Source organism: Opisthocomus hoazin, chromosome 5 (assembly GCF_030867145.1).
Source record: "Opisthocomus hoazin isolate bOpiHoa1 chromosome 5, bOpiHoa1.hap1, whole genome shotgun sequence".
In the NCBI taxonomy this organism is placed as follows: Eukaryota; Metazoa; Chordata; class Aves; order Opisthocomiformes; family Opisthocomidae; genus Opisthocomus; species Opisthocomus hoazin.
Window position 1 is genome coordinate 77,893,640 of NC_134418.1, and position 72,089 is coordinate 77,965,728.

Here is a 72,089-nt window from a genome sequence, read left to right on the forward strand (position 1 = left end):
AGCGAGAGGTTCATGAGAGAGCCTACGCACCCTCCAAGGCCACGGGTCTTCTAATATTTCACGCTGCAGGGGAGAGGAGGCGGTGAGAACAGAGGTTCTTAATAAAACTTAGCTCTTTTGAAACATCACTCTTTGAAGCACTCGTAATATTGTACAAAAGAAGCCAAGCTTTATTCCCATTTTACAGAGAGATGGTAAGAGTTGCAGGCAACAGCAGGCCAGGAGCAGAGTCAAGAAACAGACCCCGGATCTCCCAGTTTCTACAAGTCTAATGGTGGGAATAGGGAATCTTCTCATAATGTCGATTTCTCAAGCAAGGCACTGACATTTTAGCACTAATTTTAAAAACATTCCCACCAACAGCGGTGGAGGACTTAAGTGCTGATGTAATTCTCATGGAAATGAGATTTGAAACAGGATCCACGGTTCCCTGTAAGCTTCTCAAATGTTAGCTTGTATTACAGCTGCTTTTCAAAGAGCATTCAAGCCAGTTGCCAAACATCACTTTAGAAGCTTTTCATATTCAGGCATGTCTTAAGCCATTCGGCAGATGCTCTTAGGATGTTTTGCACTTGTGTGAGATCCTCTAGAGAAAAAGGAGATCTTCAAAGGGATAACAGTATCTACTTCTGATTAAAAGCCTAGCTTGGTATGCTGCCTGAACACCACCACGTGCATCCTGCATCGCACATTCTGATCAGCAACGCATTGAACATTCAGAGGAAATATTTTTCTTGTCCTGTTAGTTTATATGAAGTTTAAGATTTTAAATGGTTCTTGACTGAAACACATGTACCCTGCAGTCAGCAGAGACAGCCCTGGATGGACTGTGTCCTGCTCTACACCTCCTGCCCCAAGGGTACAAGGAGTCGCAGCGAAGTTCCTCTGGTTTCCCACTGGCGCTGGCTGTTGGAGTGGCCAGGCGGTGGTTAGCTATCAGCAGCTCCCACAGCTTAGAGCAAGCACTTGGGGAAGCCCAAGTCAAATTTTATTGTTGGTGTTGAATGCACCGCTGCATTTACAAGTCTCCCGTTCTGTGCTGCACCGAATGATGTGCCGCTACAGCAGGAGCCTATGAACAGTGAGCTGAAAATCAACTCAGACCACATTGTAAAAGAAGTGACCTGTGCTTCTGTATTTTAAGCATCAGGTGTGATTTCCTCATGAACTACCACCGAAGTCTTCCCATCCTCTAAGTAACCTGAAGACTAGTCCTCTCTAGTTCTTCCGTAAAAAGAAGCTACGCTGCAATACCCCTTGTGTCATGCCTCCGTCTGCCCCGAGGTTATCAGGAGTCCAGCCAGATCCCCATATCCCCCAGCAAGGCCGTCTGAGTGATTTGGGGGCCTGTTAGCAGCCTGCCTATACATTCATGTAATAGTCTGTTAGGAGAGAAAACCTCAACTGAAGCATAGATGGGTTTTTATTAGCACAGGTTTTTCTACCGCTTCTCTGGGGAGAAAAGAAGGAAGTTTCTTCCCCGTAAATGTGACTATTCAGACTAAGTAGTAAGAGAGCATAAAAGCTGCTGCCACTGCTTAAACAAGAACAATGATGGTATGAACATGAGAAGCCAGGAGAGACATTTTGTATGCAGTGAAACTCATATAGGCTACAGAGCCTGACACCTAATGGAGGAAGGGCCAGTGAAGGTCAGAAAAATTACACTGGGAATCTCTGCACTACTTTTAAACTAGAAGTGTTGCCTGCTGCCAGTGGCCTTTGGTGTAGTTTTCACTGTGTTCACATGGTAGCTATTCATTGTTGCATAATTATCCTGTTTTATTTTTCTCTGTATTTATTGAATAAATCAAACTAATAAAAATCCAGCCCATGATTGCCATGGGAACACTCCAACAAGGACAGATGCAGTGTATAGCTGCGAGGAAAGAAAGCAGGCTTCAACTTTATTAAATTATACACAAGGCAATCAATACAACTTAACACAAACAGCCCTTGCAGGCTCTGCACTAACCATCCAGAAGGCTCAACCAGGAACTTTCGAGGCTTTTGCTACACCAAACCCTAACAACCACCACGGCAAGTTTTTGTAAGGGCAGATGCTCCAGAATGTAGTATTTCTTGCCCTTCCCTGGCATCCTTCTAAAAGGAATCCCAGAAATCTTACAGTCTTCTTTTCCACCCCATAGACATGCCAGGTATACTTTTACCTTCCCTAAATCCAGTAGATCTGTGCTGAATTCTCACTCTGGCAACCCCAGAATTTGCATTGAAGATTTTGTCCTAGTTAAAATCATGCTTTTAGACAATTTCGAACAGTTTCTGAAAGCAGAAATCAAATCAGCTGCAAACAAATGTGAACTGTTGTTCAGCTTAACTTGGTCACTATCTCTGCGAAGATGGATGACAAGAGACAGGAAAACAGAAAGCAGAGGAGAGCAGATTAAAGCGATAAAGGGCCTACAAAGCTCATAGCAATTTTTCTCCTTAATTTCCTCATATTCAAGGCAATGCCACTGAGAGAAAGCCAACAAAAAGAATCACGTGCGCTGCCCAGACTGAATTTGTAAAAGGCAGCCTCATCGCTCCCGATCCTTTGTATCGCTGGCAGCGAGGGTTGTCTTTCCGGACGCTGCGGGGAGAGAAGGTGCCAGGCATTTGATTAGGCCAGATCACAGTCTCCTTAAGTCCCCCAGCTGGGAGCCATCTGGCAGTAACTCACTCTGTGCAGGTCATCCTTTCTCTTGCAATGCCTTTCCACCTGCCAGCGGGCTGTGATTATCCTCCCCGCTCACATCCTCCGAAACTTGTCCCAGCAGTGCTGACAAGACCCCCCTCACCTCTTGCTGCAGAGCAAGGAACAGGCCCCATCTCCTTTCTGCGCTGGGCGTCCTGGGGCAATCCTGAGGTCTCTCTTCTTTAGTTCTAGTCCTGATGACAGTTATCAGGAATCAGCTCTGTGATTAAACAATACCTATACTGAGAAGTTTGCAGAATAAAAGATAAAGTTCATTTGCTTTGCTCCCTCTACCCGTACTCTGCCTGCTTCGGGGATTGTTCACTGTTTCATTTCCAGTACCAGACAGCACTGCCTCCAGTCCCTAGCCAGAAAGGTGTACTGGCTCTGCCTGGCAGAACTGCAGCACTCGGTGTGAAACTTCAAACCAGGCAGACACCGATCTTCCCTATTCAAGTTATTTTAGTGGGTGATGCCTGCTGTGACACTGGCCACCCAGGACAGCCATCCAGCTTCCATCCACACTCTCTTGCAGCATCTCCAGGACAGAGCTTGGCTCTGTCCTGAGTATCTTTGCCTTATCTACTCTGCCTATAAGAAATCCTACGTGGTGTCATTCCTTCCCTCTGCCATTCCTCCACGCATGTGGATATGCATAGATGCATTTAGATGAGCTTTCTGCAACAACAGGCACTGTGCCTTCTTTTATTAAATGCAAATGATCTGCTGTCTGCATTGCATTATTCCTATCACATTACTCAGCACTTTGTGTTCTCAGTCACCATTACGCTGGACACCACAGTGACTGTCCGGCGAATTATGCCACTGCTGCAATGGAAGGAAGGCTTGGGATTGGAATGCATTGAAACAATCTTTAAATTAACAAACAAACGCAGCTCCAACTTGGAAGGGGTTGCGTCCACTTCCATGATTTCTGCTTTGAGGTTTCTGTATGGAAGTGGGTGCGGAGTGAGGCACTCAGAGTTATAACTGTTGCTTCCTATTCCAACCGACTTAGGATGTTACTTGTCTCTCATTTTCTCCTCCATGAAGTGTTTAAGCAAAGACTTAAGAGTAATATCGTTATTGCTAAAGAGATCATGTTTATTCTCCATTGCAATGCACAAGCATACAGTTACAGATAAATTGAATGCTGCCTGATTTACCTTTCTCATACTATAAAGTTATTGCAGTATCAATTCTCATCTCTTCTGGTCAAATAGTTTCAGTTAATTTAAAGTAGTAAGTCAATTGTTTCCTTTCTGCTTAACCCTCTAAAGTGTATTTTTCATCGTTGAGGCTGAGTTACCAATGAGTGGCACTTGTTAGCAAAATGGAATTTTCCAGAGTTTTGGTTAACTTTTCTTTTTGTTGAACCCTATTATGGCCAGCCAGCTGTCATAAATGAGACAACATAGTTCAGTAAGTGAAAGATGTTTCTCATTTAAGCATAGGGCTGTGACAAACATTTCCATATAAAATTGTTGTTTTCTAATTAGCATGTCAAGGTTGGTATCATCTAGATTGCTAAAGTCTGTCTTTAAAATAAAATATGAATATGTATTTTGTCACAAAATCAAGGTAATAAAATGTTCTGTAGCAGCAACTTGATGATTATGTGGCAAGGCGTATGTTTTTAACACCAGTTTAGCTAAAAACAGTGACTGACTCCTGAGGAAGGCAGCTGCGCAGGCTCCCTCGGGAAGGTGCTTACTTTCCTCACTGCAGTATTTGGTTCCAGTGAGGACTGTCCAGTAGATCAGGGTGCTTGCAAAGAGGCAATTCCTAGCAGAGCAGAGAAAAAAATAAATAGTACTGTTAAAGCGTTGTCGAATCTGAGGAAGGGCTGATCTGGACCCTAACTTTACAGTGACGCCTAGCCGCAGCCTGGAACCAAAACCCACGCTCCGAAAAGCCTTGAACTCTGCAAGTTCACATCTGGGTCCAGTCAGACAGCTCAAGCTCATTCCCAAGCAGAGGCAATCTGAAAGGCATGTGGTATGCTGGGGAGACAAACCGCAGATGTTTATTGTGCTCTTGCGCCCTGAGCAATTGTTTTAATGGGTTGGAGCTCCTGGGAGACCGTTTGACTTTTGCTCATGTCTATACTGGTCTCGTATAATGCTGACTGTGCAGAAGCCTGGAGCTGTCAACAATCTGCTTCCACCGTTATCTCAAGGAAAGAAAAGAGAAGTGACATCCGATCTGCTGGGGGGGGGGGGGGGGGTATGTTTAAAATATAAGGCAACAACAAAAATCTGTATGGAATCAATATTACAATCGATACGCTCTGCCCCTTTGGAAAGCACAGCTCAGTCTGAAACACAGGTTTCCTCTTCCTTGTTGTAACAACTATCCATTAGAAAGACCAGTACTTACTTTGCCAAGACCACATTGTCAGTAAGTGTTCTGAAGCTCTGCAATAATGATTATTGTGCAGTATTGCATTTTAATAATTCAAATAAACCATGGAACATTATGATCTCTACGGCTAAGTAAATACTTTGTTGCAACTCCAGCCTTGGAAAGCATCCTCCATTTCAGTAGAATTGTCTCTTTGCACGAAGTTGCTTTTTGAAACCACTGCTTGCCTTCAGAAAGAGCAGCCCTGGCTGCTGCTGGTCTCCTCCGGTCTCTGCAGAGGGAAGAATCTGTGTTTGTGAAGATCATCATCACGCGAGAACTGTAGTTAAGGGAGCTTTTGCTGTCTGTTATAGCATAAGACCTGTGCAAGCAATCAGATCCATCCATGTGTGTTGGACATTTAGCCCCTTTCCTTTATTCTTCAGTCATTAAAATAAAATTGGAAACTGGAATCTCAAGAATGCCAACAAGAAAATCCTGCCTGTTCAGACAGGAGTGACACCACGGCATTTCATTTTTCAAATGGCCCTGCAGGAGCCTGGTTTGAACACAGAGAATGTGAACTGCAGAAGTTACTGAGGTGGGGTATGAGCACTAGCCATGAGCTTCCCTAGTTCTTCTTACATCCAGGAGCCAAACTGCGGCAGAGGAGGCAAGGACCACCCTTCCTCTCTGAGGTGAAGCACAGATGGTAAGGGAGAGAAGCTTTGTAAAGGGTGCTAGTGAAGGATGAGTGAATCAGGAAGAGAAGAAAGACTCAAGGACAGTGGAGGTGAAGGAATGCTACAATTTTTCAGGAATGACTAGAGCCCTCCAAGAAAGAGAACTAGACAAAATTAGAAGAGAAAATAGAGCGCAGAATTAAAAAAAAGAAGTGTGATTACTCAAGGGCATTGGTTTTGAGGGGAGAAGAGTTGGAAAATGTATTGCTTAGGCTAGAAAGTGCACGAGGGAAGTCTATCAAACATGGATGTCAGCTATGTAAAAATATACTGTTAGTGTTGTTCAGCTGGGCTAACATACGGCACACAAATTCCTGGATCTCCCTAGTCTCTGGGAATTTTACAGACTACTTAAAAGACATGAGGATTTCACTTACTGTTTTGCCCTAAACACAACCTTTTGAGACTACTGAGGTTTAGATAGCAACAAAAGTGAAAATTCTTGAAAAGTGAATGAAAAGGTTTTCTCTTGCTGAGGATACAAAGCATTTTATTTTTTTTTTTCAGTTCTTATATGAATATGACAACACAGAGGCTCATTTCTCTATTCCCTGCCTTAAAAGTTTGTAGACTTGTGTTGGACAATTCCAGTACTAAAAGTTTGGTGCTGTCTGCTCTATTTAGAGGGGAACAGTAAACGCAAAGGACGTTTCCTAATCTGCTAAATCACGTCGTCCAAGGATCTCTCCACTGTTATGCACAGGGTTTTCTACAACCCTCAAAAGATAAGATTAGATTAGATGGAATATTATCAGAACTAGAATCACTAATGTATCACTAGAAAATGAAAGAAGAGGTTGCTCTCTATTAAAGTTCAACAAAACTACTAAACGGGAAATGGGTGACTGGCTACAATAAATCAAAGCTTAATAAGGCTTTCAATCTGTGTGGGTTTTTATTTATAGCAGAGAAATGAATAGCCTAATATTTCTCATTCAAATTTACATAAACATGTTCTTTACTGTCTGCTAGGTCAAACAGAGCCCTGGTAGGTGCAGACGCAATTCCCCTGGCTTCTCGGAAGTCAAAGTAACCATGCTTTTGAGGAATGTGTTGCTCTGACAAACAGCAGAGTCAAAAGTACTCTATGACAGGTAGAAAATTTGCATTTCCATTAGTGAGGCCTTTGTTAAATGAAATCCCTAAAGGCAATGAAGAATGTGTGTGGAAGGAAAATGCAGCGATTTAATTTACCACCACTCCCCCCCCAGAATTCACTGTATAGTTCAATGAAATGTAAGTTAAGATAAAAGGCAAAAGGAAAAGATTTACATTCCAGGGGGTCATACAATAAAGGGATAGTGATTTATGCATGCTTTTGCCCTGGGATAGCCCAGAAAAGAAATGCTTTTAGATAGCTTGGCTCGCTGGTCATTTATCAAGGGCTCAATTCTTCTATCCTGTTCAAAATTAGCAGCTGCTCGAGTAATGCCATTAAGACATACTGAGTTAGGGCACAGGAATCAAACTGAATCTGCGTCTAAGCCACTTTGCTCCTCTGAAACACCTGGCCTAGATGCTCAACTACTTGCAAAAGTGAGCCCAGTTTTTCCCTTTTTTTAAAGTTTATCATAATATGGATACACTTCAAAGGATAGTGTTTCATCTTTTTGGCTGATGTCTTTTAGAAATTAATGAAAAATTATTTATTTTAATGAGATTCCTATTCTTTTATGCCCTGTGACCCCTGTTTTTCATGAATGAAATTCTTACTAGGAAACAGTACATCATCAGTGGAATTACAGATAAAACAAGATACTATTTAATGTGAATAAAAATGTCAGAAACTGTTCCTAAGTTTAATTTGGCCAGCCTTTAGAACACGTTAATATTATCACAACTAACCCTGATCGTTTTAGGATGTCTATATCCTGCATCAGTTCTTCATTTATATTCCAGATTTTTATCATCAAGTGTCACTTTATCTTGAGACAGGTGGAATTAAATTCACAGATCTGGCATCAGGAATGCCCAAAGAAACACAATAATTTATTAGTTGATACTGGTTTCCCCAGATGTGTTTGAGCATTTCAGAAGAATATGCATCATAAAGACAAAGGTAAGACCATACAGAATTAATGTTTTCAAACCTTCTGAGTTTATCAGTGTGTTCTTGTCTGCCACAGCCCATCCCACTGAGGGCTGGCCCTTTCCTCAGTATTACCTTCCCTTCTGACACCCCTTCCTTCATTCTGGTGCGCACGGCTGTCCAGCATGTTAGCTGAACTGGTTGGAGTCCTTACCCAAAGTTTACTTTAGCTTTTCATCTGCATTGTTGTACCTGTGCAACACCAACACTTTGCCTGGACTTCTGCATTCAGATGTGGAAACAGGATCCCAGGTCTGAGGCGTTCAGGGAGAATGCTTTTGCACCTGTGTGGACTGTCCATAGCTTTAGGAGTATGTGCATTCTCTTTACCAAGGCAGCTAATGAAAGTACATTTCTTTCACCAAGAAGTCTCTTCAGGAACAGCTCAAATATTTGCATGCTTCTTTTAATGCAAAACTCCCAGAGGTTGACTCTATTGATCACAGCTCAGACAAGACAACTGCCAAGTAAAATTATAGTAATTCTTGGACAGGTATTCTTCTAGTTTATTCCTCCTCCTTTACACAGTCACGTTGTACTGGCACATGCCCCTGTGTGATGTGTGGTGCTTGTAAACTATTCCGTCAAAAGAAAATCCAAAAGCTTGACCCCAACCAAAACAGTCATACTGGGACAAAGGTTTTGAGTTAACTGGGTTCAGAAGGACAAGTCCTCATAATCTCTTCCCCTTCAATGGGATTTCTGCTCTAAAGTCATCTTCGAGCTTTTAAAAAGTCCTTCCAGGAATAAATGAATAGGTTGTGTGACCGTCACACCCCTCCAAAGAAAAAATCACAACCCTACCAGAGTGCGAGTTCTGAGCTGCAAACAACACGTCCACAATGAAGCTGTTTTTTTGCAAGCATTAAGAAGTACCTCGCCAGATGAATTAAAGAACTGAGAGACCATGCACGCTGGGTAGCATCCTATTTTCTATTTGTTCAGAAACAGGTGTAAATTGCTTTCATTATGCTTTTATAAAACAGTGGGTTTTCTACAGGCTCTACTATTACTTTCTGGTTTGGGCTTTTTCTGCCTCTGTACTTATTTATTCCTGCCTCACTAACTTTATTGCTAGCAAAGTTTTTCAGCATTTCTGTCTTTTTTTCTCTCCCCTTTTCATACAGCAATAAATATTATTCAATTCAACAAATGCATAGAAATGGTTTCCATTAGAATTTTAATCTACTCTCAAAATGAAAGAAAAGCTTTGTATAAATCTTTTTAAATTACCAGAACACAAATTCAGACAGGGACATCTCCACCTAGGCTCAGCTAGGGAGTTCACAGCCTGCTGTCCTCGTCCATAAATTAATTGAGGTCTCTAGCTGCTGTAAATGAACAGTGCATCCTGCAAAAGATCGTATCTATCAAGATTGCAGATTGCTTTCTATCAGAGTTTGCAAAAGTCAGAGCTCACAATGCTTTCATTATGTCTATGAGTATGGCTTCCCAACTGGAAAGAAATGTGTGTTTTGTTCTGTTGGGCCAAGATTTACAGAAAGCAATTTTCCTCCATGCTCCAGCTATGACAAACCTACTGAAAAATGTCATTTCATGACTTCTTTCATTCAGTCACCTTTTTGCTGACAAATATATATTCTTTCTGCTCCGTGTGTACGCACCAGCTGTGACATTTAATGGCCAAGGAAGGTTAATCACAGGTGAGTGCATATCCCTCTTGGATATTGCAAGCTATACTGCATTCACTGCCACTTCTCCATTATAAAGCAAGCATGGCTTTAGCTGGCTCGCACAACTACCTGTTTTATATTACAAATTCATAACTTTTTTAAAAGGCTCCCCAAGAGTCTGAGCACCAGCCAGCGTATCCGTGAATACTTCTCAGGTGTCTTAAATTACATTAAGGTTGTGACAGAGCGTGAAGAGAGCCAGAGGCAAGGTGGATATTACTGACTCCTCCGTATCATTTTGTTTCCTTCCCCTTGACTTTGCACTGTGAATCTGCAGGCACATGAGGGGTGGAGTCGAGAAAAGACAAAGCATCTGATCCCAGAGCTTGGGAAGTGGAGGTGGTTTTGCTTTGGGGTGTTTTTAATCAGTGCCATTTGACAATGGTGGCAGGGACCCTAGACACATACACATCTGTTTGTAAGAGTTTGGAAATTAAAAGGAGAGTAGGGCTGACCAAAATAGCTCTTTACACGAGTGAGTAGAATTGGTACTATTTCAATTTACAGGTAAGGGACTAATACTCAAACACAGCACACGCACACATTTCCTTCCTTGCCTGTGTCGGCTGTGCTGGCCCTTCCTCTGCATGGCTGAAGCTGTAGAGGAGGCATCCCCAAATCACCTTAATGCCAACCTTTCACTCCGACCACTCTTCTTTAAGAGAGGAAAAATCTCCCTTTTGGGGTGCGCTGGGTATTTCCCAACAGCTGAGTGTGGTTGTTCTCTGGAAGCAGCAGCAAGCCATCACACCGGCTCTTAAAAACGATGGGGAGATTCGCCACAACGACAAACACCGGTCGCAGAGAGGTCTTGGTGATCTCTGTACACAAAAGACTAGCGAGGCAGGGCTAGAAGGGCATAATACGGCAGTTTGTTCTGTAAATACACACACAGCCTTTTAAAGAATGCCAATTATTTACATGCTAAAAGTTAATGTGCCTGTTAATCTCTATTTAAGGGCTTCTGCCCTAGCCTAATAGTGCCAACCAGTTACGGACCGTGAAACAAAGGTGGCTGCCAGCCACAAGAGCCAAATATGTACTGGAAATTAATTATTTACTTGGCAGGCTCAGCAGTCACTTTATTATCAAAGCAATTGGGGCAATTTAGCTCTTTTATTAAATATTCAGTAGTTCTGACCTGTATCACACAGGTGACGTTTGGCATCCCTGTGTCATGGTGCTGCCTCTTCTCACCATGCATCAGGAGCACCATGCTGTCAAACTCTTCTCCAGGAAAAATACTTGCAGGTGCAAACATCAGCAGTGGTCCTGGTAGTCTAGTTTAGAAAGCATTTAAAATAAGTGTTTTAAATGTACAACTGCTCTGCGCTGGGCTCGCACAACAGGAGGGGAATTTCAGACTGGAAGTTCTTATTGCAACAAATTACGGACCCTTGAAGATGTGGATTGCAGCGGAAACCCTGATAACACGTTCACCGTAGCAGGGACGAGTCAATGTGGTAAGAAACAAAATCCCTCCTAAGGAAATACTCATGCCAACATTTTCTGTTATATCAGCCTACGCCTGATACATACTGGTGTATAGGTATGTACATCACTCCACTGAACAGCTGCAGAAAAAAGACGAGGAAAAGAGAGAGGGGAAAAATAAAAGAAAAATCCCGCAAGTATCTGTTAGTTTGGATCACAAATCAAACTACAGAGATTTTTGTTCAACAACTGTTTGGACCCCAAAGCTGCGTTGTTGCCGTTACAGTTTGCAGTGATGCTATCAGAAGACAAGTCCTCCAAATATTTAAATTTCTCCCTTCCTTTATTTTAACATACCAGCCCTGGTTACAGTCTTTTGAACCGAGGAGTCCCTCCCTCTAACTTCAAATGTTTGGAAGCACCTCAGTGCCATTTTAGGCATCGTTTAAAGAGGTTACCCATTTCAAGTTTTCCCCTCATCCCCAGGTTCCTAATTGTTGTTACGCCCTCTCTGTATTATTCAAAGCAGAAACGGCCCTGGCCAGGACCCTAGCACCTAACAGTGTGCCGAACGCCCAGCAGAACTGTCCCGTGAGGAAGGATAACTTCTCTCTTCTCCATGACAGACACAGTCCAAAAGTCACGCTTGTTCTTTGAGCTACTGTATCCCATTGCAAACTTATCTGTTGCGTACTACTGACTAGCTCTTGCACTACTTAGTGTCTTTTTCCAAAATTTCTCCCTCTCAGGGACTTTCAGATGATTTTTCCCCAGATGCAGTAATTTTCTTTTCTCTCTTGTAGCCAGGTGGAGAATGGCAGAAGAGAGGTTAAGGAGTCTTGCAATGGACCCAACTGAGAGCAATTACCTGCGTGAGCCTGGAGCAAGACCCCATCAGCCCAGCTAACTCCTCATTCCTGCTGGGAAGTCTAACACATTGATACCTACGTGATACCTTCCTCAGACACAGCTGATGAGAGAAACTATCACACTTTAGACACATTAATCTCATGTACCACCTTGGTTAGTAAATGTTTGACCTTCATTTGTCCACAGTCTAAGACAGGAAGGAAAAAAGTCAGTGAGACTTAAGAACCCTCTTTCCCTCCCTGTCCCCTTTTCCTACTAAGGATCAGCTGTGAGTACCTACCCCAGTATTTACCCTCAGGTGACTAAGGTACATCCTAAATAGACCGCACCAAACCGTAATCTAGAGACAACCAACTGTGATGCCAGACATAAACCAAACGGTTGCTGCCTGAGCTTACAGCAAGACAATCCTCATAATATCTGTTACATATTTGTCCATCAAACTGGGGGCTTGTTTAGGCATTTGATTTGAAGTATACAATGCTGATCCCCATTAGAGTATCTGGCTAAATGGACCGTATTAGTGTTTGATTAAATTGCAGACAGTTCTGATGGGCCAGACAACTCCCCTAATGAAGGTCTTGCCTACCAAATGGATCAAAACCCCATCAGCTCTAATGAGTGGCATCAATCCCTCCCAACCTTTGTTTTCAGGAACAGTGTCATAGTGCTTTCCATATTAGTAACTGGGGATCTGATGACCACAATACAGAGGTGATCACGGAGTTATGTACAAGGCAACAGTATTGTTCTATAAATTATTTTGATTTTTTTATTCAGAGATGGTTAATGTATGCGACTATCACAACACTTTTATTAAGGTCTTGCTTGAGAGACCTAAGAGACGTAAGAAGAGAGCTAGCTCGCGCAACTGGTGCATGTGTTTCTGTCCTATAAGCATTCTTAGAAAGCAGCAGAGGGAGAGATTTGAGGATCTTGATTACCAAAACAGAGAATAATTAAGGAAAGTTGCTCTATGTGTGTGTCCAAAGAGTATTAGAGGGATTCTTTGTCAAGAAACTGCATTTCTTTATGGCAAGTTTCCCACTATTGCTATCTGTCTGAGGTGTTATAATAACCTCTTCTTCACTGAAGCTTCCATTCGTAGTTTTGAACAGAAAAAGGAGTCAGAAAGCCCAATTTAGGAAATTAATCTACACGTCTGCCTGCGCAGAGACACAGACTGGAGCACCATCCCACTCCAGGAGCTTGCATTAAAATGTGCTGGCAGGAGAACAGAAAGCAAGTGTTCATATCAGTGCAGGTAAATTCTAAAATTTGTAATGAAAGTACTACAGAAAGAGCAGTCTTTTGAACACTATACTGCTCTCATTTAAAAGCAGAGAGAAAGGGTTTTAGCGCCTTATTGAGGGGGCACGGAGAGACAGCTTGTGTGTGACATGGAAGGCTACGCTAACCACCAATGTCCAGCCCCCAGCAAGCAATTCATCTCTCCGCTAATCTGGCTTTTGAAAGAAAGGTGCCTGCTCTGTCTGAAGTTATTGGATTGTATTCTGACAATAAAGTTAAATTACACAAGGAGTACCCAGACTATTTCATCACAAAATCAGTGTGCATTGTTTTAAATTTTGCTTTCTTCCTCATAACTTGCATACACACACACACATCTCGGAAAGTTTGTGTTCAGTATGAACACAATTTCAGAAAGCTACTGCTGCCTCAAGGAAAATACTGAAATATATTCTAAGACAGAAATGATTCTATTTATCAACCATTTTTCTTCCTCACCTCTTTGCTTTTTAGAATATTTGCATGAAAATGGGATCTTTATTTCCCAAGAGTTCATCAGCTGCTCCTGCTATGATATAATTTCCATGGATACCAATTGTATGTGATGTTGCAAGCATATGACTAAAGGAGAAGGAATAAGGAAGAGAGAAATCAACTGCTTTATTCTTTGGCTATGCTTTTGAGTAACTCCATAAACAAAACCTAAAGCTTTATCTGATCAATTCATCACCCACACAAATAACCCACTCAGTCCCTCTCCCTTCCAAGCCCTCTTGGCAAAAAAGTCCACACTTATTTAAATGTGTTCGGTCTTTCAAATATTATCTGCTATTCAATGAGAACAGGACTCGGGACTTCTAAAGTAAAGGTGACAGAGAAAAAAGCCATTTTAATTTGCAATTTATAAGCTAAACTTTAAAACTTGCTAATTCAGAAATTTAAGTGGTAGAGTTCTCCACTAAAAAAAAAAAAAAAGACTTTACTTTCAATAGAATTACTAGCAAGAAAGAATTATAGATATAATAAAAATCTATCTAGTAAGGAGAGAAGAAATAACAAAGAAAACACCAGGTTTCAAAATGTATTTGTTTCATCGCTAGGTGCAGCAATTTAATGCAATGTGCCTGCACAACTACACGAGACTGAGTCACTTCACAGTCTGATGTGGATCTTGATACCTGTGTCTTGTTAAAAATCATTTGAAGAACACGTTATCTTTGGTTTAAAGCCATTTCTAATAACAGGTTTTGGATGAACAAGTTTTCTCATTTTGTAACTATACAAAAAATATTTTTCAGATAAGCTTGATCAGACTATGACCCAGGGATTTCAATTTATCTCAGAAAAGAAATGTCCAGAAGCAAACAGCAGAGGAGGCAGAGAGAACTGCGGTCTCCATTCGCCCAGGGAACCCTGATGTGCCTTGCAGGCAAGAGCTTGCAGTATTTTGATGTAATGATAACGTGCGTGACCTAGAGAGATGCAGGAGGACAGTCATAACTATAAAGCCCTCACCATTATCTCTGATTCCTCCTTCCAATATCTCAAAGGCAAGGAAGTATTTCACAGGGAAGGAAACACACACACCCACAACGAGATCAAGAAACTTGGTCACAGGCAGGGCTGGGAGCAGAGCTACAGAGAGAGGTCCCACCGGGAGCACTGGCCACCGAGGCACAGTCCTGGTCCCCAGGTCCCACCAGGAGCACTGGCCAGCGAGGCACAGAGCATGGCAGCCAGGAGCGCCAGGAGTGTCTCACGCACTGTGTTTCTCCAAGCCATGATAGCATCTCCCCCAGCGTCCCTCAAGTCGCTCCTTAGTTACACTTTGCAAGCAAAATCAAAGTTCTCTGCCGGCAGCTGAAAGGCACGGGGCCCCTTGGAGCCCCCGCCACCTTTGTTTTTATTTACCCCAGGCTGAGGCAGTCCACCGAGGGGCAACCCTGGAGCTTGCAGGCTCCTGCCCATTCGCCAGCTGGGAAGAAATGGATGCTAACCCTCAGCGCAGCCAGAGGGAGAGCGTTTGGAAGTTTTCACACCTTCCCTTCTGGTACAGGAGGTTCAGTGCAAATACGGGGCTGGGGTGATTCCCAGCCCCCCGCGGCAGGCAGCGTCCTGCAATTTTGTAGTCTCCTCCCAGAAACCGAAATCCGAGGTGTGCATACCCTCCAACACACAGGGGCAAGGCTCCAAGTACGTATTTGCTGTTCGTTCTCTACTTCTCAGCAGCCTTCACATTATCTCTGGGCTAGATACAAATTTTTTTTTTTTTAAAAAAAAACTTTGCTCATCTGTCAAGTCTCATTGCCTGACATCAAGGAGATCAACGTGCCTTCCTTAAACACAACTCCTGGCTCTTCCCTTTTTACATGTTGGTCTCCTCAGCTCCTCTCCACAGCCTGTCTCCCCCGCTGCATCCTTCAACAGACTTTTTCCAATCGGAACAGACAGCCCATACAGGTTGACATGCTTTTTGCAGCACTGGCTGCTCACATCGGAGCGTTACTCACTAGTCTGCCCGCGTTCCCGGGCAGCACCGTGGAGGAGAGCGGGGCCAAGAGGTGTCTGCTACATGTGTACAGGCATCCACCTCGGGAAGGACTCGCTTTCCGTAGTCAGTAAAAATGACACGGGTGAGGAAACTCATAAACATTACTGCCAGATAGTTTTAAGCACCAAGACCAGAAGATTTCTACGGAGAAAAAATAAAAGGAAACCAAGAAAAGGCAAAAAAAAATCCCCCAGATGTTCTCAGGATCTGCCTTCTCTTTTGGAGATTTTTTCCTTAGAAAGAAAACTCATTTGGGGGTGTTTGCACGTGCCCTGCTCTCTCTCGAACGCCAGATTCTCAGAAGCATCATTCATCTTACCAGATATTCCTTCTCTGCCTGTGGTGAACTCAGTCAGTCCTGCGTCTGCCCGGTGCTGGTAGTTACCCCTTAACCTTTAAAAAGTAAAACAAATCTGGTGAAGCTCCAGTACCAGGCAGTTACTTTGACTTTCATAGGGAGTTATCCAACAGAAGTGGGGTCACCCAAGTGACCTGAGAACACCTCAGTTACATCAGTCTGAGCTAAAAGCGCGTTTAAAATCAATCCGGGTAATGCGTAGCCCACGCTGGAGGGCAGAATCTCAAATCGGAATGTTTGTTACCGAGCTGCAAAGCTGTGTTTCCGCAGATGGTGTCAGGAAGGCGTTCTTCGGACGCCAATAGGGACGCCAGGCTCCATCTCTTGATAGACCTCAGGTCAGGAAAGGGCGTGAGCACACCGTCAGCTTTAGCCCCGCTGACTTAAAGGATAGTTAGGCACATATTTTACATTCTGCCATGAACAAGAAATGTGTAGTACTGTACTCACCTCAGCTGCAAGGGGAATACACACACACTTACCTACGCAGACTTACTAGCTCACTGTGAAGGACGTTCACGGCTTTTCTTGCGCTCAGAGCTATGATCAACAGCAAAGGAACTGGCCAGAAGTGAACAACGAGATCAGGCCACTAAGGTTTTTACTCAAACCAAATGTACAAAGGTACCATTTTATCATGCCTCCACGGCAAGAACCATCCCGGACATCAGTGACTTTTCTGCAGGCTGAAGTCAGTCCTAGGGGGTCTGGGATCCCAAGGGCCCAACCCTGAGGACACGCATCCTGCCAGGCACTGGCCTGGCCCACCTGCGCTCGTGGGAGATAAGCCAGCACGAGCAATGAGGAAAAGCGCAGCAGGGACGTCCCATTCCCAGAGCCATCCTACCTGAACCACGCCATGGTGTCACCCCAGGAGAGGACAAGTGTCCCTCAGACAGAGGTGATCACCATGGCTCCCACTCTGCTCCACACAACATGACCTTGGGGAGGCAGCTATAGTGCTGCAAGACCCCACGTGTCGGGGAAGGGGAGTGGAAGGAGCAGAGACCCACAGAAGACATGATGGGGGCTGCAGGAAGAGACAGCAAGAGGGTGCAAGAGAGCGAGGAGGGGAAGAGGAGGCAGCAGTCAAAACATACACCTGGGCATCACCAGGAGCCACTGCGCTGCGAAAGCAGCGAGCGTTCTGTTCTCAGAGCAGAGACGCTGACGCTCGGTGGGTGCAGGCACCCTCCCTCGCAGTGTCCCAGGCTGCCGGCTCTCCCTGGGACTCCCTGAAGCGGAGGCTGTAGCCCAGCGGCATCGAGCCTACACAGGAGTTTGGGCGCACGCCCAGCAGCTCACCGCGTCGGGGCTTTGCAGGGACCTCTCCGGGGCCAGGCTCATGAGAAGCACGCACGAAGCCTACCAGTTTCAAAAGACAATGACTACAGTTAGCACAAGAGAAACACGGATTTCCAGCATATGTCTTCCCTCACCGCTTTGAAAAGCTCCTTCAGTTTAGAACAGGGTCAAGGGAGAGGATTCTGCCCCTCTGCTCCGCTCTGGTGAGACCTCCCCAGGAGTCCTGCGTCCAGCTCTGGAGCGCCCAGCACAGGGCAGACATGGACCTGTTGGAGTGGGACCAGAGGAGGCCACAGTAATGATCAGAGGGCTGGAATCCCTCTGCTGTGAGGAAAGGTTGAGAGAGTTGGGGCTGTTCAGCCTGGAGAAGAGAGGGCTCCAGGGAGACCTTACAGCGGCCTTCCAGTACTTAAAGGGGACTTATAAGAAAGATGGAGACAAATATTTTAGCAGGACCTCTTGCAAAAGGAGAAGGAGCAATGGCTTTAAACTGAAAGAGGGCAGATTTAGACTTGATATAAGCAAGAAATTTTTTACCATGAGGGTGGTGAAACCCTGGCCCAGGTTGCCCAGAGAGGTGGTCGATGCCCCATCCCTGGAAACATTCCAGGCCAGGTTGGACGGGGCTCTGAGCACCCTGGCCTGGTTGAAGCTGTCCCTGCTCACTGCAGGGGGGTTGGGCTAGATGACCTCTAAAGCTCCCTTCCAACCCAAAGCATGCTACAATTCTATGATTCTATGACATGCTCGGGCTCTCCACCCTGCTACTTACTCCAGTTTTTTCTCCAAATCGCAGGGAGGTGCTTTCCCTCCCTGTTCCCAGAAAGCTTCCTTTGGCCTTGAAGGGCCTGACAGGTAACAGACCTCTGCTGCAAACATGCGCTTCCTTTTCTCTCTTCCTCTCGTCCCCTGACTTCAACATCCCATCAACAATTTGTTTTGCTGTCAAGGACATTCTACTCTCCCCTGTCCCTTTCCTCAGGGCAAGTCTCCAAGCACCAGCCAACACTCTTTCAAGGTGTTTCCACACCTAAGTAGCTTCTGGTTTTTCTCCTCTGGAAGACAGATAAGCAACATTAACAGCACCGAGGAGATTTGTATAGACTAAGGCATTCATGGTATGGCTGTTCCTTACAGCGTCATGTCCCCAGTTGTCACAGAAACATTTCTTCCCCGTGAGATTTAAAACCATAAAGAATAAAAAGGGTACCCATATCCAATATAACTAAGGACAGACCCCCTTGAAAAGAGAACACAAAACCCTGGCAGCTGAACGTGAAGCTGTCTAGCAAAACTTGTCAGTGCTTCAAGAAATAAATGTGAAAACTGTACCACAAAACACTAGATGCATTATTATTAGTATCTTTAATAACAGTACAAATATTAAAGTGCCATATTGTTTACAACACAAAATTAAAATTTTAATTTTAATCAGTCCTGTTTACCCAGCAACATTCTGATTAGCAGAGAGAGTTGATTGAACAGCGGAGAAAAAAACCCAGCTCACATCAAGATCTGCCACATAAAAGACTTCAGCAGGAGTCAACGAGCAGCAACAGCAGAGTTCTACAGCCAGCTAAAGAACGTACCCAAGGCTCTGGAAAACCAAGATACCACTACGCCTCTGAAGCGGCGATCTGAATAGATTTCGTTTCCCCTCCCTCGGTGCAGGCAGCCCTTCTGAATATCTGCATGGCAGGACTGAAATACCCATCGGCCTGGAACAACGCAGGAACGGGGAGGTAGAGAGCACGGGGTAAGAAATCCCAGGAAACCGCAGGCAATTGCTTCTTTATTATGCATATTTTGCTGCCGGAGCACATTATTCTCATTCTCCTTAGGGCACCGTTTGTTAAGAGCACAGTAAATAATGTCAACAGCTAAAAATCCAGCAGATCAAGCTTGATTTTTTTTTTTTTTGGCCTCGTATTTGGATGAGAGGGAGTGCCCTAACAGAGGCCAGATTTTCCAGCACAAACCTTGCAGCATACAAGAGAGAAGCACCATTTTCCCCTTCCGACCCCTGCTCCTTAATTCCTCCTAAAATAAAAAAAAAGACAAATATCAGGTGGAGACACAAACCAGACCGCTACAATTCCCGTACCCTGACACATCTACCTCCGCGTTAAGCGTCGCCCTTCTGCCGCGCGGTCCGCAGGAGGACGGTGCCCGTCCTCTTCGCTGCACGGAGCTGCCCGAGGAGCCTTCCTCCCACCATCCTCCACAGCCGGGAAGGGGCCCAGAGCCCGGCCGCGTCAGCGCCTTTGAAGCAGTCGGACCATGGAAATCTGCTGCTGCTGAAGGTGAGCAGCGTTAGGAAGCAAGCTGATGCGATTAAGCTCCTACTCCAGGAAAAAAAAAAAAATCAGATGCTGCACTCTTCCGTGGCCTGATTAACCACGTGCTTCATTAAAGCTTTTGCTGCTGTTTAACAGAGCTGTAAATGCCGGGAAGCCATCGGGCTTTTTGAATGAGGCGCAGACAGTTCACAAATCCTCTTTTCCCCCCCCCCCCCCCCCTCCTTTTTTCCCCTCATTTCCTTCAAGCCAGAGAAAGTAAACAGGTGAGTTAAGTTTAAAAGCAAAGGAACGTGGATTTAAAGGCTTCATGCAAGGTTTCTTAGACAGTCTGCTCTGTTTAATGCTTTTCCCCCGTGCGCCTGTCAGTAGTTCCCGAGGCTGAGAACATGGAGCAGATGCAGACTATGCACTTGAAAGGAGTTTTACCCCTCTGTTCTCAAATCAGAGAGTTTTACATTAGATAAACCTGGATTTTAAAGGGGAGAGAGAAATCCACTAAAAGAGGCTTCAGTGGTGCAAACCCTTTTGAGCCATCGCCACTGAAGAGAGAAAAGAGTTGGTACCTCACACTTTCAGCCCAGTATTACAGAAATCCTTTTCTTACCTACAACCGAGAAGAAACAGCTGCAAATAAATGGCCTTTCAGCTGTGGTCACTTCCATACTTGGTTCCTCAGCGCTCCCAGCACAGCAGCGACCCAAGCCAACCTCACTGGGTTACTAATGAGCACTGCTGGGTGCTCCTTCGCCAGTCTCGCCCCGCTCGACAGCAGCTCCCTCGCTGCCCACAGACCCGGCCGCCCCTCGGAAACCCACCCCAGGCCCCCTCTCACCGCTGCTGCAGGGCGATCAGGTGAGGGCCCTGCGCTTCCTCCCACCCCACTTGCATTGAGACCCCCCTCACCCAGCTTCAGAGAGAAAAGCCAAGAGTGGCGAGTCAGAATTTTTGCTTACATTTCGCTCATTCTCAGCAGCTTAAAATCCCTGCAAGATTCATTTTGGCAGCTGATGAGCGACTGCAGCCTCTGCAGCTACGTACGTGGAGCTTTCAGGCCGAGTGATGCCCCCCAAGAGCTTTAATTGCCCATGTTATCATGGGCTATTTTGGACATCAGAACAATTGTACTGGTCAGAGCATACTTTTTGTTGTCTTTGTGAAAATGTTCCTCATACACAAAGCGATAAAATGCAGAGTCAGTGATCAAAGCTCCAACGATGGTGATTATGCTCTCATTCAGTACGCCAGCCTGTGAAACCACCCTTTCCTAAATGAAATCTATGTAAATAAGCTTGCCAGATCCTTGGGTTCTCCGACAGGGGAATGGAATAGCATTCAGAAGGAAGAATCTAGATGATGGCAGGATTTAGATTTAAGACAGAGTTATATTGAACTGGATAGGATCTCAGCATTTTATTCAAATGCGATTTCTTCCCCCAATTAATGCTCCTGAAGTAACTACCAAGGAGCTCTGCAGAGTCTCCTTTCAACTTCCCTGCACTGGGTGTTTCAAGCAGCCCCTACGGAAGGCTCAGCCCGCAGCCACCTCCCCTTCCCCCAGCAGGCTGGAGGGGTGCTTCCCCACGGGAGCAGTGCTGGTGGCCGTGATGGGACCTGGGAAGTTTCTTGCTGGTGAGCCATCAGGCTCAAAGAGCAGTGGTCAGCGGTTCAAAGCCCAGCTGTACCAACAGCCGATTACTAACGGCTGGGGGAATGGGCTGATGGAAACACAGAATCACAGAATGTTCGGGGTTGGAAGGGACCTCTGTGGGTCACCCAGTCCAACCCGCCTGCCGAAGCAGGGTCACCTACAGCAGGCTGCACAGGACCGCGTCCAGGCAGGTCTTGAATATCTCCAGAGAAGGAGACTCCACAACCTCCCTGGGCAGCCTGTTTCAGGGCTCTGTCACCCTCAGAGGGAAGAAGTCCTTCCTCATGTTCAGACAGAACTTCCTCTGCTTCAGTTTGTGCCCGCTGCCCCTTGTCCTGTCGCTGGGCACCACTGAAAAGAGTCTGGCCCCATCCTCCTGACACCCACCCTTCAGATATTTAGAAGCATTTATAAGGTCCCCTCGCAGCCTTCTCTTCTTCAGGCTGAACAAGCCCAGCTCCCTCAGCCTCTCCTCATAGGAGAGATGCTCCAGTCCCCTCACCATCCTTGTAGCCCTCTGCTGGCCTCTCTCCAGTAGCTCCTCATCTTTCTTGAACTGGGGAGCCCAGAACTGGACAGAGTACTCCAGATGGGGCCTCACTAGGGCAGTGTAGAGGGGAAGGAGAACCTCCCTCAACCTGCTGGCCACACTCCTCTTGATGCACCCCAGGATCCCATTGGCCTTCTTGGCAGCCAGGGCACACTGCTGGCTCATGGTCAACCTGTCATCCACCAGCATATCCAGGTCCCTTTCCGCAAAGCTGCTCTCCAGCAGGTCCGCCCCAGCCTGTACTGGTGCCTGGGGTTGTTCCTCCCCAGGTGCAGGACCCTGCACTTGCCCTTGTTGAACTTCATCAGGTTCCTCTCTGCCGAACTCTCCAGCCTGTCCAGGTCAAGTCCTGCACCAGAAACAGAACCACCCCATGCTAGCTGGATGCCCGCTGGACAGGAGGCACAGTGGAAGAAAAGGACCCAGGAATGCAGGTGGAGAAGATGAAGTGCCCTTGCAGCAGAGGTGGCTGTCCACACACTGGGCTCTACCAGAAGGCGTGTAGCCAGCAGGTAAACACAAGTGATTACTCGTGCTCCTCTACTCAGCTTGTGTAAGGCCACATCTGGAGCGGTGTCATCTTTGGGCTGCCCAGCATCAGACAGCCAGCCAGGGGACACTGAGATGGGGAGAGCACAGAGCACTCGACGCATGAGAAAGGATGAGAGCATGACATTTGTTCAGCCTGGAGAAGAAAAGGTTAAAGGTGGGGAGAGCCTGACTGCTGACATCAGCTCCCTACGGGCTGGTTAAAGAGAAGGCAGGCTCTCTTCAGGCAGGTACAACGAGAGGCAACAGACATAAGCTGCAGCAATGGAAATTCTGACTGAAGGAAAAAGGAAGAGACGCAGTAAGGGTGCCTCAAGTATTGGAACGGATGACCGGGAAGGCTGCAGGATCGGTGGTTTTGGAGATACGCAACTGGATCTGACTTCTAAGTCAACAGTAAGGGGTAAGACTAAACGCCCTTCCAGCCCAAAGGGTTCTATTCACCTTGAACTTGATCTTCAGGAGCAGAAACATAGTTTATTATATTTACGTTTTCATTGTTTCCTCTAGTAATTATTCCTTATTCGGAAGTCAAAGCACCACCTCCTGAACCATTAAAACCAAAAAAGCCAGACGCATACAGACGTCTCGGCACGCACACAAAGCAAGGGTCAAGACTAAAACACTCACCTCAAACTAAGCAGGCGCTGTCGCGAGAGTCGTGCGTGTGCAAGAATTCTTCCCTTCCCGCAAAGCTGCCCTGGAAATCTGAGCGCCCACTTAGCCTGAGTCAGCCGACAGTTGCTCTGGAAGGTGGTATATCAGGCTCTGTCAGATCAAAAAATTGATCAGAGGAGGTCTTAAACCCTATCACATCCTCCAGTACTGCTCTCCTGTTACACAGTCACAGGAAAGTGCTGGGGAAAAAAAGTCATCATAAAAAACACAACACTCCTGAAAACACCTGGACACTGGTTCAAAAAACTCCGGAGTTTTTACGCACATTATACATTCCCATTATCCAAAGCCTGACATAAAAATACTTAAAGCAACCAGAATCACAATGCATACATCTTTTAAATCTGAACTTAGATCAGCAATTATCTATGAAGAAAACAGCAATTTTGCTGCAAAACCTGAAAATTCTGCCTCTTCTATCCCCTCTGTCCCATTGTCAGACCAGTAAAACTCAAAACGCTTCTACTTATTAATTCAAGCAAAGGAAAAATGTGCATAAGCTGTTTTACTGACATTTTATTAAAGTAATTTTTCAGATTTCACCCTCCCCCTCCACATATGTGCGAATTTCTTCTTCTGGCAGCAAGCCACAGACCAATTTTGACGTGGAAAACAGTTGTATGAAAAAAAAAGTCAGAAATTACTTTATAAATGGACACATCTTGTAATACATTACAGTGCTCCCTTTAGTAGCCAAATGGTTCATGAACATTACACTTTATGCAATATCACAAATGCACAAAATATGCTTTGCATATGATTGCAAAAACAGCAGCACTCTGGAGCCAAGCACATGGCTTAATATTATAATAATGAGTCTACTTCAGTGTAGTGGATTTTAATAAGACTTTAATAATACTGGTATGAAGCCAAATTACATAATGTCCCAAAATACAAAACAAAGCTTTTATAGAGAAAATAAAAGCTCATTGAAGTATAACCACATTAAAAAAAAAAAAAAAAAAAAAATCAAACCAACAATGTTATCTAAACAAAGCCATTAGGCATATTTAATTTAAAAAAATCAAATTAGAGAAAAGGAACTGAAATCTATTCCCAGATCTCAAGATAAAATTAAAAAGGATATTATTTTAGGCAACATTTATGAAAATGAAGGTACTACGCCAGCACTGGGAACCACGCTAACACCACAATTACCTCTTTTGGCACAGATATGGATATGGGTTGACTATCTCCAATTTCTCTCAGAGGACAAAAAATGATTCAGTTACCTTACAGGTTGATTTTAAGACTCAACTATGTTTGATTGTCTAGAAACTGCTTAGACCAATAAAATAATTTCCTTCTACACATGAAAACCAACCCCAAGTAAGAGTCCCTGAGGTAAAGAGCCAAATAATTTACTCCCTCAAGCCCCTCCACTTCTGGAGTCTTGGGGAAAACAAGGACTCGAGAGCACCCATAACGCTCAGCGCAGCACGGACCATCCTCAGAACAACCTCCACCCCCCCCTCCCCATGTCTGACAGTTCGACAGCGATTAAAAGAAAACTCAGTATTTCATTTGTTGGATAACGCATGCAGAATATCACATGTTCTTTAAGCTGTATAACCCTTTAAAATACTAGTGTTCTGCTAGTTGGAAGATTAGTATTTGCACGGATAACATTTTTTGTCCTATATTAGGATCAACTATTTAGATCCACATATGCAATAGAGAGATCAACATATATTAGCGTATTCAAATGTACCACTGGTTTCAATAAGTCCTACTGTTAAACTGAGTCTAAATGAATGCTGACAGCCTATCAGAGCATGTGCTGATGAATACAGCAAGAATCAGAACAGTTTTCGTTACATACATTATATTGTCTCATCTACACGTCTCTAGACTTTTTAAGCAGTTTTGATAAAGGCATTAAAAAATTTTAAGTAGATTTAGATTCCACATGACAAGATGAAGTGAGGGGGATATTTGATGCCTTGGATTTCTTAGAAGTCTGCTTTAGCTACACAAGCCATTAAAAAGTTGCAAGTAACTTCAAGATGAAAGGCATTAGCAGCTTTTTAGAAAAGGATAATCACAGTCTTCTAGAGACTTAATGAGACTTAATTCACAGAAGCTTTTGACTTGGTCTGCTGTTAATTGAATCAAAGTCGATGATGATCTTGTTACACTTTGGCTTGAATTCCCTAAAATACAGAAAAATACAGATATTAGGTAGTGAGTAGTTAAAACATTTTGCTTGCTTAAGCTCCAGCTAAATTTTTGAAGGAATAAAAAAAAAAACAAACCCCAACCCTCCTTGGATTCCCATAGTTTTCATCTCTATGGGAGCCAATTATAGCGCACCACACTGAGAGAAATGTGGACAAGAAAGACTAAGACAAAAAAGACACATGGGGTGGGTTAGCCTGTACATTCTTCGGCTATGGGAGTTCATAAATTACCCAGGAGTCAAAAGACTTTTAACAACTTAGCTGCAGGTGGTGGCATCATGTTACCAGGGCTGGGATTTTTGTTCATATATATTTATATTTCAAATATTTTTAACATCTATTTACAGATATAAGTACACATATGTATCCATAAAATATTTTAATACACTGTATATGTATTATATAGACACATATATGTATATATAAAAGATATCTGGAATATATTTTGATGAATATTTTGATCATTTTTTTCCTGCCAAGCTTTCAAAGAACACTTTCAAACTTTGCCTCAGTATGTTAAAATATTTTTTGTGCTAGGGGAATAGATCACATTATGCATCATACTGGGGAAAAAACAAACTAGTTAAGAGGGAATCATTTAAAAATTGTGACTTTAGAACTGTAAAATTAATACTGCCACAAAATGTTTCCTTTTATTATCATTGGACCATCTGCTACAGCAATTAGCAAGGAAGGTATTTGGGGACTGAGCATATATTTTCCAGTCTACCAGTAAACAAAGGATAATGCAAATAGTGTGGATTTAGTGCCTAATTAAGCTCTGCAGTTCAGTTCAAGAGATTCATTAAGTACCACCTACATCCTTAATAATCAATACAAGAACGAAAAACAGTCAACACAGAAAAGCACGTGCTGCTGACCACAGAAACACTGACTACTTTGTCCAGAATAGCAATTCGAAATGCAAGAAACATTTCTCACCCTGGAGAAGTTACAAGATTTGACTTGCAAGAGAATGACTTATGCTCCTTAGTAAAATAGTCTTAGTACACAGGAAATGCACTGAAGGACTAAAACTGAATTTCAAGTACCGCTGTGTTTTTTCGTGGATGTTTCTTAGCCCAGTAGGTACCTTTCATCCTAAAATTTTATCTGTCAGAATTGTTATGTTTGCAAATTTTTCGAAGCCTTTATATTAATATTGTAAAACTTCTTAGAGTTGCAAAGCCTTCTTGACTACATAATTAGCCTCACCCACAGCATGTTGTTGCTATCAAACTAGCTGTTGAACAGACTGTCGTTAGGTCTCTCTGTCAGTGTCTTTAAAAATCACATTCTTCAAACATTTTTCAGATTCTCATTACTTTCAGGCAAATATTCCAAGTTTTATCCTTCTCGCACAACCAAAGCTGACCAGAGAAAACTGGACAGCCATAGCCACCAAGCATTAATTATGGGTGGCTGGTTTGACACCTTCCCAAATCGACTGCCACAAAAAGATACTAAAGTTTCAATAAGGATCAGGTAATCCACAAAAAAACCCCAACTGGTTGTTTCAGTCCAACTCATATGATCACAGAATAATTCAGGTTGTAAGGGAGACCATCTGGTCCAACCTCCTGCCGGAAGCAGGGTCAGCAATGACTCTCCCAAGTACGATGTAACAAATAACCATCACATTCGCAGTTTCACTTGCAGTCTAGGAATGAAATGAGTATTCCAGATGGATCATTTTCTCATATAAACGTTACAAAATTGAAATTTAACCATACAAAAAGTAAAAAGAATGGTACAAGAGCCTGTCAATCCAGCATCTTTTGCAGGCATACAGAGCAAGCCATCTACCAACACCACATAAAACACCGCATGATGCAAAGAAGAAAAACTTCTGCCCTAACATTGGTCTCTTTGACACACCATTTTCTTACTTTCCAAAATAAAAACAGTTAATCCAAAGTTCTCTTACCTGTATATAATACCTGCTAAATCAAACATCCGCCGTGCAGCTGTCATTTCTGTAGTGTCATGATACTTGTCAGACATAAAAATAACTTCCTTTATGCCTAAAAGAAGTCATATACAACAAATGTTAGAATTATACTGGAAAAAAAAGTAATGTCACATAAAAACGTGCACAAAAATCAGAAAAGGCAGCATTCATCCACGACTCTAGAACTCCTCAGTACACCCCTACTTCCCAAAATACTACAGATTGTACTTGAGAATAAGGCTATGTAAGGCAGAGCCGTCTCGGAAGACAGTTCTTTCAAAAACACGGGAAAATGTTTTTCTCCAGTTTCACCTAAGTTTAACTCAGAAAACCAGAACAAAAAAAACTCGCAGGCAAAAACACAAGATAGGCTAGAAATCCAGCATTTTTGCAAAAGGAATTGAAAACTTACCTTTCTGCCTCTCTAATATAGATTAAACTCCCCACATAGAACTTCAACCCCAAATGCTATTCCCCTTCCAAATGCACAGCTACAAAAGGATGCTTTTTCTTTTTGTTCTCTGTTTCATAAATAACTCCTAATCCCAGGTTCAAATCCTCATAAATGCACGCTGTCTCAAATTGTTGAATGATCTATGTCTAAATTACTTAAGCAGGAGAGAAGTGTAAAGGCTGACCCCAGAGAATTCACAAGTGTTTCAGACCCTACCAACATCTTACTGTATTTACCAGACAACACAAATATCAATACATTGCCATTTAGTGCTGACCTAAGTGCATGAGGATGAGTGACTACATTGAGAACAAGCAGCCAGTCTATCCTGAAGACCGTCTTTCACTCTGTAAATAAGAGAAAGGTAGTACAAATACAGAATACCACTGTGTTTTCCCCTTCACCTCTCCATTTCAAACCTTACTGACCAAAATGAAGGAGTGTTCTGTTTGCTACTTTCTTCCTAGATTCCCATGGCCATTAGTGGTGAGAGAAGCTCCCCAGAACAGCAATCCACGCTAGGATCGCAAGACTTCACTCAATGAGCAAAATATACACTACCTTAAGCAGAGATTTTTACGGAACTGAAGCCTACTGCAGATATGCCTAATCTGAAAAAAGGCAACACATTTAGGCCAGCACACTTGCTGCAGTGGCACAGATTTATAACAATTGTAATGAAAGACATAATTAAAGTAGGATCATAGAAGTCTTATGACATTTATGAGCAAAGATATTTTAAAATCTTCAAATATCTACCATGCATCACATTCAAATTAAAATTTCATGTATATACTCCCAACAGACCTTTTGTCATGCAGAAGTTTATTTCTTTCTGCCCTACTCTATTCAATGTGTCAGAGCACAGTAAAATTGACAGTAATTATATGCAAAGCCTGTGTTGTTCTTTGGCAGCTCCTGGTCTAAGAAGTTACAAACCTAAATTAGAAGCACGCTTAGAATCACAGAAGATGCAATTAGCACTGGAAAAATTTGGCACCATTCAGATGCAAAAAAAACCCCACAAGCAGCATCTTATGAAGTTGACGGTGCAATTAATTTACATCTAACAGCACCAATTTAACATCAAATACATCCATGATAAGATACCAACGAGCAGGCAGCACTGCAACCCTGACAAATCAAGCTGGCACTACTCCTTACCTGCCTGGATGATGAGCTTTGCGCATTCATTACACGGAAATAAGGCAACATACATGCTGCAGCCTTTCACATCAGCTGAGTTTTTGTTCATGATGGCATTCAATTCTGCATGGCACACTGATTTTAAACAAAAAAAAAAAGAAACAATTCATAATACCATTCATTAAAATAAATCAGTCAAACTAAAATTAAAGTGTTACAATATAACTGCTTACATCCTTTTAAAAGCAAATAGCTTGCACAGCTTGTCATAAAGGGCAGAGGAAGAAATAAAAGCAGAAATACCAAGATCAATGAAGGTCAATTGTTCTGACCAGGCTGCCGATTAGTAATGATATCATTAAGCGCATTAGCATTGCCATTTGCTAACACCTATTGCAGGCAACAAAGCCGTAGGCTGTGGGCCAAGTAGCTGCAACCACCCTAAGTGAAGCAATATCTCACAGCTTCACAACTCTCTGGAGTATCTAATTGCCAGTATAAAACAGCTCATTTATGTGTTTACATCCACAGATAGGAACAGTCTTACGGTTTATAAGAGCGCGCTGTGCGCTCTTAAAGGCAGGAGAATCGCAAAGTAAAACTGAGCGGCTCTGTCCTCTGGGTCTCAGAGCGGCTGCATGGTTCTCTCACCCCACGAATACACAAGACACACTCAACCATAAAAATGTCCCGGCTTTAATATTAAAGTGAGTTTACTGCTCATTAAAAGGTGCCAGACTTCCCAAGCGAAGTCCTCTATTTCTCCATGGATTTGAGATAGGCCAGGTAGCAACAGACTACCCTGCCTTATTCCACCGCAACACAACAGCTCTTTCTGGACAGATCGCGCATTAGGGTTTAGGTTTTTATGCTAGACACAACAGCATATTATCTCACGCGTTACCAACACAGGTGAGAAGAGCGCAGTTTCTGTGTCATCCACCACGAACCTCTGAAAAAACCCCACTAGGATCTCTGCGAGAACTTCCTGTTTACTCCTAGGAATGACAGCAAGTTCCATAATTTATGTACCTACCTACTACGAAACCGCCTGCTGCCCTGACTTACTTCATTAACAGGCGCTGAAGTGTGGTGTGGGCTTGAGCTCACCTAGAGACCTGCACGTGCGGACAACATTAAGAGTTCTTCCACTGCTTGTTTTATAAGAATGGGTTAAAAAAAAAAAAGCAGCTTTCCTCTCCCCTGAACACCAGGCAAAATTAAAATGGGCAAAGTTATCAGCACAAGCTCAGTGTACTTGCTTCTATGTACTGACCTCTCTGTGAATGATCTCACCACACAGAGAATAACTGAGCGCAGCACCTTCAACACGCAGCAGTCCTTGCTGAATGGAAATGTTTTCCGTATGCGCTAAATGTCTACATGGCGTTTTCTGTAGAACAGCTAATGCACTATAAATTTACTGCCTAATTTACAGCACACAAGCTTTCCCATGTAGCCAAGTCACCAAGGACCAAACACTTGCTAAAGAAAGCTCAGTATCGACTCCTACAAGCAGTCCCCAGCATCACCATGACTATGCTGTCCACATACCTTCTCATGAACAGTAAAGCCAGAAACTAACATAAAAAAATAGGAAATTAACAAAAAACCACCACCTTCAAGCACCATCACATTAAAGTTTCTATTACTACTGTTTCTATTGCAACTGTAATTGGGTCACGCTGTATTTCAAACACATGCCATTAAATGTACAAGATCTACAATTGTATGAACCTGTACATTTATAAAATCCAGAAAATACATCTAACTCCAAGTATATTAGTGAGTTGCACTGATCTTATGCAGACTTCACAACAAATAGCCAGGGAATTATTTTTCTGGGGTTACAGAGGACTGAGTGGAAAAATATAATTATTTCCGCAACTGGAACTGGGTTGTGTCAACAGGACAGCAACACCACTTTTAAGCTTCTTTGAACAATGTAATTATGTTCTAAGCAGCAGTCTAAAACATGGAAGGCCTCCAGAAGGAAGGATGAGGGAATGTTTTCAAAGCTCACAGAAATAAAAAAAAAACACCAAACCCTAATTCCTTCAGTAAATATTTTTCCTTCACTAAAACTCAAAAATCGTCACCCATAAAACCAGACAAGTTTCATTATTAGTACTGCAACAAGTTTTTTTCCTGCTCTGATGGGAAAGAAAGGCTCTTTCTGCAGACTTCCACAAACTTTCAACAACAAACCTCTTCCCAAGTAAAAACAAGTTCAGGCCAAAAATAACTTATAGAAGATAATCAGCTAGAGCGAGGGAAGAGAGAAATTTTGCCTCCTGATCATCTTAAACACAATCTGAAGTTCAGAACAATTATGATTCTCCAGTGTGGAAAGAAGACACAGAGACAGTAATAAAGTAATACCGGAATACAAGTTTGCATCAATTCCAGAGTTATCTTTTTTCCTTCCATTATTGCTTTTTTTAGTCTACTGGGCTATTAAACACAAAACCATTTTGGCTCAGTTGTTGGAACTTGGAAGAATATTCTGGGGAACTATCATTACTTGTGTCTTTGTTTTATACATTTCCCTGAACATCTGCTACTGGCCCCTGTAAGGGATATTATGCTAGATGGTCCTCAAGAAGGTACAGGCATCAGACAAACCTTTGTAGGCTTTGTCCCATCACTCTTCATTCCCTCTTCCTCATACTCCCCTCTTTCTGGCAGGCAGGCAGTGACTGTTAACCGATTTATAGATAACATAGTCTGTTATCCCCAGATTTTTCTTATAGACCTGCCCGGCTTTGTACAAAGCATTAGTGAGAGACAGAAAACAAATCTATGAGTCCAAAATCCCTCATGTTAATAACTAAGTAGTTCACATTTGGGGTATTATGAAGTTTTCTAACCTGTTAAGAGCTCCTACTAACAGTTACATATTGTTCTCTCTCAGACAATAAGAAGCTAGCTTAAAATAACTTTTCAGAGGCGCACAGTATTCAGAACTCTGAAAACTGTATATTTAAACAGACTAGTAAAACTAAGAATTTTTACAATACCTTATGGGGGGCCCCAGGGTTTTGTTTTAAAAAAACTCATGTATAGCCAACATAATATTAAGTCTGCAATACTGGTTTCCATTCTGGAAAAGTGGCTTGAAAAGTATTCTCGAAAGGCTTCATTAGCTGAAGAAATAACCATGCAACGAGAAGTTAGTGTGCTCTGACATTCCTACCACCTGCTACTATACTCACGGGGGGGGGGGGGGGGGGGGGGGGGGGGGGGCCGGGAAGGAGGATGAATGACTGCTTCGTTACTGGTAGTATTAATTGCTAGCACTTCTGTCTTTTCTCACTGCATGCTGCTTTGTATTGCGTATATGAGGTAGCACTCCTCCTTAAGCCTACCTGTAAATAAGAAACCTTATTAATAGTCACTTTCCAGGATTAACCACTTAACAGGAACACGCTCCTAGTGGGCTGCAGAGTCAGAAGTACTCTTCCCACCTACTAAAGGTGTTCCGACTACTGATTTTATAAGAACCACAGGACTAGTCAAAGCATTTCTTAATGCTGTTTAAAGGCTTACATGCTTGACAAAGAGCTTGGAGTAGTGACCACCATAACACATCACCTTTCAAGATGCAATCAAAGGAGGGGCTGGGAGCAATGACCTTTCGATGTGATTAATTACTGACCCAGACTAGGAATTTGGAAAAATTATGCACTAAATATAGCGCTGCATTTCAATGCATATAGATTGCCACGATAAGCTTTTGTACTGCCATGTTAACCAACTTGACAAATATTACAGGTTCCCAGTACAGACACATGGTAACAGCATGGCGTTCTTCAACATTAACCTGGCACAGAAATGGATACAGGGAGTTCTGTAATTTGGGCCACTTCTCAGTCTTTTGGTAAAATCTTCACCTTTCCATGTTCATCCCTTGCACATGCCATCTTTGTCCAAGCTCCACCTACCAGCTATCCTTTACTCGCTAGACCCCTGACTCTGGATGTAGCAAGGATCACGGGAGGGACGAAAATATTATTGAAAGAAACAGGGTCTGGAGTGACAGCCACTGAGGACAGTGGTTGATGGATCTAGAATTTATAGAATGTCATCAATCTTTTTTCAACCTTGACGAAAGTGTGTAGGGATGGCTGCTGGTCACTGCATAAGCTGGGCTGACACCGCCCTCAGCCATCCCTGCTGCTCTCTTTCTCAGTCTGTGTGCTGGAGGAAGAGCAGTTGCTGTGGTCAGGGAAGGGAGACAAGGATAACACCACCAGACTTCACTGGCATCCTGGCATCCTTCAGACTGCAGTCAAAAAATGGGAAGAGTCCCAGCCCCACCGCTTTCTTCCGTGAAAGAGAACTGGTAAGTGAAGATGGGAACCACTCAGCCCATTTATGAACATCACAAAATCTGCTGGGGGCAGAGCAAAGAAGCCCCTCTCAAAACCTGAGAAGCATTAGCTAATCCACCCCATTTCCCAGTTCCTCCCACATTGCTCCAAGTTTGTTCTACTCCCAGCAGAACACAGAGGCGTTTCTTAGTGCACAAGCAGAATGAGAGAAGTTATTATTGGTGTTTCCAAATCTCCAAACTCTCTAGAGATTTGATGTATGACACCAGAATTGGACAGAAATCCATGAATCCATGCAGGACAAGAGAGTGAGTGGCTGTAGGTGGAGGCTGTCTCCTATAGATCTCCTTTCCAGCTGAAGCCTCAGCTTTGCACTGCCAATTGGAGAGAGAGCATCACACCTCTTCATAGTGCCTTATCAAGTTTTGTGCTGTCAAAATAACAGCTTCTACAAAAGTAACATTTGCCTGAATATCTTCGAGTATTCGTCTCTCGAAAAACTGACGAAAAGCTCATAATCCTAACACGAGGAAATGTTGATAGCAGTTTGTTTCATTTTACACAGCAGGTACTGTTCAATTAGAGCATACTTTTTGCCACAGCACATATTTTATCATATCTGAACCTGTATAAATATTTGTAAGCATATTTACTCAATATTTTCTCTATTGCTCAGAGGTTTCTAAATTTGCCAGTCATTTTAATTTAAAACTCTCTTAATTAGAGACTGGTTGTCAAATGGATGTTCTTAGATTATAGCAGAGACAGAGGGCATAACAGGAGCACAGCAACCAGCATTAGTGGGAAGACTTGCGTTAATAGGAGAAAAATGTAGTATTTTAAATGATCGGTGAGAGGAAGCTGAGCATCATCAAATCCTCGGATTCATCTAACAGAAACAGAGGGCACTCACTTTTGACTGTGAAAGGCAGAATTCTGACTAATTATTAAGCAGCTTCTGCACACGGTACTGAACACAATGCTTCAGGAAGAGCTTTTAATAACATCTTAGTAAAGTAGGTATTAAAAACTGGCCTTCTGTTCCTCTCATGTGCGCAGAAACACCCCCGCTCCTGTCACTGACTGGCAGCCTGGAAAGAGCCAGTTCCAGCATAACAACGAAAGCCCAATTCTGTGCTGTGAAGGATGGCATTCTGCAAAACACCCAATACTTTCTGACATAACAAGGCTATACTACTAAGCTGTTCAAATATACACCAAAACTAGAAGGAAAAAAATTTTAATCTGCTTCAAGGCTCTCATAAGGAATGCATAGAGGTGATCCACATCACTATTCCTGTAATATCCAAATGCCTTGCAAACATTTCCATCCTCTACGGTAAAGTGAGCACTACCTACCACATTTTGATGCTTTCTTTCAGTAGCAGCTCAGGCTACACTTAGATATGGGCAAGTAGTACTAATTTTTTAACCAAGCACAACGCTTTCCCAAACACCGAGCTGAGCAGAACCCACACTTGAGGGTGCAGGTTAGGTATGCACAGTATATTGCAGCAGACATAGATAACTGAGACACTGGAGAATTTCAAGCCATCAAGTGTAAAATTTAAGAGTGACAGGACTTGTTTAGCCTTACAACAAAAGTTCAGAAGGTTATTGTTATCTGCAAGTGTACAGGGGAAGGCAGCAAAGGAGGAAGGGTTAATCACAGTGAACAAGAAAAGCTAAAAGAACAATGCTGGCACACAGAGGAATGTATAAACTAACCAGAAATAAATTTAGGGTGGAAACTGGAAGCTTTCTAGCCATGAAACAGGGAATCTGATCAGAGCTGTGGGGTCAATGCATCCATCTGTTCTGCTGGAGCTCAATAAATTTATTATATGATCATCGAACACACTTCTGCGAAGATATCCTCCGGGTCCAATCCCCTGCGATGTCTGTGCTGCTAAACACGGGCAGGGCCAGGGACCGACCCTTGGCCCTGAGGCCAACTGGCACAGGCTGGCTCAGGTTCATCTTACTCGGGGCTCCATCAGCACTACACAGCGCTCAGCCCTGGGTTTCCTCCAGGCTCCATCACGTCTCAGGAGTCCCACGGCACCACATACTTACTTTGTATGTCTCAGTTCAAAGTGCATAAAGAAGTGAGATGACTTTTTTGTAGCCCACCAGAGCGGTATTTTCACAGCACGGAACAGAGTATGCATTGCATATCCCTCAGTACGGCCTGAGGGAGGGAGACGGGTTAAGCATAGCATCTCAGCAGGCTTGGCATTACAAGCCTATACAGGATGAGAGTTTTCTCGCAGCCTTTTTTCCACCCTGCCCTCCAGAGCAGCCTTTGAGCAAGCCATTCGCAGAGCAATACTCAGGCTTTGTTCTGGAGAACGCTAGTCAAAAGTGGTCCAAAACAGATGGGAAGTGAGCTAATGTTTATGCCTAACCTACAACAGTACATAAAACCAGGAGGTCAGCATTCAGGTCCACCCTCAGCCCTCTTATCTAGCACTGCAGATGCATGAAGTAGCTCTGGAAGGTATCTTCCAAGCTAGTGTGGTGGTACACGCACAATTACCATCAGCTTTACCTAATAAGCTGCATTGCAGCTCTAGTGATGAAGGTGCCAGCATTCCCATGATAAGCTAACGGAGCACACAGTAAGATTGTACCCTCTCTGAACAAGCTAGTCAGAAAAAAGCGAGGACAAAAAGTTCAATTTACACAAATGCTGTGATGATTAGCAAAAGCAGAAATGAAAACATGACAGTTTAATGAGATTTTAGCAGCAATTCCATGTGTCTCTTTGCATCTACCAGAATTTTTTAAAGCACATTTTTTTATATATATACTTGTCTGGTCTGTCATCTGTGCTATCAAGATTAATAAGAAACTGCTAGAGTTTAAATGATCTGTGAATTACAAAATAGGTCGTTTATTCATCACAGCAGACACTTTGTTACAAAGTTGTGATTTTTTTAATGAGGTGAAGAGGAAGATTCTTGGGGGGGAGGGCAGTAGCTAGACCAACTCCTAGAAATGAACTCGTCTCTCCAGGCTCTTAGATTGGTTAGTGCATTTTTTAGCACCACATATTAGCAATTTTTACTTTACTCCCCATCTCTTGGAGTCAGAGTTAAATTAAAAAAAAAATTCTCAGGTCATCTTGTACAAAGATTCCTCACACATTCATACAGCATTTTTAGTTTAAATTGGTCAGCTTAGATTGGAAGCACCTGGAAGGCGCTCATGTCCCAGAGACCACCCACACCGATCTTTGTTCAGAACTGAGACCTTACGGCACCACAGAGATTCAACCAGAATCAATATTCTGTTTTCAGTACTTTATATTTAATCAATGGGCTAACACTTGTTTCCTCACCCTATAAATAAAGAGCAATCATATCAAGTTGTACCATTATGGTACCATCATATGTAAAACCAGTGCATCTGTGTTTTAGAGCAGACTTAAAATTTGGCAGGAGCTGGCTCTAGTATCAGGAATGCATCTCTTATGAAAAATAACATGAAACTGTCTCAGACTTATGAGTTAACATTAGAGGTTTTATAATAAATTGGTGAAGTGAACAAGGACAAAGTACCGGGGTTTTAACAACTCAAATACGAAACTGATGAATTATGTGCTGAACCACTGCGTATCATCTTCCACTTCAATGCTATGGGAAACCAGAAAATGTAATGCTGGTTTTTAGAGAGAGCTCCGAGTGAACAGAGGGAACATCAAAACTCATGCAAGTCTAATTTCTGTATCAGACCAATTGTTAGAAGTTACAAGTAAAAAATAGAAATAGTAGGCAGAGATAAATATACTGGAAAAGAGTCAATAATCTCTTTGCAAAAGCTGGACTCTGGCGCTCATTTCCCCCCACCCATGCAGGGGGAAGGGAGAATTTCTCAGGGCTTTCGTTCAGTTTCATGATTCTTCCCCTGCCACTCCTGAGCCCAGGACCGGCTGAGATGCAGCACAGGATGAAGGAGCTCCCAACACCCAATTTTCCTGTGCCTACAGCTTCTGTTGCATTGGTCTCGCCCCACAGAGGAGCGGTGGGAGCTGACGTGGAAGCAGCAAGATGAAGGGGGATTTGAGAGAGCATAAACTCCCCCCTGCCTCCTTATCAGTCCTAACCATGGTTCCTCCCCACCATCAGCTATAGCAGGTCACAAGGCAGCTCTCTGCTCCATTTCCACACCCAGCAGACAGCACTCATGGTATGAAGCCTGAAGCATCCCAGCAAGCTGTCTCCACAGTTCCTGCAAGCCATGCCTGGCCCAGAGGAGTGACTGTACAGCCCTGTTGATCGGTGCCCCGAGATGCACAGAGCACCCTTCCAAGCAGGCTTGCAAAAGGCCGAACTACGCCTGCTGCAAAGACAGAGGCAGGATCCAAAGCAGCACTCAGCCACATTCACCATGGAACCATCCTTGCTCTTCATTCCTTTTGCCTGTTTAGCAAATCAGAGGCTGAAATAAACACTGAAAGTCACCTCACCTACAGCAAGGTACATCCACTGCACACCACATGAAGCAAAAATGGCATGGAACAACAGAACACAATCACATACTTCAAGACAAACAAAATTCAGCTCCTTCATAATACGTATTGCCTATGCCATCAACACCTGAACACTGGCATTTCCCACAACCACTGGAGTTTACAATTTTAATACCTATATTTTAGACCCAATTATTTACTTCACATATACGTGCCCTCTAATTTCTGTGGAGACGAACACACAGAAGCAGCAATCATCTGCATACACTGCAACTGTGTGCTAATGAGCTGTGTTATGTTTACAAGTTTTCACTACACAATCCAAAACAGCTAAGCATTTATGAACATACTTCATCAGGAAGTCGGTCCTTCATAAAGACTGTTTTCATTTATTTTCAGAGCTATGATTTTTATCCTGCTGTACCGCATATGGGCAGCACATTAACAAAATCGGGTGACTGGAAGAAAAACTGATTGATATTTTACCAGCTGAACTTTCACCTATACAGACATCACGAGTCTGACCCATTATCCACAAGAAGCCTTACCATAAGGATATTTTGTGTCTAGTCTATGTGCTGCTGTTCTTGTCCAGGGTAGTACATCATCGCTGCAGCCATTAGGCATCCCGTTGTATCCAATTCCAACAATCTTGTTTTCTGAATTTACAATGCAGGCACCAACCTGAATGAAATCAGATTTATACAGTACCAACAGCATGCAAAACGATCAACAAGAAAGACGAGATTTTGGAATGCATTGAGCTTGGCCTGGGGGCAAGTGAAGAAGGAGTTGAAAGCTTGTGGGTTAGAATTAAGGGACAGGCTCACACGGGTGACATTACGGTGGGTGTATACTACAGGCCACCCGACCAGGAGGAGGAGGTTGATGAAGCCTTCTACAGGCAGCTGCAAGCAGCCTCACAGTCACAGGCTCTGGTTCTCATGGGGGACTTCAACCACCCTGACATCAGCTGGGAAGACCATACAGCTAGGCAGGTGCAATCCAGGAGGTTCCTACAGAGCATCGATGATAACTTTCTGATGCAAGTGGTGGAGGAACCAACAAGGAAAGGCGCGCTGCTGGACCTTGTGTTAACAAACAAGGAGGGACTGGTGGAGGACGTGAAGGTTGGAGGTAGACTCGGCTGCAGTGACCATGAAATGGTCGAGTTCAGGATCCTGCGTGGAGGAAGCAGGGCGATAAGCAGGATCAAAACCCTGGACCTCAGGAGGGCTGACTTTGGCCTCTTCAAGGAGCTACTGGGAGGAATCCCGTGGGCCAGGGCTCTCGAAGGCAGGGGGGTCCATGAGTGCTGGTCGCTTTTTAAACAACACTTCTTCCATGCACAGGAGCAATGCATCCCCCTGAGAAAGAAATTTAGCAAAGGAGGAAGGAGACCTGCATGGTTAAACAAGGAGCTTCTAGCGGAGATCAGGCAGAAGAGAAAGGTGCATGGCATGTGGAAAGAGGGACAGGCCACTTGGGAAGAGTACAGAAACGTAGTGAGAGCATGCAGGGATGCGACGAGGAAGGCCAAGGCTCACCTGGAATTGAAGCTGGCAAGGGATGTCAAAAACAACAAGAAGGGCTTCTTCAACTACATCAGCAGCAAAAGGAAGGCTAGGGACAATGTGGGGCCGCTGCTGAATGAGGCGGGTGTCCTGGTGACGGAGGATGCGGAGAAGGCAGAACTAATGAATGCCTTCTTTGCTTCAGTCTTCAGTGCTAAGACTGGCCCTCAGGAATCCCAGGCCCCGGAGGTAAGAGAGGAAGCCTACAGAGAGGACGACTTTCCCTTGGTCGAGGAGGACTGTGTGAGGGATCGCTTAAGCGATCTGGATGTCCACAAATCCATGGGCCCCGATGGAATGCACCCACGAGTGCTGAGGGAGCTGGCGGATGTCATTGCTGAGCCACTCTCCATCATCTTTGAGAGGTCCTGGAGGACAGGAGAGGTGCCCGAGGACTGGAGAAAGGCCAATGTCACTCCAATCTTCAAAAAGGGCAAAAAGGAGGACCCAGGGAACTACAGGCCGGTCAGCCTCACCTCCATCCCGGGAAAGGTGATGGAGCAGCTTATCCTGGAGGCCATCATGAAGCAAGTGGAAGAAAAGAAGGTTATCAGGAGTAGTCAGCATGGATTCACCAAGGGGAAATCATGCCTGACCAATCTGATAGCTTTCTACGATGACATGACTGGCTGGGTAGACGAAGGGAGAGCCGTGGATGTTATCTACCTTGACTTCAGCAAGGCTTTCGACACAGTCTCCCATGATATCCTCCTGGGGAAGCTGAGGAAGTGTGGGCTGGATGAGTGGTCAGTGAAGTGGATAGAGAACTGGCTGAATGGCAGAACTCAGAGGGTTGTCATCAGCGGCGCTGAGTCTAGTTGGAGGCTGGTGACAAGTGGTGTCCCTCAGGGGTCAGTACTGGGCCCAGTCTTGTTTAACTTCTTCATCAACGACCTGGATGAAGAGTTAGAATGTACCCTCAGCAAGTTTGCTGACGACACCAAACTGGGAGGTGTGGTAGACACACCGGAAGGCTGTGCTGCCATTCAGCGTGACCTGGATAGGCTGGAGAGCTGGGCAGAGAGGAACCTGATGAGGTTCAACAAGGGCAAGTGCAGGGTCCTGCACCTGGGGAGGAACAACCTCATGCACCAGTACAGGCTTGGGGTGGACCTGCTGGAGAGCAGCTCTGCGGAGAGGGACCTGGGTGTCCTGGTGGACGACAGGTTAACTATGAGCCAGCAGTGTGCCCTGGCTGCCAAGAAGGCCAATGGGATCCTGGGGTGCATCAAGAAGAGTGTGGCCAGCAGGACAAGGGAGGTTCTCCTTCCCCTCTACACTGCCCTGGTGAGGCCTCATCTGGAGTACTGTGTCCAGTTCTGGGCTCCCCAGTTCAAGAAGGATGAAGAGCTACTGGAGAGAGTCCAGCGGAGGGCTACAAGGATGGTGAGGGGACTGGAGCATCTCTCCTACGAGGAGAGGTTGAGGGAACTGGGCTTGTTCAGCCTGAAGAAGAGAAGGCTGCGAGGGGACCTTATAAATGCCTACAAATATCTGAAGGGTGGGTGTCAGGAGGATGGGGCCAAGCTCTTTTCAGTGGTGCCCAGTGACAGGACAAGGGGCAATGGGCACAAACTGAGGCACAGGAAGTTCCGTCTGAACATGAGGAGGAACTTCTTCCCTCTGAGGGTGACGGAGCACTGGAACAGGCTGCCCAGGGAGGTTGTGGAGTCTCCTTCTCTGGAGATATTCAAGACCCGCCTGGACAAGGTCCTGTGCAGCCTGCTGTAGGTGACCCTGCTTCGGCGGGGGGGTTGGACTAGATGACCCACAGAGGTCCCTTCCAACCCCTACTATTCTGTGATTCTGTGATTCTGTGAGATCTGAAAAGTCAGTCCAACAATTTTCATTTTAAGAGATACAAGCTTCACTTTACATTAAGTCACATCACCTAGTGATCAAGGCTACAGTTGTACCTAACTGGAGGAGCTTTAAAATAAATCAGGGCAGAGGCAACCCTGCTAGCCCTCTGGTCATGCAGTCCCCATCCCAGCCTACCAGCACTGTTCCTTTCCCAACTGTGAAGCGAACCTAGTTCAGGGAGCAGAACCGGCACTGAACTAACCCTACTAAACATAAGTTTTCTGTCAGTTCAACTCCCCAAGCTAGCTTTTCCAGGAGCAGCAAAAGAAAAGGCATGGAAGATAGAACAGAAATGCAGTAGTGTTCACCTAGGCAGACAGGCTCGCAAACCTTTGTGGCTTGTTTAGGCAAAAGTTTGCCAAAATACCAAACCGTTTATCTCCCACCCTTTATTGCTTCAATCCAAGTCTGCACAGGGACCCTTCTTATAAAATGACAAAGTGTCCTGTTTTTATGTTTTCTGTCCATATTTTAGATTTATTCTGATCAATTTTAATTCACACTGTGTTTATCAACCAGCTTTTGGGTAACAAAAATTTAGCCTTAAATGAATAATCTTCAGAGAATTAAGAGCCATAATGTACAGAAGCCAGTAAGTAACCGAGGAGAACGCTGACACGCCTTTACTCCATGGCTTTGCTGGGATTTGCTTCCTGAATTTTTTCACACAAAGGAAGACTAACAGGACAACTGGGCCCTGCAGAACAGCAGTTTCAAGAGATGTATCAATCGCCTCAAACCAATATTCAACAGAAGCACATGAAAGAAGCAAAGAATGGGGACGGAGCGTGAAGCAGAGGTTGAAGGGGAACCTGAGGGAGGAACCAGACTAGCAGAAAACTCCAGTCAACCCAAGAACAAACAAAAGGGAATTTTTATACTCTTACAGGTGAGGAAAAGGCACTTGTAAAATGCTGCGTCTTAAAAAATTACAATCTAAAACTTTCAGTAGTTTTATCCTCCTCTAACAGTAACTACATTTACTGCAAGAAGGAGAGAAAATGCATGTGTTATTTTAACCTCCAGATGAGAATAAGATTTACAAAACTCCAAGTTGCAAATGTACACACAGAATTATACACAAGAGGTCAGGCCCAACAAGAAAATTTCTGTAACAAAAGGTGCTGACCACATTAAAAATTGAATAGCTATATACCGAAATAACTTTTAATAAGAAATCCCTGAAAGTGCTACATGTGCATCTGATGCAATGTGCAATATAGATTAGGTTATGTTATTCTTCTACGTTGCCTTCTTACCTGAGAACTTGGATCCTTGCTTCTTTGTGCTGACAAAAAAGCTACTGCCATAAAATATTCAGGCCATTCCAAATAATCCTCTCGTTTTTTGCAGGATGCTTCATTGCTGAAACTATAGTTTATGGGGAAAAAAAACAGCCATTAGCAAACAAGATATAACAAGAGTTACCACAGATTGTATTCTTTTAACTTGCACAAGTTTAAAGTAACGAGGACCAGAATCTGGCTAGGATGACTGCACAGTCACAGTTTAACAGCAAAACCATCAGTGTTACGTGCTTTCCAGGAACTTACATATGCATCATTTCCTTTCAGGGGAAAGGCATCCAAGCGAGGTTGCAAATTTCAGTTTTAGATAAGAAAGTTGAGCTATTCAGAGCACTGAGCTATTCAAAGACAGAGCAATTTATCCTTTAGAGATAACACCTTGTGTATTTCTAAGATTCAGGTGTATCATGTACTGGCATTCTTTTCACCCAAACAACATAATCTTTTTTATGATGACTGCACTAACTGCAAGCCTCTAATCTAAGCCATTTTGTACTTCTGCCTACAACAAGTGCTTGCTAGATTTCTATTTGGTAGCTTCCTGTGCAGTCATTCGTTTCTGCCTGTACAGTTATTGCCATGAATTTGCCTCTCGTTACAACACTTACCAGCAAAAATCTGAGGCTGCAAGCCATTCTGATAGTCCCCTGCTATGTTTCTCTTGAGATTACGTCCTATGAAAGCTTTACAAAAACTGAGAGGAGATGGGTTCAAGAACTTTTCCCTTAGGTATAATGTATAAAAGTGGCAGAAAAGATTGCTTCTTTCCCTGCACTGGCGCGTTTATCTAGGGGAAGGAAGGAGGGGAAGAAAGGGATGCATCATTTTCTCCTGCCTGCTTATGGTTCCAAGACTGCTTGGACAGTGTAAGATGCAACAAGAGAATTTCTGCACTTCTCAGCTCAAAGAGAGGACAGACAGACAGATCCCTCTCCCTCCCCTCAACATATTTAAGCCTTGCAAATTTCAAGAAAAAGATCAAATTCAAGGAAATTTTCCCCAAATCACTCGTATCATCGATACACTTGAAAACCAAAACAATGAAACATCTTCAATATAGTAATTAGCCTACCAAAAGACAAGGGATACAGTGCTTTTCTTCTGAGGCTCCTCTCACGAAGGACTACAGCTTAAGACTGAGATACCCTCCTAGCAATGTACAGCCACGTAGAAAAACACAACATAGATAACTGCAAGTGGCAAGACATCTCCTAGCAACACTAGTACTAACACTTTTGGAAGACAAATAAACATTAGAAGACAAGTATTTTGTTAATTATTATTTATATAACCAAAACCATATACTAGTGGCTTGCAGGTATGTTATAAAGATGATTGTCATAAAGAGGTTATGCTATCCAAGTGAAGACAATGCCAGCACATGATAAAATTGTCCTTTAGAAACCTACAGGGTGCTATTTACCAAAGATAAATTGCTGGTTTTGAATAGTTCATATCTGGCACATTACAAGTTAGTAATTTTGGCTGTTCTTGGAATGAATGAGGATCATTTTTAAGGCCATCGTTTCAACGTAAGGAGGGAGAAGCATACACTCTCACACTTTCATAATCTTGTAAATAGTGCCCAGAACTGTCAATTGTCAAAGCAAACACACAACTCAAGTATGTGATTCTGAGAGTACCCAAACTAGCTTGAATCATCGTAACTAAAGGGTTGGGGCTGTATCCTCCCAAGAAAGAAGAGCGTTCAAAGAACAAGCTCAGAGCAGAAAGAAGAAATTAAAGACATGCCCTCACACCTCCCTGTGCCAAACTGAACCTGAAATGCCAAGAAGTGCTTCAGTTAATATAAGTGATTATTTAAAATATCTCAACAAAAGCAGATTTACAAATTCCAAAACACCACCAGACTTTAAATGATCAGTTTAATACACTCCCGACTACGTGACATTCACAGTGATGTCTTTGGAGGGGCACGCAACACACGATGCAGAACTATACTGAATAAAACATGCTGGGGAAAGGGCTCCAGAAAGACAATAGTACTCTGCAGTAAGAGATCGTGAGATCTCCTTTTGTTAAATTACTCCCTAGCAACCCTATTTATTCAAAACACAACAAAAGCTACTATTTACTCTTCTCATAAATGCAGAAGTGTATGTAAGTGAAGGTCCCTCAGAGTACCAACTTTACAGGGAGAGGAGCATATCTGAAAAAGGAGCAGAAGGATTACATCAAAGAGAACATAAAAAAAACCCTTGCTCAATTACTTCTACTTAACATCACCGTGTTTGGCAAGATAATTCCCTCAACTCGGTGCACAGGAACACAAGAGTGTGAAATGGGTATAAAACACTTCATTTCTGATTGAGCAGAAGCCAAGGCCTTGGCTAGCAGTCAAGCACACAGAGGAAAATTAAGTTTATGGATTTGGGGCAGCTGATCATCTTCCTTACTCTCATTTGTAAGTTCTAGAATTGCATGGATGAAAGCTACTCTAGAAAATATTATAGCTAGCTGTAAAATAAGCAATTAAGGCTTATGCTTGTGATAACTCATAAGAATGTATGAATAAAAATAACGGGAACTGAAAGCCACGAAGTTAACACTGCTCAAGAAGAAAGGGAAAAACAGTATCTTTAAATTCTAGAGTGACTAACAGTCTGTAGAAAAGTCTCTGTAAACAGTATTTCAAAGGAAAAGAGAAAAAGATTCTGCAATTAGAGAACAGTGCCTCCCTTTTCAGTTCTTTTTCATCCATTTCGGCTTCAAGTAAGCTGTAACACCATCTGAAAAAGGAAGACATTTCATTCGGCTACTAAAGAAAAAAAGGCCTATCCTAATGAAAAATTTAGTTGAGAATCCTAAAACAGAACACATCACCTCAAATCTTTTCACAGGACAATTATGATGGTCAGCTACGCACCAATACACTACAACTGAAGAACTGGTAGGTACCAGACTTTTTTCCCCTTCTCCCTCTTTTTTACCTTTGTCCTCTGCTTTCCTATCTCTGATTTCATGTGCATTATCTTCCAACTGTACTGTAATAGCATTTTTCCCCCAGTATCAAGCACGCTACTGAAGATCAACTATCAGTATTTTGACACTCCACTCACAGAATTTAAGGTAGAAAAAGAGACGAAGAATGTATTAAAAATTAAACATCTTCAGCAACGCTCTTGTTCCCAAAAGCCAAATGGAATACGTGTTCTTGATGACTTTCAATACTAGCTTCTTCTTTAAGTCTCGTTGTTTTATTTCTGATCGCTATTATATCAAATGAATGTGGCATTGAGGCTTGCCATCCTTCCCCTCATAGAGGTACTGAGATATGGGCATTACCTACTATTTTAAAAGACAGAGAGGAAAATCAACCTTTCTCACAGAAAAATGACACTCTCCACACTGAGAATTAACTATATTCAATTTTTTTCCAAGAGCTAACCCACCAAACCTGTAAATATCAACGCCTTGTAGAAATACAGAGCCCCAACTGAGCAGCACACGAGTACTTCCCTTCCTTGAACACATTTCATCTCTACAGCATCGCTTCTTCGACTTTAATTACCTGCAGACCGATCACGCCGGGAAATAACGAATGCAGGATACCCGACCTGCTCGTTTTCCCACCCCTCTCACCACAAAGGACGAATAAAACAGGCCCTGCCCTCACGACAGGGCCTTACGGAGCTTCAACGCAGGCCTGCCTGCGGCGACCCGCCGTTCCCCTCCCCACAGCCCGCAGCCCCTCCACGGGGGGGGGCCCGACCTCCACGGGGGGCCCCCCACGGCAGCCCGGCCGCCTCCCCGCAGCCAGGCCCGGCTCCCACCGCCTCACACGCCGGGGCCGGCAGCATCGGGGTCCCAGCGGCGCGGCTGCCGGCCCCTCGCCGCCAGGGATTAAACCCCCGGGGAGCGGCCCGGCCGAGGAGGGAGGAGGTCTGGTGAGTCAGGGGTGAAGAGGAAGACGGAACCGCCGGCTGAGGGCGGAAAGAGCCCGGGAACGGCACCACTCGAAGCCCCCTCCCCCCGGACAGCGTACCCGTTAAGGTGGCGGCCGGGCTGAGGACCGCTCATCCCGCCGCGGCCCCGCTCTCTTTCGCCGCTTGGCGCCAAAGCGGAAGAGGGCGGGGCAAGGGGCGGGGCAAGGGGCGGGGGGCGGAGCGGTGAAGCGGGGCGGGGGGAGCGCCTTCCGCCATGTGGCGTCGCGGCCGCCCGCAGGCCCCGCGGGGCCCGGTTTGAGCGGGCCGAGGGCTGCGCTCGGTGCCCCAGGGGAGCCCGCGGCGGGACCCCGGAGTTAGGGCTGCTCTAACGGGCGCTCCTGTCGCGTCTGACTCTCTGACGGGCGCGGCGTCGAATGCTGCGCCTGGGCACGAGCGTGCTGGGTTTTGCCCAGCTCGCGCTCCTGAGGTAAACGCTGTTCATTAAAGCTTGGCATTAATGTATTGACATGTCTGAACACCGAGGGTTTTTTCTTTTTGCTCTCTGGATATGAAATTGATGTGAAAAGTGAGTTATGGTTCATTAACACCTCCAGCTGCTGCCGGCTTTTAGAAGTCTCCCGGGACGCTCAGGAAGCTGAACGCACGTGTATAGCCCATTACAGTGCGGAATAAGTGGTGCAACAATAAATGTTAAATATCGTTATGGCGTGTTTGTCTTCCTTCTGCGAGGAGCTGCCCACCTGCGACAGCAACACGCGGTGCAGGTGTCCGCTCCGTGGGGCTGCCAGGCATCAGGTGAAGACGGCCCAAACCCAGCCGTACGCGTCCGATGCCGTTCCCGCTGGAGGCAGTGACGGGTGCAACAAGCTGGGCGACAGCGGCGATGGACGAAAGGAGAACGCTGGGCTTCGGGAGCGTCCCCGAGGGGGATTTGTGTTGCTGCACCGTTGTTCTGAACATGGTGGAGACAATCGTTTCCTGCAGCCCGGTCAAAAATCTTCATCGAGGAGGACGCTTCTGTTGGGAAAAAGGACATTTCTGTGAGGGAGACTGATTTGAAGATCCAGTAGCAAAAACCTAACAGTACAATGTATACTGTTAAGCAGGTATTCTTTGTTGCAGCGCCGGGCACACGGGGGATTTCTCCTCCAAACATGCATGCCAGACACCGTGTTACTTCAGGTTAAATACAATCACACATGTAAATATTCATTATATTTCTAAGAACTAATTAGCATATGTAAATATCTTTCACGCATGTCTGTTAGCATCTTTGGGTGGTCTTTGGGGGTCCCAAGATGAAGGCCCATCCTCTTCATCACAGTGTTCGCTGATTGATATTTGTTTCTGCGCAAACTCAGCTCTAGGATCACGTATATCATGTCCTTCAGGTTGTTTGGCTCTGGTCTTGTTGCTCTCTTGGTGCCTTCTTATCTCTGTAGCTTGGCAGATTTGCCCTCCCAAGGCAGAGCTGTCTGGAGTAGAATTATTTAGGAGTCTCTTTTATCCCACAATTATCCCAATTATTTGCTGAGAACCAAGACCACTTCTGTTTCACTTAATTATTTTGTCTAACGACTAAGTGATAGCTTGTGCCCATGTCCATTCACTACATTCCTTAATAAGAAAACAGGGATTAGTGTAACAGTTACATCGTTAGATCACTATGCATGCAGGAATACAAGTTACAGCACTGAAGACTACTAAAAACTAGAAAATATTAAGGCTTTTTTGTCATATCAAGACGGGGCACACAGTGTTCCTATCCCAAAAGCTGTCTTTATAGTTGCCCCTTACTGCCCATACGCATAGCAAACTGCACGAGTACAGCAGGTAAGTCAGCACACCAACACGTGCAAGAAGACGGCTAAGCCAAGGAGCCTGCCACGCTCGTAGTTATCCTTGAAGCCGTGCCAAAAGAGAGCGAGCCTGCAGTGATCAAAACAGAGGAACGCACTGCTAATATGTTTTCATATTTAGATTGGTGTATCAGCTAGCTATCTTTTTTTTTTTAAACAACTGACAAACCATCAAGTATGAAAATGTTACTTAATTTCACAGAGATTCCTATTCAGTTGTAACCAGAAAACTTGGCAAAAGCAGCCTGTTATATTTCAACTGACAAGTTTTACAGCCCTCAGAGAGGGAAAACATACAGCTACTTCAGTTTGCAAGACTTCTATTATCACAATTGCATATGGACAACAAATGTTCACATACAGTTTGTTAATGAATGAAAAGGAACAATTTAAATGCAAGAAAAATTTAATGAAAGTAGCATCATGCAGGAAAGCAGAAGCCTGAAGGTGAAATGAAAGGCCTGATTATGGTTGATCACGAAGAGAGTTAAAGAGCACTCATTTAATTACTCCGGAGAAAAAATTAGCGTAATTCAGTTCAAAAAGTTTTCTACTATCTGTATATGTGTTTCTGCACTCTTAAATATGAATTAAAATTAATAGTGCTACAATTACCCATGCCAAATTTGTGCTTTTCATCATTAAGATTCTGAGGACAAACCATAACAACTACTAACCTTTAAAAAGCAGTGCTTATATGCTGATTGTACACAGTGAATGATGGATTTTCTGTTCCGTGAACGCTGATTAGGAGTGCTTACAAACTATTCCCTTCCTCTGAATTTATCACATTTTCCAGCTAATATCTATAAATCAGCCAGGACCAGATTCAAAATATTATAATCCCCATTTCTCAAAAAGAAACCAAATGAAGATTCTTGTTCCCTTCTTTTTCTCTCCAATCACAGAAGAAAAACGTACACACTGCAAAATAACCGCTTATATTATTTTTAATTTTGCAGTGCAGTTTTCAACTTTCATAACATTCTGTAAGGATTACTTTTGAAATGCAAATGTAAATGTTTTTGTCATGCTTAGCAAATAAGTTTCCATAATAATTTGAAACTACTCTTACATCTCCATCTGTTAAGACCACAAATGTATCTTCTTTTTAATTTTTCAAAGGTTATTGACTCCCCTGTCTTGTTCTTCCTCAAAAAATAGACAAATAACAATCAGCATTTCTAGTAATACAACAGTGATTTATGGCCTAAGACGGAAAACTTTTGGTGAAATTTTAGGTAGTAGACTCCCGTAGAGTTGCTAAATTACACATTTGCTAGAAACGTAGTACATTTTGGTTTTCTCCTGTTTTTTTTAGAATTATACTGAAAACTTCTCTTGTGGCCAGGTTGTGTGACTGCTCTTCTGACAATGTGCTATGGAGGTGGTACCTGACACGACAGCCTCTTTCTTCACGTGCACATGGGTGTAGGTTATGTGATTACGGATACCTAGAGGAAGTTACACCTGGACTAGGTGAGATTTAGGCCAGGATCCTGTGGTGTAAACACAGAGTTGTGCTGAGGGCAGGTTGCTTGACTCGCTACGGATGCGGGGCAAAGCCCCGCTGCCTGGTTGCCTCCGTAAGACTTTGCTGGCAGCTGCCTGCTTTGCAAAAGCAGCAGCTCAGCTGCATTTGCTGTCTGAATCCTCCTCTCCATTAACTTTGTCTTACGCTGTCATCTAGGAACTTTTTTGTGCCTGTCATCTGTCTTGGGACCATTCAGATCTCCGTGACAGAATTGGAGTGCTGTGACTCAAAGCCCCTGTTAAGACAGGCACACACTCAGATAGGCTGAATTTCTTTCAGGTTTCTATCTGACACTCTCGCCCTGTCCTTACACATTCATCTTCTATTCCACAGAAGGAGGGTGTGTGTGAAGAAGCATGGAGTACCTCAGGTAGTCTTTTGTATTTGTTTTTTTGTTTGTCTCTCAGTTCCTCGGTGAAAGACCTGAGCATGGATTATGATGACCTTGTTGTATAGATGTCAATAAACAATCTGAGCTGATTACAAATATTTTAGATGCTCTTATTAATGAGAAGTGATACAAGTTTGAAAGACATGCTAAATATATAACCATCTGTCAAGTCGCTTATATTTTTAGCTTACTGCTTATGAAATTTTCACATCTCCTACCTTTTGTTGATTTTGATATAAGCAAACTAAGTTGAGTTTGGGGAAACCCCAGGTTGAAGACCCCCTCCCCACTTCTTGCTGCTTGCCAACAGACTCTTTTTTTTGTTGGCAAGCAAGATCTCTCTCCCCAAATGTAGCATATGTATAAGTTGTCACTCAGAGTAATGTTTGCTATTTTCCAGGCTATGGAGTATGGAATTTGGTAGACCACCTTGAAATCACTCTCAAAACTGAACGGGAAAGTAAAAAGAAATTGCTAATGAGCTGTTGTCTTTTTCTCTAATAGAATGAATTTTTCAGGAACTCATTACTAGTTATGGAGAGAAAGACAAATAAATAAATATGACAATATGTCTTTATATCTTAACATCTGGTCCTTATCTGTCTTTCAGAGAAGTACTGCTAGCTGGCAGGATAATTTTCATAGTTAGAGAAGGGGATTAATTTTTAGGCAAGTGTCATCTTCCAAATACTTTTCCAAATAGGAATTTCTACTTGAGTTAAACTTTTCCTCCAATACTTGCTTACACACTGAGAACATATTACATACAAATGCAGCTGCTGGTATATGCTGCAGTTCTCAACTTCTATAGCTAATTTAATCAAGAATATTGATTTATGGCTTCCTTACTGATCAAATGACATTTGTTGCAATGTCAGGCTTTGTTCTGTGAACAGAGTCCTATTGATGGAACCCACTCGCTGGAAGACCTAAAGAGGGTTACCTGCAGCAGCTTGTTAGTAAACCAGCCCATTAATAGACTGCGATAAACTGTTGGATTTTCATATTGCAGCATTTTGTATAGGGAGCATAAGCATTTCAGAGCTGCTACTGGTGCTTTAACTTCTGCATGTAACTTTTTGTACTATATAATTTTGGAACTGCTTATTAATACCATAATGATGGTAAGAAGTGCACCTTACTCCCAGCCATTGGTCAAAACCAAATAGGACGGTGTCACGGTAATTTTGGTGCAGGTGGAAGCCTGTTGCAAATCGAATATTTTGAAACTCAGGTGCCAAAATTCAGGACGTGGAAATCTATGTTTAGATCCCTACATTTTTACAGATTTGTAAACACTGAATGCCAGAAACTCTTGTGCATAATAAGCATCTCTGACAGAATCCAGCCAATACTAAGATATTTCTATGGTTTTAATGTTCTAATGGAAACATTTTGTCTTCTCTATTCTTAGATTTCAATGGCTTATGTGTTACCTTACCTTTCTATAGCATCTGTTCCTTGAAAACTAGCATGAAGTGCTGGCTTTAAGTTTTATTCCTTCCTGTCCAAATCTGACACTATTTTGAGTATCACTGTCTCAGTCTTCCAGACTCAAAATTTCTGCAGTTTACTAACTCCCTAAATCCAGAACTCTCTAAATCCAGCTTCTCACCTTGGTGAATAGCAGTTAAGAGTTTTCTCTGAGAGCTGTCTTTTATTTGCCCTTTATTCTGACTGGAGTCACAAATGAGTATATGAATAATACTCTTTAAACAGTCTTCTGTTCCATTTTTAACATTACAGCTATTTTTCATCTCGCCTAAAATTTTTATGAACATATGGTGGTTTTCCTAATTTTGACTGTTTTCTTGTTTTAGTCCTACTGACAGTTCCAGTTATAGGCAAATATTATCTTCCCAGTGCCCTGATCATCTCATCGTTTCTTTGATAACAGTATATTCTCCAGCTAGATTTGTTCTTTCTGTATGTTATTTGATGATGCTTTCTCTGTTTGTTTGGGTTTTTTTAATGTTTATGTCTCTGACCAGTCCTGTATTTTTTAAACTCTTTGTTCCATTCATACCTGCCCTTGTATCCATATTTCCTGTTCTGTGCAAGCTGGTACAATTGACAGGACAAAGACAAGTGCTAGAAAAACAGAAGATATTACATATGGTCTTTTCTCCTGTCTCCATCAAGAATTGGAAATCCCAGATAATCTTGCTAAATTGTCCTTTGGAAAGTAAGCTGAGACATAAAGTCTCAGACTGCAAGTCTTCCGGCAACCGGAATATGAATTACTTCCAAAATATGAATTACTGTCTTTGCCCACACACACTAGTCATGATCACAGCTATTCCCTAATTAGAAGTGAGAAGTTGATTTTCTGCTTTCAGTGTAAAATGCTTCTGTACTCGGCACCTGCCTACATACTTCACAGCTTTCTGTTTCTTCTGTTACCTTCCCCTTATTTTTCAAGGCTATTTTTAATATCTAAGGAGATTATTTTCTATTTCCATCCCTTCTGATTCAGCATGATTTTCCTGTTATGATGCAGTAGCTTTTCACATTACTTCCATGAACTTTCCCGAAGTCCCAAAATCTGCTGCAGTGTTACCAACTTGCAAAAACTCCAGCTGGACAATAACATTACCTGTAATCGCTGCCTCAGTCACATTTTGAAGAAAGAAACTTCTACTCTTCCATCACATACAAATAATCTTGAATACATGTATCCCTTCATATCCGAGCAACTAGTTTGCTCTTTGTAGTCTTTTTTTTTTTTCCTTCTCCTGATACAAATTCCTATTACACTTGTCTCCTTTAACCTTAGTGGAGTTTCTCTCCAAGGTTCTTCTTACTGCTTTCAAATTTTTCTTTGTTTATGATAAGCTTTGGATTTCTTCTACAGAGAATTTTCCTTTTTTAATGTATAATTTCCTGTCATTTGTCTTAGCTGTATCTTTAGATTTCATTGTTATGGTGGGATAATACTTAAATCTTCATATAAGAGCTGCTATACAGAATCATTTTCTTACATCTTTATATGCAATTTAGCATGGAAGGTTTCAAGTAAACATGCTAAATCCATTCTGTGATAAGAGATGAATTACCCTTTCAGCTAACCTGTGGATTGGGGTTAAAAAAAAAAAAGACAAATATTTCAGGATTCTTAGATATACCGCTTTAGCTAGCAAAATGGAACTAGGTTAAGAGAAACAGAAAGAACTGCCGCAATCACCCTGTTTTTGTCCTGTGTCTCACCTCAGCACAATGAGATCCCTTTGACCTACTGCCTTTCAAGTCGGCCAATACTCCCATCTCCCCAGTACCCATTAGCACCAAAGGCATTTTTCTTCCTCAGTAATAACTGCTCCACTCCTAGGACATAGCCCCAAGAGAACTGTGGAACACGGGGCACGAAGCCTTCATGTTGTAACATCCCAAGTGTTAGCTCGGCAGCAGGGAGCTCTAGGTAGGTACCACTATCATATCGCATGTGACTTCTTTTCATCTCTTCTGACTAAGCTCTGACTGTTTCCCAAATTCATTGAACTAATTACAGAAGAGCAGCTAACAGCCACACTGCTTTAATTTATCGATTATGAAAAGTGAGCTGGAGCTGTCAGGAAATGCATTTGACATCCCAGCTTTGCAGAACAGGAACTCTGTGCTCCCTCTGTAGATATGGGGGGAAATACAATCATTAGTAAACCTAATTTATTTCATAAGCAGAGTTGGCAGTGTGATTCCTCTTCAAGATTTCCTGGCACTTTCCCTTTATGACATTCTGCTTTTAGTTGTCTACATCAGACAAACACGATTTGTTCAGGCTGAAATAACCCAAGCTGAGCACTTGCTTCTACTAAGATTATTTTTCATCTTTCAGGTTGTATCCATGGTTTTTTTTATGCTATTGTAACTTTAAAACCGTTATAAATAAAAGCATATTCACATTAGGAAGACAGTGACTGAGACAGCAGAGACAGTATATGTTAAATGAATTCTAGCATGGAGCCACAGCAGCTCTGTGCTCTAGAAAACAGAGGATTGGGTGAAGAAGGCAAAGAGCGGGATGTGATCTTTGAAGCAGGAGGAATTCAAAGGTGGATGGGCTATAGATAGTGGAAAGGGAAGACAGACATTAGTTAGGTATTTCCAATTCTTATTTCTCAGAATACAACAGAGTATTATTAGAGTTCAAAGTACTGCACAGAAATTGTCTTCTGGGGCCAGCCTTCACAGCGGCCTAGGGAGATAAAGAAATTAACTAACAGATGTATTTTATTTTTTTCAAAACTGAGGAAGTATAAGGGAACCGAAACGTGATACTCCTCGCTTACAGGAAAGTAAACTAAAAAAATCCCTATTACTTCTACAAAAATTCAGTGGGTTCTATGGGGACAGTAATAAGGAGAACTCCAAATCTCTCCACTGGTATATGTGTCCTCTGGAGTGAGCATTTTTCCACAGAAGATTAATGTCTTACACAAGCAAAATAAGAAACAGGCCAAAAGTCATAACAATTTTATGGGCTTTGTGAAAACTGGCTACTCGTTAGTACAGCTTTTTAGGATAAAAAAGTTTCCATGCAAAGAGTCTGTCAAATTGCCTTTAACAGTTTTTTAAAGGATTAGAGAACAGAGGATTCCTGTTGGGAGATACTATATGGGTCATTCTGCTTCTGCATTTTGTGTTAGAAAATTCTTCAAGATTTTGAACAGCGCTTCAGCTGATCTGCAGTACAAGAACCTGAAATTAGCTAGTACAATGGAATCAATATTGAGCAATGTTTTCTCTCTGAAAGAAATTCAGTCTGACAGAGAGGAGTAAGAGCAGTGTAGAGAAACCAAGACTCTGGCTAAAAAGCTGGATACAGAAATTCCCTGTAAAGCAGTACAAATTAGTTGATGTCACCAGAGCAAGAAAAACCATAGTGACAGAATAAAATGTTATCCAGGTTTCAGAATACTTTATTATCACCACCTTAGGTCACTAAGCTTCACAAGCTATATCCATCAAGTCTGATAGCAGTATATATACTCACAGCTGAAGCCAGAAGGTGCAGTGCTTTAATGTACTAACGATTTACATTAAGACACCTGGGTTCAAAGTCAGTTTATGACAAGAACAAAATGGGTTTGTTGGTCTCAGCCTGCTCTCTAGTGGACAATTGCACATAAACCCAGTCCTGAGAAGAATCCCAAGAATGAGATTTGTTGGCCAAGACATATGGTGAAATTCGTTTTCTCTCAACAACATTATTAAAAATAAAATCAAACTGGGTATCTGTGCTTTCTGTGCTATTCTGAAACACTGTAAGATGAGACATTTCCATCAGCATCTCTTAAATACTGTATTCGGTATTCTTGTTACCGGGATTTGAAAGGATACAACAGAAGGCAAAACAGTACAATGGAAGGCAGCGAAGGCAATTAGGTGCTTCCATGTTAGGGGAAAATGAAGGTAAGATGACGTACTACCATAACTGACATACATAATGTTTATGACTAGGTAAAATATTTGTCTTACCCCTTTTTCCATAATACAAGACACTCAGAAACAAAAAAAATGACACAGATAATAATGATAAAAGGAAATATTGTCTTGATACCTAATTAACCTGTAAACCTATGTCTGAAAGACATCTTAGAGACAAGAGCTAAATAGGACTTAAAAAAAAGATTATGCTTTTATACGAATAATAAGAATAGCAAGAGTGACATTGGTATTAAAATGTATGAGGGATATAAACTCTCATGATTCAGGATACAATATAAACATAAATTGCCTAGAGCATGGGAAGAAACTGCACCCACATATGTTTTATTTCATTAGCGTCTCGCATACAATGGGTTCATTCCCTTCAGCAGGCAGGCAGTAGAATGATGGAGTCTCAGAGTTGTGTAGTCTGTGGTATTTCCTATGCTTCCAAGATAAATTCCTTAGTGACTCATTTGCAGAAGTCAGCTGCAAAAAATTGTCTGGAACTCTGACCCCCTTTCAGGTTATTCCCTTTTACATTGCGTAGCCTTTTATTAGTCAGGAGAATAATACTCACTGATATCCAAGCATTTACAATTACAGTCATATGCCAACTACGGAAGCAAAGTAAAAATTTTGTTGAGTTAAAGTCTGTTTTCAAAACTTTTCTTTAAATATAAAAAAATAACGTTAGTTATCATTAACTTACAGTTGACCAGTCCATATTATATATAGCTTATTAACATATATACACACTATATTAACACCCACAGTTTTTTACCGTCTTGTGCTTTGTCCTAGTCTAAGCTGGCCATTCCTTTATTTTTCATCATGGCGTCTACCTCACTTATCTGCAGGATGTTGGAACACTTCCACGTTTTACCAGCCTACATTTCAAGTTCAAGATACATGTAATATTCAACCCTTATCCAAATGAAGTTCACCTTATGGAGTGGCTCTGATTACTGTGTTTAGAATGCTGTATTTCCAGATTCTACATAATAATTAAAAAAGCAGCCTCTTTTTCATTCTCTTACTGTCAGAGCAGCCTCTCTGACATTATTCTAATTGCAAATTTAGAGAATCTTCATTTTTTATAAGAAAATAGTTACACGCTCAATTCTGCAAAGAAGTGTGACTCCGGATAGACTTTAAAGTGCAATTTATCAAACATTCATTTTGATTGCTCTCTCAGTTACTAATTACACTATTAGTTTATCAAAGCTCTTCTTTCTATGATGCTTTCGTAGTTACCAATTCTGACTATTTTATTTCCAATCTTCCGATAGTTGATGCTTTACTTAAAGGTTGGGCCAGTAAATGCTGGTGTGAAAATGTGAGTTATCACTTACAGACAAACATTTTTTCTAGACTTTGTAGATAAAGTGAATTTTAACTGCTTTTTAAAAGTGAACTAAGTGAATCTGAAAGCCTCTAAAATCACAAGGCAAATCAAGTCAAATCTTGATTTATTGGGGAAGGGAGATGACGCATAATTTCTGCTTATGTGAAGATGACAATATGCTTCCATGAGTAAATTCTTACTCCAAAATTATATATTTATGGAATAGCTTGACAAGTATAATGTCCTTGAAGATAAAAAAAAATAATTAGAAATGTTAAATAGGACCTAAATTTGTCAAGCATAATGCAGACGAATGAAACAGCTAAGACTCATATAGCTTCAAAAGAATTTGAATTATGCATTTAAATTTAGACTTGTGGCATGAACTAAGATAATTACCAGGAAAATAGCAGCATTTGCAGTCAATAACAGGCATTGGATTGAGTTTGTCAATTTTTCTGAGCTGACAAATGAAAGATGATGGCTGCTGAAATGAGCTGCAGATTATATATGAACTACTGTGGTCCGTAAAAGCCAATGCTTTTATTTGCAAAGCCTGAGTCTGTAAGAAATATTAATAAAGCTATTTATATTTAGCTAGTTGTTGTGCATCAGGTACCCAGTAAAGAAAGATTTCTCGAGGGAAGTAGTCTTCTGTTTCCACTTGGCATCAAACACAGCTTTCTAAAAATGTTTTTCTGCTCTATTCTCCTGATAATTCAACAGCGGTAGGACCAAGAAAACCCTGTCAGAAGTACCGACGGCTTGCACAGAATTCCTGTTGTACTCATGACCACCCGCTGGCAAATACTAATACACAGAACAAAAATAAGTAAGATAGCTATAGCTCCAAATGGATAGTGCTGGAAATCGGATATAGCAAGTGTACTGGTAAAGAAGAAATCCCACCCATTATAGTGGTGCCACACTGCTAGAGGACAAATAAATAAAAAAGCAGTATTTATGCTATGCAAGAACTTAATCTTTATTTGTGATCTTACAAAAGAGCTTAAATTCCTTTACTTTCTGCAGAGCAGAGATCTGTGCATACTAAAGGAGGAACATACTGTAACCATGACTATATATTCCAGGGATATAAACCACTGAATGACAGCTCAGGATCAGCCAAAGCTGATCAAAGCCTCAGGAATCTTATCTCCCCAACTTCTGTGGGAGCCCACTGTGACAAGCTTATCTCTTTGACCCCAAATTTAGAATATGTCAGAATGGGTTAATCCTATATGTTTATTTTCACGTTTGACTATTTTTTTTAATTAAAGTGGTAGGCAGGACCCAAGCTTTCAATTTTCTCACTGGTTTCCATCATTTGGAAAGTGCCATGGCATGGAGAAAAGTTCTAACGTTCGGATTCCAGTTTTCAGCTGAAATCTTTTCAGCTTTTCCTCAGCTCTTCTTCAAAAGGTTTCTGAACTGGGTTGAAGAGAAACATGAGTAGTAAAGAACCTTTGAACAGAAGTCTGAAAAAGTACCATAGAAAGTAAGTGAGAAGAATCCCAGTCTGTTACTATTTTTACACCTCATTATTTTGAAAAGTCCTTGATTTTGAATGCCATCATTGAACTGGCTTAGCCATGATACAGATTTCCCAGGCCAGACAGTCAGTTCCCCTTCATCCACAGGTATAGCACACTTCAGACAAGCAGACTGTCACCCTGAGCCATGGACCTTCCTACAAGCCCGACTGGCGGCTGAGTTTCCCAAGGCATGCAAGGTCCCTCATGTGAGGTTGATGAGAGGAGAGCCCTACACTTCCCTTCCACACAGTCTTGTAATCATTCACTGCAGCCGACAGCGGTACGAGGGAGAGAAGCACAGGGCAGCTGTATGAATTAATTATGCACAGGAGCAAGGGAAAAAGCAAGGGCAGGTAAGAACCCACAGTGTCCTAGCACAGCACCTCCCCATGTCTCCCCACTTTTTAATTTCTTTGTCCTCTGCAGACCCAGCTCTGAGGAAGGGAACCCTGCCAGTAATCTCCTTCAACAATACCTACGCTAGATCATGGTCAAGGAGCAGCTAGGGGCTTACACCCAGGCACTTCTTCCCTGCAGTTTTGTTTTAATTCGAAAAAGAGTAAGAGAGTAAGAAGGAGGAAGTTCATTAAAAGGAAGTGAAGGGCAGCTCAGAGTCTCAACTCTGTACAGGCACCAAGGAACCTATTTAAGAATATTGTAGTAGAAATACATACTTTCTATTGAGAAAGCCTTCAGAAAGGGCAAAGGAAGCTGGTGTAACTAACCAGCAGGGTAAGTGAGGTTGTCGGAAGCAAAAAAACATCTTTGAAAATGCTGAAGTCATGTTCAAATGACACAAGAAGAAAGAGTTACCAACTCTGGCAGGTTAAATGTGAAAACATAATAAGGCAGATGAAAAAGCACCTGAAGAATAACTAACAAAGGAATCAAAACTAATAATCCTTTTCTCTACAAAACACATCAGGAGCAGGAATTTTGCCAGAATCTGTAAGGCCAGTTGGTTTTCAGGGCATAAAAGAGTACTCAGAGAAGACAAGGTCGTTGCAGAGAAGCGAAGTGAACTCTTCATGTTGGTGTTCACTATGGAAGGAACTGGGAAGATTCCAAAACCAGAACCCTTCTTGGCAGGGGACCCATCTGAAGATCAGTCTGAAATTGAAATTACTGTAGAAGAGATTATGGAATAAATAGATAAAGCGAAAATCACTAGGACTGTATAGTATTCACTCCAAATTTCTAAGGGAACTCAAGGACGAAAGAGCTGAATTACTCACAGCAGGGTGTAACCTATTGCTTAAAATTGCCTTGCTTCTGGAAGGCAGCAGATGTGACATCAATTCTTTAAAAAGGTTCCAGAGAAAATCCAGGGAATGATAGGGATCTAAGTCTGATGCGTACTGTGCAAATTACTAGAAACCATAATAAGGAACAGAATTAGGGGACACCTGGATAGATTTGATTTACTTGGGAAGAGTTAGAATCCTGTTGAGGAAAGTACAGCTTTACAATTTTGATAAAAATTTTTCAAAGCAGCCAAAAAGGATATGGATAATATGGGGATGATGTCAACAGTCTACTTTGATTTCCAAAAGACCTGAGTTCAGGTTAGAATTAGGGTTTGCTAAACTGCAATGTCTACAGGGATGGTGAGCCTGAAGATAGAAAAAAAGACCCACTAAGTGCAAGGCAGGACTCTTGAGGTTTTAGGAGGACAACATTATGGGAGGTCATCCTAAGCGTGTTCAGCCTCGCCTGACATTAGCCTTGGGGCAAGACTGAGGAAAAGTAGTTGGAAAGAGTGTGGTTCATGTTCCCAGATGGAGCAAAAGGTCCAGAAAAGCAAAGACCTCTTACCAGTAAAACGAGACGCTATTCACTGTATTATTCTTTTCAGTGCAGTCAGATGTAGCTTGGTAAATATGATTTTGCCAGTCCTAGTAAAAGGCCAGAGACTCTGCAGCGACCTGACAGTGCAGGGTCTCAGGAGCTGTCTGGGCTTGTCTTGATTTAAGCTGACTTTAATTTGGGTTTTTTCAGTGTATGACAATCGTCTGGTGGTCAAGTGGGTATTCCCTAAGTGGGTTGAGCTTGGTCTGTGGATACTTTATATGGTAAAAGCCTAACTACCTGATTGTAACAGTGGCTCTTTATATTGAAAGAGGCTGTGGGAGGCTGTGGGGCAAATTTCAGACTTTAGCAATGAGAAGGATGAAGACTATAGTTAAGAAAACCCAAGCAGGCCCCAAAACGGAGGGGAAAGAAACTCCTGCTGTGAACATCAAACTTTCCAGCAAAAGACACAGCAGGCCAGTAACGCATAATGCCTCTATTTCTGATGCAGTCTTTTTAAGGAAGATGGAAGCTGTTGACCTTAGGACCGAGTGGGACATGCAGAAGGTGAGCACAGGACCAGAAGAACTGAGCAGAAACAAAGTTTATATACAATGATTATAACCTTATTGTTATTATATTCTTTCTGTATTAATAGGGTAATTTGTACCATTAGATTTTTAAAACATTAATGGGAGTAACAGTACAGTCTTACCTCCTCCTTTAAGGCATGATCCCTTTAGCCCATAGCAGGATTTGAAGGTAATATGAATCCAGCCTCGGGTTAGGGCTAGTCCTAAGGGCTAGGGTTAAGGTTAGAGAAACCAGAAAGCTTACAGGGGGTGATGAGGCTGATGGTAGAAAAAGGACTCCAAGGAAATGCAGGGAGGGTGCCCAGGAGATTCCCAGGGAGAACATTATACAATGGGCCCTAAGCATGATACGAGGTTTCAGCCTAAGCCTAGCGTTAGCCTTTGACAAAGTTCAGAAAAGGGGGCTGAAAAGAGTGTGCTTCTTGATTCAATGTCTAGAAAAGCAGAAAAGACCTATCACAGGTAAATTCCAAGACACTATCTGCAATGTTACTCTTTTTGGTGCATTTAAACCTGATCTCTGGCTAGGTTATGATTAAGGTTTGCTTCAACACAATGCTGACAGGGATGGTGGGACTGACCAAGAACTGGAACTCCATGGGAGTGGAGGACAGGAGTTAGTGGAACTCCATGGGAGTGGAGGGCGGGCATTAAGAGGCTCCTCAGGCACATCAGGCTGAACATATCTCAACAACGAGAGCATAAAAGGGAAGCTCCTTGCATGGATAAATAATTGTTTGAAAGATAAAAAAGAAAGCATCAGAGTAAATGATCAGTTTTCCTAGTGGAGGAGGTCACAAGTGGAGATTCACAGTGGTCTGCCCGAGATATGCTCTTCAGCATATTCATAAATTACTTTGAAATGGGAGCCAATAATGAGATGACAGTGTGTGCTGCTGATAGCACAAAATCAAAGGTAAGAGAGGCAAAGGTTTGTTGTGAAGAACTGCTGAAGGCCCAGAGACTGGTAAAGTCCCTAAACATACAATACAGACTATGTCTCATCTTTGAAGGGAGTGAAAGAATATGCCAGGACGGATACCCACTGGTCCAAGATTATGTAGAGGGAGATGTCAACTCTGTCACTTCATTATTTTGGCCACACAGTTACAACTATATCTCAGTGTGGTTCAGGAGCCTTTGGGCTTGCATGCCCTAAGAGATCAATTGTCATGATGGACAATCACCAGGGGCCAGAAAACCTCAAGAAGCAATGGCAGGACACATCAGCCAGGGTGGTAAAAGCATTAAGTCACATGAATGGCTAGAGAACCAGTCCTCAGCTAGAGTCTGAGGCTGACTACCAATTTGTGAAGTTGGCTGTAGTGGTCAAGTTAATGGGACCGTGCTTTGCACATGGAACACAACTATGTTCTCTCTGCATGGAGAGTCACAAACTCAGGCTTTGTTCTTCGGATTTCATGCAGCCAAAAGAGAAGATGCTCACATTTTTCTTTGTGGTCATTATTTAAAATATGTATCCATTAACAAAGCACAAAATAAATGAAGTATGTAAAGAAAAAGAAAAAAAAGGTGTTGTTAACAAAAGCTTATGTTGCCTTTAACATGCCCACAAAATTTTCAGTGAACTCAGAAGAACAGCATAGGGCAAAAGTCTCAAATCAGACTTCTTTTCACTACGAATCCCTGTTGAATTCATAGGGGTTTCAGTGGCAGGGAATTTTAAAGGAATGCCAGTTCTAAATATATAACAGCCTAACAGGTTTTAACAGTAATTCTTCTTCCATCAAATTTAATGGGTACTTTTTAGATTTAATGTGTTTGTGACATTTTTGCAGACTCATATTTCCTTTGTTGTCTTCACATTGCTACAGAGTTGCACCCCAGGGTACTTTATGAAACTGTAACTGATGTAAAAACTTGATTGGCAGATTTTTGTGTATAAAATATATGTTTCGTGACATTTTAAAGTCCTGATGGAATCTACTTTGTTCTCTATTAGGCTGTAGTTCCTTCCTGTTATGTGAAAATGTATTTTTGCATTGGGTACAGTACCAAATGCATTGCTTTATGTACTGTCAGTATAATGTTAAATATTGCTTATGGCATTGCGACAGGTATCTAAAAATACAAGAGGATCATTCCTATTTTGGTAAACTGCCCAGACCTTACATGCAAATAGAATTTTTAATATTTCAGTGTGAAGACTACCAAAATGGAAATCATGCATAACAGACTAGCTTAATTCCTTTGAGGAAATGACAATAAAAGCAGACAACAGTAAATAAGTATACATTATTCACTTGGATTCGAAGGAAGCTTTTAATCCAGTACCAAATACATTATTAATGGATAGGGTAAGAAGGTAAGGAAGTAATATCCAACTGGATAGGAAACTGGCTTGATTACAAAGTCAAGGAATGATCATAAATGAAAAAGGAAGATGACAAATGCAGCGCCACAGAGCTCACCATTAGATCCTCATCTTCATCATACTAATGAACTGGAAAACTGACAGAGCTTCAAGGTGTGCTCTTTGATGTGTCAAGAATAGAGGTAACAGACTGGCCATGAAAAGAAAGGAGGAAAATATAGTTCAAACTGATTGGGAAAAAAAGTGGATATGTATATGCCATAGAGATGAAAATTTAAAATATATAAAAGTAAGCATAAGGAAGTTAAAAAAATAACAGAGATTATGCCCTAAATTATGGGCTGTACTGACCATGTCAAAGACCTGGTGGTGTTCAATACAAAGTTTAAAACATCAGATGATTACATAAATGATTGTATTAAATGATGTTCAAACCATTTGGCAAAAATGTAAAATACCGCATAAATACAATTAGCCGTTCAATATCTGGCAGCAGCTACGAAGAACAAAAATTACATGCAGAAGATGGAGAATGCTAAATCCAGACTCACGGTACATTGAATATTAGCTTGAATCTGTCCCAGGAAGACAAATTAACAGTTCTTTTCATCAGTTTACTTGTTTGGCTGTCTTTGTGCAGTGAACTGGTAATTATGGCAGCAGACACATTAGTGACTGACAGAATCGCGAAATGAATTTTTCTCTTATCTTCCAGTTCTCAGAAAATCAGAAGGCGGTATACAGGTAGAGGACAGTACTTGTTGGAAGGCTGCTGTGATACTTCTGGGAATAAAGAGGGATTTAGCGCACTGTATTTCAAAAGTGCATATATTAAGCGCCAAGTGATGTTCTTCATTGCTATACTCTCTAACTAGTGCAGTGTATGCAAAATTCCTCGCTGCCATACATACCCTTGGACTTGGAGTGCTGCAGTGTGAGTTCCCCCCTGCGCCCGAAGATGCGTACTCAAGAGCAGCGACTGGAAGCAGTGCTACCAAATCCTCGATATATGCAAGTCACATGGAGGTTTAGTCTCCCACCTGCCTTTTCAGTTTCCAAGTGCAGCCTTTAGAAGAACCAGCTGGAAAAGATGAAGACAACAGCAAGCACAAGGTACAGTTCACCGCATCTGACGATACTCATTAGCATCAAGATGGCTCGTTCTTTTGACAGCAGCAGCCCACAAATAAACATTTGGCTGGAGCTGAAGCAAAGAAATAAGTGATGTTCCTCCAAGAGCTCACAGAGACACGAAGTCTCCTCTGACCGAAAATACAAAACCATAAGTGGCCAACTCGGTCCATAATGAAGGACTCTTTGTGGTTTCTTACATCTTTCTGTCTGGGACTAATGCTTGCTCTCAGGCAGCTGTCTTTGTTGAACTGCGCTAGATGATGATCTTGCTTTGTAACTTATACTTCAGTTACCTAGATTACAGCAAAACAGTATCAAACTGGCAACTCTCCAGAAGCTCCACCCTGTTACTCATCTTCTGAGAATCAGAGTCCATTCTGGACACACAAAACTCATTCTCCACTCTCCATATTGCTTTTTCACAGATTTGAAGTCTGAAGATCTGAGATCTCAGTATTCTGCAGCCTTGACCCAAGCTAACCGAAAGCTAGAGGATGAACAATGTGAGGTTATGGCTTGACAGGGTTGCTGCTTTGTCAGCCTCTATCAGGATAACATCTGCCTGTATGACAGACAAAATTCTGGGGGGACTGAGGGTAGGAGGAAGAAGAAAGTATAGAATCAATTCTTGCAGAAAGAGAAGACCCTCACACAGGGTTACTACCTTTTGTTTCATGTGCAAGACCAGCCAAACCATAAAACAGACCCCTCCTCAACAAAGCAAAAACAGAAGATGCCTGTATGTTTCCCTAGTATTCTTAGGGCAGAGGTTAAATGAGGGTAGTCAGCACACCTCATTACTGGAAGGAATTAAAATAGTAAGACAGTAAGCGCAGCATAAGAAAATGAATAGAATAGAATAGAATAGAATAGAATAGAATAGAATAGAATAGAATAGAATAGAATAGAATAGAATAGAATAGAATAGAATAGAACAGAACAGGTCTTTTTTTCATGGTGAGTTCTAACCTTCACTACCTAAAGCAGCACAGCTGCCTTCCGACTGATGTCAGGTGCCTATGGCGAAAATAAGACTGAAAGCAGTGATTGGGTGGGATCCTTTCTGAGAGGTTTGTGTGCTGCGGATCGAGGTACTGAGAAGAAAATAAACCTTCTCCTTGCCCCCATCTGAATCCTTCTCACAGCAAGGGGATGAACTAATCACTGCCGTTCTGGCCTGTTCTGTATTGGTCTTTGTAGATACTTTATGTTATTAAATCTTTTTCTTGAAGGTTCTCTTGAAGTAGCCTATGGCTGTTCTTGCTTAATTCTTAACATATCTCAGATATTTTCATCATCTTACTGGGTGATGGTAATATAAAGGCACTGTCAAACTCTATGATGAATCTTAGATCTATACTTCATATCTAATATTTTCATAAAGAATTTTTCCTCAAAGACATTCAGATATTCACCTATGATAGATTTCCACATTTTGTATCCACACATTAATATGCAAATTATCCCCATTCTCCCTCCTTAAAGCAATCTCCTAATGCTTCTTTTCATAATATTGTCAGTTTCTAACTTTTGAATGCTCAGTTTTGCAGTACTAATGACCATTTTTGGTAGAATATGTAAAATAGAGCAATCTGCTGCTAGCACGACTGGCATCAGTGGTATTATTCCTACTCTTTGTGAGTGCAATGATGAATAGAAAGAGGTCCAATGCATTCAAGAATGGTTTCTCGGGATTCTGTTCTGGACAATTTTCCATTTAATTGTTTCTTTTACAAAACTTTCAAGACATCCAGAAATTTTTTATACGTCTTTCAAATAGGTTGGAAGAAATATAATAATGTTTTTAATAGGCATGTAGTGAATGAAACTATGAAAATGAAATGAGGGTGGAAGCAGAAATGGAAGCAATCTTACTACTGTGCTGTAACAAAAGGACTTACTGCAAGTTCCTTGCTTTATGTTATTACATGGGGAAGAAAATACCAAATGTACTTATTGGTAGCTCATTTATAACTAAAGGGTCATCAGCTATGTTCTGTATGGTGGTCTTGAAAATTGTATGTTATATTCTCTATTTTTATGAACAACATGTTTTATCCCCTCAAATCATAATTGACAAAAATGATGTTTCATCCATGATGTTTGCAACAAAAATAATGTGACTTCAGGCATCAACTGACAACATTATTTTCTGAGCACAGGGCAATCATTAATTTTGAGAGACAATCAACTGACAAATCAATTATAAAAATATAGGCGCTTTCCATTAGCTTTAATTGTTCATTATCACAAGAAACTCAAACACTTGGTGTAGCTGCCTAGTGCACCAGCTAAGCAAATCTATGATGAAGTTCCAATAGTTTTCATGAAAGTGAAGCTAAAATATTTGAATAAATCTTATACAGGAACAAATTAATATAGCATGGGTTGCCATATCCACCATAGCTACAGCCAACCTCTATTAGTATCCTCCATTTCTTAATTCTACTGAAATTTGAAGCATTGAAATGTAGTGGTAGGTCCTATTCATAGCATTTACAGTAATGGTTTTCCATAGAGCTGCCTCACTTTATTCCTGCAGTCCACCCCCCTCCCCTAGGAAAATCAAAACAAAACAAAAACAAATAACAAGCCAGAAATGCAAAGGAAGAAAAAATTAGCTGATGCAGATGGGGCATTACCAAGTCCCTGTGCAGTCCATGGGCTGTACCTCGGCCTGCTGTACAAGAAATTCTAACTGCAAGCATTAGTGGAGGAATTTTTCCAAGTATTACTGCAAATAACAATATTCCCCTTAGATTATCACTGACAGAATTTTAAAATATTTACATTATTTATCATCTCCTGCATCTCCTCATCTAAATGTAAGCTGTAATCAATAAATCATCAATACCTCACTTCTTTATTCTGTGGGATTTAAACTATGCAGCTTTCCATTGTTTTTATGTACATATGTGTGTGTATATATGTAATGCCCAGCCTTTCCAAATCCATCAGAAATAAACTTATTTCTAATCAGTAAAGGTACACCTATCATTTGGGACTTGTGACTACTTCTATGTACTGAGTTATGAATTTAAATCACATAGGATAAAATGGCAGAAGTTGTTTATGCATTCTAACTCTGCAACTTTGAGGATGAATAGAACTAGGTCCAATGCTTAGGCAATTATTTTATTTTATTGTGAATTGTGTGCTTGTCACTCTCTTCATGTGTCATGAGAATTGAGAATGCTGAAGATCTCAAACTCTATTTTACTGTAGACAGGATAGAGTAGAAGGAGTAGAGCGGAGCGGAGTAGAATACAGTAAGTATAAGTTAAATCTCTCTCATTTTCTGCAGTGGTCTTAAAAGGGAAGAATTGTGGGATGCATTACTAACACTTGTCACTGTTGTAATGAAGCAACAGTAAACGCTGAAGATACAGCTTGGCGTACCTTCCGTAGTGGAAGTCATGTGGGGCTTGCAGTAGGCCTTAGGCTGGCTTTTTGAGTACAGCTATACTTCACTCATAGACTTGAATGGAAGTTCAGTTTACTTAGGAATTTAATTAACTTTATTTCAAACCACAGGGAAAAAACCTTTTAAAACTTCTTATTATTACCCCCAAACTTATTTTAAAGGTGTCTTTTGATAAGAAAAACTAACCCATTAATCTGAAAGACAATTATTACTGTTCTCAGAACTGATCCACTTAAAGAGTCTGGGAGTTCCTATGGAAAAGTTTAAAACTGTAATACTTCAAATTAAATTTGAAACTATTGCATATTGAGTTGCTTTTTTTTCTCCCATTGTTTTTAATTGCTAGTACATTTGCATGAAAATAGAATCTTTATTTCTTGAAAGCTCATCTGCTCCTGCTGCTTATTCTTCATTGAAGATGTCACATGCAAAGGGTTAGATCTTCAGGTGAGATAGAAGCAAGAGCAGATGTGCTTAGAAGAAAGAAAGTTTTTATGCAAATATTATCTTTAATAAAACAGAAGAGGATAAAAAGTGAAAATACATGCTCTGAAAGTAAAATTCCAATATCTCTTCCAGGAGACACAGATGTCCCTCCAAACAAAAGCAATTTTGAACTGTAAAGCTAAATACAGAACATGAAAATACAATATGAAGCCCTAAAGATTCACTAGATCACTGTTTACTCAAAAAAAGCCCCCTAATTTGATACTCATGCCCTTACTATATAATAAGGAAACACAAGGCCCAGGCAGTCAGGTTCATTTAAGCCCTCAAAATAAGACTTTCCCTATACAAAAGTTTCTTGGTTTTGATAGTCTTTTCTGAAACAAATGGCTGATTTCTATCTGAAGAAAGGCATTTGCATTGTAAAAATCAACCAGTCAAATGCTTATGCCTTAGTGTGGGGAAACCATGAGCAGCAGCCACTTCTGAATGAACACGAACGATGAACTACCTCTTGGCTCCTCCATGTGCAGATCCAGCTGAAACACAGCACCCAGATGGAGTTTGCACCACTGTGTGTCTGTGCTTTCAAAGAGAACTGAAGGTATTTAACACCATATTTAATATGCGACTTCTGCTTCTGTTTCTCAATAATGTAGCTTGATTCCAGCTACCAACAAAATGGAGGACATGAAAATAGTAATGAGAGCCTGGGCTGTATTAGAAGTACGAGAAAAACCATCAAAGACTCACACACTAAAATAAAACTGTTCTGCTTTAGAATAGCTATTGTGCTCTACCAAATGTTATTGAAGATTAACAGGTCTTCAGATAGTTCTGCCCAGTTAGGTAATAAATGTGACAGTAAAGTCTTACAGTCATTGCAACTGCCTGCAGCCCATCTGGGAAGCATCATGAAGTTCATCACACTCCGGGCACCTGACTGGTGATGACAGTAAATGAGCTGTTATTCATCAGGTATTCCAAAACGGTACGCAAAAAATTTGGCTGCGTAAATAATGTTTTGGAATGACAGAATGTGATCAGTGATTTCTGTGGTCAGATCCCCAGTCCATGCAGGGTAAACTAGAGGCAGTGCTGCCTCTCTGCTGAAAGCGGGCACCCCTTCATTTGAGAAGGAAAGGCAAGGGAAGGCAAGGCAATGGAAGGCAGTGGGAGGGAAGGGAAGGCAGTGGGATAGAAGGGACGGGACGGGAAGGGACGGGAAGGGACAGGAAGGGAAGGCAAGGCAAGGCAAGGCAAGGCAAGGCAAGGCAAGGCAAGGCAAAGCAAAGCAAGGCAAAGCAAAGCAAAGCAAGGCAAGGCGGGCTGGGTTTATAACATGAGTCCTGCTAAGAAAAATACAGCTCTGTCAAAGCTCCAGAAGTGTTATTTGACTTCATTTGTTCTGGTACAGAAAATGCCACAGAGGCAGAGGCAAGGCACAGCAAGTATTTTACGTGCAGCCAGGAAAAATTGACAGTGCACTCAGATAGTCAGATTCAAATCTGCAATACAAATGAATTGCTACTAATAAAAACAAAGCACAGAGTCCCTTTTACATTGTTTTATCCTGTTTAAAAGACAAACATTTGCACACTGCAAGCCTCAAATGGATAAAAGCTACCATGAGAACTTATAAGCCATCTGCTAGCTTCCTAATGAAGCCAGTAACTATTATTGTTTACAGTTGAACACCGGGGGTCATGTGTATTTGCTGTAATGAAAGAATCAATGCATCACTGCAGACGCTAAAAGAGAACTTTTTTTTCCAGACGGCTAATTATAAATACAATAAAATAGCAAATTAAAAAAAAATCTGTTCATCTCCATAGAGAAAGAGTGCTTGGCACACCAAATACAAAATGCAGCACTGTTCTGTTCTCTAGTAGTCTCCACTTGACACACTCGGCTTACAGAAACAGAATCACAAAAAGTTACACTTCGATTCTTCACAAATAGCTGATCACCAAGGATTGCTTAGTCCCTAATTCTCTAATCTTTACAAACCTCCCACATTATTGAATTGTATTGTTTATCTGAATGTAATGACGAAGTGTGCAGATATCTCTCTGTTGCTATTTCACTCTGTTTCTCTTGCTTGAAGAAGACACCATGACCAAAACTTGGCTTAGCTGAGCTATTAAAAATGTCCTGAAGTTTCTTGGATTTTTTAAATGTTGGTTGAAGAGCAACTGATACACAACAGTGATACAATCGATTGCTGTGTTACTATTTCATCACTCAAAGAAAAACACACTATTTTCTATAATACACAAAGTAATATTAATTCCCAACATACAACAAAGAATGATAAATAATTCAGCCGTTGTACTTGATGTAATTCTTAAATTCACTGAAAACAAGCCATTCATTTTGAAATCTTGTTAATGGCCTTTATTTGCTGTAAAAAAAACTATCTCAATTTCAGGAAATTTCCTAAAGCCTGTTGGTCAAGAGAGCTCACTTGCTTTGCTGAGTCGAAACACTGCGAATGACTCCTCGTTGTCCTGTGACATCACTGGGTCCATGGCGCAGCCTTCTTGTAGCTCGTGCTCCGCTCATTCCACCTGCATCATACACAGAGGTATATATCTATAATATGGCTAAAATGCAGTATAACATTGTAGCTAGATGTGTTGCGGTAGGCAGGAAAGCTGTATTATTGCAGGTAACAAATTAGCAAACCCATAGGAAAGAAAGGGAACAAACAATACTCCTCTTTTACAATAACAAATACTGGTAGCAGGTTGTACTCAAGGCAGAAATAAAGCAAGTTGTCAGCAGGAGAATACTGCTTCTTTTTTCAGTTTTGTCTTTGCACTGTAGTGATGGCCGGGGAGAGCTAAGACCAGGCACAGCAGAGCGGGCAGAGATCATCAGTGAGGTCAGAGACCCCAGAGGAGCATCTCTGGGCGAGACCTATCAAGCCCAACGCTTGATTCCCTGCCATACCCTGCCCCAGACGCTCCTGTGCATCACCCGTTCGTTCCCTGCATCAGCTGTTCCCTGCTCCCGGCCTCACACACCTGCACTGTCACATGTGACCGACCATGTGTGGTGCAGGGGCTGTGAAGCCGGGCAGGGGCCCCACCATAGCCCTTTGCTGCAGCCTCTCTTTGTCCGACAGCCACCTGCTAGGGCAAACTTATCTCAGGAACTGCACACGCCTTGCGTGTTCCTGCAGCGTGCACGCACACGGCTTTGCTGGATACAGAACTGGCTGGATGGCCGAGCGCAGAGGGTGGTGGTGAATGGACTTAAATCCAGCTGGTGGCCGGTCACGAGTGGTGTTGCCCAGGGCTCAGTTTTGAATCCAGTCTTGTTTAATATTTTGATCAATGATCTGGATGAGGGGATTGAGTGCTCCCTCAGTAAGTCTGCAGATGACACCAAGCTGGGCGGGAGTGTCGATCTGCTTGAGGGTAGGAAGGTTCTGCAGAGGGATCTGGACAGCCTGGATCGATGGGCCAAGGCCAACTGTATGAGGTTCCACAAGGCCAAGTGCCGGGTCCTGCACGTGGGTCACAACCCCATGCAACGCTACAGGCTTGGGGAAGAGTGGCTGGAAAGCTGCCCAGCAGAAAAGGATCTGGGGATGTTGGTTGACAGCCGGCTGAACATGAGCCAGCAGTGTGCCCAGGTGGCCGAGAAGTCCAATAGCATCCTGGATTGGATCAGGAATGGTGTGGCCAGCAGCAGGAGGGAGGGGATCGTGCCCTTGTACTTGGCACTGGTGAGGCTGCACCTGGAGTACTGTGTTCAGTTTTGGGCCCCTCACTACAAGAAGAACACTGAGGGGCTGGAGCGTGTCCAGAGAAGGGCAAAGAGGCTGGTGAAGGGTCTGGAGAACAAGTCTGATGAGGAGCAGCTGAAGGAGCTGGGGTTGTTCAGTCTGGAGAAGATGAGGCTGAGGGGAGACCTTATTGCTCTCTACAACTACCTGAAAGGAGGGTGTATTGAGGCAGGTGTTGGTCTCTTCTCCCAAGTAACTAGCGATAGGACGAGAAGCAATGGCCTGA

General features: G+C 42.4%; 1 protein-coding gene across 1 annotated transcript; it reads right to left on the reverse strand.

Moving 5' to 3' along the window:
- Positions 1-23,609: 23,609 nt before the first annotated feature.
- DCTD (dCMP deaminase) lies at positions 23,610-46,433 on the reverse strand. Its single transcript, XM_075421820.1, has 6 exons — positions 46,351-46,433; positions 42,297-42,408; positions 38,149-38,284; positions 28,811-28,927; positions 27,169-27,265; positions 23,610-25,214 (listed from the first exon to the last, which is right to left on the reverse strand). The coding sequence occupies exons 1-6, from the start codon at positions 46,383-46,385 to the stop codon at positions 25,136-25,138; spliced, it is 576 nt and encodes a 191-aa protein (XP_075277935.1). The 5' UTR covers positions 46,386-46,433; the 3' UTR covers positions 23,610-25,135.
- Positions 46,434-72,089: the final 25,656 nt, after the last annotated feature.

Bases quoted from the DNA above. Each gene is read 5' to 3' on its own strand.
- DCTD (XM_075421820.1), bottom strand. From the start codon at position 46,385: ATGAGCGGTCCTCAGCCCGGCCGCCACCTTAACGG. The intron at 38,285-42,296 runs GTAAGAAGGCAA...GATTTCATTCAG, and splicing joins GCAAGGATCCAAGTTCTCAG to GTTGGTGCCTGCATTGTAAA. The intron at 28,928-38,148 runs GTAAGGCTTCTT...GTTTAAAATCAG, and splicing joins AGACACAAAATATCCTTATG to TGTGCCATGCAGAATTGAAT.